This window comes from Mesoplodon mirus (genome assembly GCF_964341445.2).
Source record: "Mesoplodon mirus genome assembly, chromosome: 19".
Classification (NCBI taxonomy): Eukaryota; Metazoa; Chordata; class Mammalia; order Artiodactyla; family Ziphiidae; genus Mesoplodon; species Mesoplodon mirus.
In genome coordinates, this window is record NC_138995.1 from 6,768,475 (window position 1) to 6,839,822 (window position 71,348).

General features: G+C 42.4%; 2 protein-coding genes across 2 annotated transcripts in view; one reads left to right on the forward strand and one right to left on the reverse strand.

The window, feature by feature from the left end:
• HSD17B2 (hydroxysteroid 17-beta dehydrogenase 2) overlaps positions 1 to 13,957 on the reverse strand; it is a gene marked incomplete at both ends in the record, with an annotated part of 71,932 nt that extends 57,975 nt beyond the window's left edge. The window contains one exon of the mRNA XM_082606958.1: positions 13,690 to 13,957. Coding sequence (XP_082463084.1) covers positions 13,690 to 13,957 — 268 coding nt within the window. The remainder of the gene's footprint in view (positions 1 to 13,689) is intronic.
• Positions 13,958 to 42,490: 28,533 nt separating this feature from the next.
• On the forward strand, positions 42,491 to 51,904 carry SDR42E1 (short chain dehydrogenase/reductase family 42E, member 1). Its single transcript, XM_082607203.1, has 3 exons — positions 42,491 to 42,575; positions 50,133 to 50,225; positions 50,790 to 51,904. Exons 2-3 carry the CDS (start codon positions 50,158 to 50,160, stop codon positions 51,901 to 51,903), a joined length of 1,182 nt encoding a protein of 393 aa, XP_082463329.1. The 5' UTR covers positions 42,491 to 42,575; positions 50,133 to 50,157; the 3' UTR covers position 51,904.
• The last annotated feature ends 19,444 nt before the right edge of the window (positions 51,905 to 71,348 follow it).

The following is a 71,348-nucleotide window of genomic DNA, read 5'->3' on the forward strand; positions in this document are numbered from 1 at the left end:
TCTCAGCCTCAGCACTATTGACATCTGACATCAAGTAATTCTTTGTTATGGGGACCATCCTGTGCATTGTACAATGTTTAGCAGCATGCCTGGCTTCTACCCATTAGATGCCAATGGATTGTTCCCATGCCCCCAAGTTGTGACAACCAAAAATATCTTCAGACATTGCTAAAATGTCCTCTGGGAAGCAAAATTGCTCCAGTCAAGAGCTATTGCTCTAGAAGGAAGAAGACATCAAACAAATACTCATAAAGGTTGGCAAATGTGATGACAGGAGACATTCTGTTTAACTTGGCAGGAACAGAGAGATAAGAGTCCAACATGGAGCCTACCTGTTCCAGCCCAGAAAAATAGCTGGTATTACTTCCAACATGAGGCTTTCTCTGATTACTTTATTGTCTTTTATCTTCTCTAGTTTCCTGCCATAGCATTCACTGATTTTATACTATGCAGCCAGGCCCAGTACTAAGCATCTGGCATGCCTTATATCATTTTATTCTCGTAACTACCCTATAACCATAACTGGCACTACAAACCATTGACAATTCACTACATAAGTGAATTGAAATGAAGTAAATTGAAGGAAAGCTGAGACAGTGACTGCTTGTACTTCTTCTTCATCCCCTGAGCAAGAGCCTCCCACTTCATCAGTTACTACAATCTTTGTTGCACTTTCAATATCTTCTTCATTGAGTCCTTCCTTTTGGGGCTCCAAAACCACTCCCCCAAATGTCTCCCTCCCCAAAAGTTCTTTTGATCTTACTATTCCCTAGAGCTAATCTCCCATCTTGCGCCTTCCTTTTTCCACCAGTGTTCTCAAAACTTCAGAGTTGCTCACCAACACCATCCCCTCACTGTCCTTGCATTGGGGCTCCTTCTTATACCCTTTCCTGAAATCTCTCTAATCAGTTTCCCCAGAGAACTGAATCCAGAGATATCTTGTCATGCCACTCAATCTGTCCTCCATATTGGAAGTTGTTTCTAACTTTCCTCGTTGGAACTCTCCTCTCCCTTGGAACCCTACACCATTCAGATCTACCTTCTACCTCCTCTTCTATAGATTTGGGTAGCCTTCACTGCCCGGTTCCCTGTCCTAATCTCTATCTACACTCTTCTCTCAGGCATTGTTTTAGCTTTCAGAGCTTTATTTATCCTACCTATGTGGAAGACTAGCCTAATTGTATCTCCAGTCTTGGGTTCCTTCTGGATTTTAGCCTCACTTTTCCAAGTCATCTGGACACTCCATCTGGATACAACCTTGGCATCTCAGATTTGAAGTGTCTTAAAGAAAAGGCTTTATCTTTTCTTCAAAGTCAGTTCTTTCCCCTCAGCCTCTCAAAATCTATTGTTTCTCTTAGTAGGAAGAATCATTCTCAGTGCCTCAGAATCATTGTCTACATTCATTTGTTCATGAATTCATTCCTTGAGCTTGTTGTGGCCACCATGCTTTACATATTGCCTGCCCTCGTGGAGCTCACCATCCATCTAGCAAGATAGACTGTCAAAAGAAATCACAAAAAGCTTTGCTGAGGGTTATAGTAGGGAAAGCCTAATGTGCAGTGGCTCTCTCCTCTTCTCTACCTAGACCCAATGAGCTATCAAGTCCTCCTATTCTCCCATCATAAGGTCCCTCCAATCAGCTGCTGCTCTCCAAACTCCTGGCCTCTGCCCCAGACTCCTAGGGTGTCTTATCTCCTCTTACTTCTTCTCCCTTCTCTGAACACTCACATGTTGCATTGCCTTGTAATGTCCTGTTTCTTATCTATCCCCCCAACTACACTGTAAGTTTATTCAGTGTAACGAATGCATGCTATTTGTCCCTGTATTCCCAGTATCCAGCACAGAGTGCTCAATAATTATTGGTGAAATAATGAATGAATAGATTCTAATCCCCTTTGCACACTACCGAAAACCTCACAAAACTCAACAGTATACAAGGTAGGTTTGAAGTAATAACCTAGAGGTAGCCAAGTGACAGCCCCAGGGCACAGCTGGGAATATTTGGAAAATAGGAACTGACTCCCTATGAGAAGTCACCTTGCACGGGGCACTAACGGCTTCTCATGGGAAACATAACAACCCTACTGTTGGAGAGAAACCCCAGGGACGTCCCTGCTTGTTCAGTCCTCAAGGTTTTCTGGAGCTGCCAAGGTGAGCCTTGCTGGGTGATAGAGCTCTCCTTCCATTGCTGAGAGTCTGCTTTACCTTCACACCCTAGGCCTGAATGTGGAAGCTAGAGATGCTTGAAACAGCTTAGCAGGTCTGAAACATTTGGCCATCCTTGTCCCTTTCCCCCAGAAGAGGCACACCTGCCATTCCCCTGTCTGCACTACTCTATCATCTGCTTGAACTAAAAGAAGGATAGAATACTTGCATTTAAATTCTAGCACTGTCACTTACTTATTTTATGTTATATGACCTAAATTGTATAATCCCTTGAAAGCCTCAATTTCTTCTTTTTTTTTTTTTTTTTTTTTTTTTTTTTTGCGGTACGCGGGCTTCTCACTGTCGTGGCCTCTCCCATTGTGGAGCACAGGCTCCGGACGCGCAGGCTCAGCGGCCGTAGCTCACAGGCCCAACCGCTCCGCGGCATGTGGGTTCTTCCCGGACCGGGGCACGAACCCGTGTCCCCTGCATCGGCAGGCGGACTCTCAACCACTGCGCCACCAGGGAAGCCCAATTTCTTCATTTTTGAATGGGATTAATGATAGATATTATCTCATCGATCTCTCCATCATGATTTTAGAATATGGGTATTGAGCATGTTGTGAATATTTACCCTACTTTCATATATTTAAAGCTTTGCATATATTAAAAAAATACCTTATGAGGTATTGTGAAAACTGACTGAAATTAGGCATGGAAAATGCTAATCACAGTGCCTGACGCAGTTTCTAACACATAGGAAACCTCCAATACAAGGTGGTTCTCAGCAGTACAGTGAAGTCACTATCCATGCCATCAAAGTCTTGCCATGCTGGGATTAGTTTATCTATTTATTGGTTGGTTTGTATTATGTTTTTCTCCACTGGAATTAAGCTTCATGAGGGCAGAGACCTTGTCTGTCTTTGCTCCCCATTGTATGTCAAGTGTGCTCAGGGGGCAGTTGACAAGTGGTGATTGGAAGCATGAAGACAATAACCAGTTGTGTTTCCCATCACAGCTCAAGTCAATCACACATCCTCATTACTCTCGGCACCCCTCACACCCAGCCTAGGATTCTCATATAGAGGTAGAGACTCAGGAGGAGAGACAGCAGCTGAGCACTATACCCAGAGCAAGGGCTCCTGATCCAATGCCCTCCGAAGACTCCCTCTCTAAGAGAAGAAGCAAAAAGACAATGCAGAGAAAAGGATCAAGACTGAGAAGAATCATGGGAGAAAACTCAAGAGGCCAGAGTGACCACATAGGGAGCTCTCAGATGAGGCCAGGGCTTAAAAGGGCAAGAACCAAAGGTAGGTACAGCACAGAACTAAGGGTCCTGACACGGGAGAAGCCCTACCCATGTAAGAAAAGCATCTGTAACTGAAAACCTAGATGAGTCTGAGGCCTGCAGAAATGAGTTAACCACAGAAAGAAGGCTTGTCTTTCAAGTGATGGTCATAATGCAAAAGAACAAAGGAGCAGGCAAAATGGAGGCCAATGAGGTAGTATTCATGAATGGTACAGAAGGCAGAATTACCAAACTCCTATTTCGCTTTTATCTCCTTTGCCAAAGGGATTACTAAACCAGACAAGATGGGGAAGGGTAAAGGTTCTTATATTTCAGGAAGCATCTACTATGTGCCATGTAGCATACATATATATTTGTAATCTTATTTAATCCTGAGAAGAGGTATCCATCATGATTCCCTTTTTCCACAGGAGGAAAACTAACCTCAGAGAGGTGAAGCAACTTGTTCAAGGGCCCAGAGCTAGTCAGTGGTCTAATACCTTCTTTTAGATATTGTGTGTGTATGTGTGTGTGTGTTGGGATGGGTGTGGTGGGTAGGTTGTGGGCAAACTGCCCACTATTGACCCCATTTAAGTTTGTAGTCAAACCTCCCTGGACCTCTATCACATAAGCCACAGTTTAGATACAGCATCCTCCATCCAGAGAGCCAGCTTTCTGAGCCTAATATTAGGGCGAACACTTCTTCCTCACTGCCTATGCTTCCTTCAGTATAGAGGTATATCTATCAGTGTGACACTGGACCTTCTCTGTCTCTCACTCCTCCCTCCCCCTCGGGAGGTGGAACAAGGCATTTGATTGGTGATTTTGACAGAAAGAACTGTACAAGACCGTTTCACTGGATGCAAAGGTCTTTTCTCTCTCTAACAGAAGAACCAAAAGGACAGTTCAGAGCAAATGATCAGGACTGAAAAATAGAGGAGAAAACTCAAGAGGGCACAGTGTCACATGGAAGCTCTCCTCTCCTCCTCGGCATCGCCCAGCCTGCAAAATGCCTGTGCGATTAGGCTGTGATAGCCTAGCTGTCCAACCCAAGCCCTGCCTTGTGGACAAGGCTTGAGTCTTTTCAACCCTGCCTTGACTGGGTGCACCATTAGTACTACACATCTAAGACACCTTCTCCAAGGCTTCTATGGGGAGTAAAGCTGACATCCTGATTTCCACTTGCCTATGTCTATTAGTTCAGAACTCAGCTGGGGATACTAAAAAGGGAGTTGTGGATTGACCCCACCAAACAAAGCAACCACGTCCAAGAAGAACCTTGCATGTATACTGATTTAATTTCACCGCATTAGTTCCAGTCTGGTGTGTATTGCTCATACCGAGATGGCACCTGATGTTAAAAATGAGCTGATGGGGCTTCCCTGGTGGCGCAGTGGTTGGGAGTCCGCCTGCCGATGCAGGGGACACGGGTTCATGCCCCGGTCTGGGAAGATCCCACATGCCGCGGAGCGGCTGGGCCCATGAGCCATGGCCGCTGAGCCTGCGCGTCCGGAGCCTGTGCTCCGCAACGGGAGAGGCCACAACAGTGAGAGGCCCGTGTACAGCAAAAAAAAAAAAAAAAAAAAAGAGTTGACATCTCAAAGGAATGTCAAGATATTGGAAATGGTCCAGAGGAGACTTAGTAGAATGGTGAAAGTTCTGGAAACCAGGTCATGGGAGGAATGATAAAATGAATGAGAAGATTTAGTTCAAAGCAGATTTGGCTATGATATGATGCAGTCTTCGCATTTTTCAAGGGCTACCGCGCAAAAGAGTGGTTTAATTAGATTATGTGACTTCCAAGGGCAGAACTGAGTGCACTGTTGGATATTTCAGGGAGGCATATTTTGGCTCATTATAAAGAAAATATTTACAAAGATTAGCATTGGATAAAAGTGAAATGATTTCCCTGAGAAGCTAATGAGTTTTCCATTACAGGCGTGACCCCACTGGATTAAATGGATGATCCTGAAAAGGTCATTCAGGCATTGGGAGATGGCTGGTGGAAATAAAATTTATCCATAGCTTGTGTAAATGCCAAAGTGGCAGAATGAGATGTTCTTTCCTCCTCATGATTTTTTCCACCCAGTATCACAATGGGCTTGATACAAATGAGTCAGGCCAGGGGCCCCTTGCATGTGACCAGACCCTGCCTGGGGAACAGGATGCAGTGGAACCCCAGCCCCTACACCATTGTCCCTACAATGATATTTCCCTAGGATGACTTATCGGTTTACTATCTGTATGTGAACACCCACTTTCTGGGGCTTCTAGAAGCTTCTCTCAAACTTTAAGTGGGAAAAGGTGTTGGTATTGGGTGGGAGGATCCTAAGAAAATGATTCCCTCCATCTCATATTCCAGAGCCTATTGCAATCATGCTTATTCTCATTCTTCTCTTTCCAGAGTTGGAGGACTCTTTCAGCAACCTCATCCTTTGACTATGTGGTCACCACTCTCATGCTGCCCTGTTTGGCTAAGAATGAGGGTTACCATCTACAGATAGCCCTTTATGGGTGTTATTTCTTTCCATCCTGGCAACAATCCCAGTGAGATCACTACTATGATTATCTCCATTTTACAGATAAGGAAACTGAGGTTCAGACAGGTTCATTAATTTGCCCTAGGTCAGAAAGCTAGTAAGTAGCAAGGCAGGAGCTGGTAGCCATATCAGTCATTGTCCTAAGTGTATGGTGTTAACCACTGCAACCTACTGCCCACCCTGAATGACAGTGACCAGACCTGCACTTAGATGCACATGTGTTGTTTCAAGAGAGGAACATAGTTTTGGTTTTGTTTCTATTCCTCTCCTTAATGATGTCCAGGTTTGGTTTGACTCTATAGGCTACAGGACCTCGGTAGATGTGAGTCTTTAGAAAACAGAATTCAATGAAATCCAGATCCCTTTCCAGTGTTTCAACTGCCCTATCAAAGCCTTTGATCCATAAAAGTGGAATTTGGGTTCTATTCAACCTAAGACCATGCTGGCCACTGACTGTTTCAAATTAAAACTCATCTGGCCCAGTTCCTGGACCTTCAGTCCTCTGCACACAAAGGGCATTCAAGGTTCCTAATGGCTTCTGTTTGTGAATTTTAGAATTGTTTTTCAGTACCTTTTCATGGTGGAAATGAAGTTTATCCGTAGCTTGTGTAAATGCCAAAGTAGCAGATGAGATGTTATTTCCTCCTCATTATTTTTTCCACCCAGTATCACAACGGGCTTGTTACAAATGAGTCAGGCCAAGGGAGACCCCTTGCATGTGACCAGACCCTGCCTGACGAGCAGTATATGTATCTTTTCAATGTCCTGTTTATGGCATGAAATCCATGGGAGATGGCAATTCTGAGCACAGAGGAAGGATCTCATGATGCAGACTAGTGGGCAAGGGGGTGGGGTTCAGGGAACACCAGGGTGCTGCATGTAGTGAATTCCATGTTAAAGAGGAGATGCCACTTTGTGACAGTGGTGAATGGGACAGACCCAGGGGTCCCTGTATCATCCAAGATAGACATGTTTCTCCATTTCACTCTGTCTCTGCCCAAGACTTCCTCATGCTCCCTGCTTACCTTGCCCCCATCTTGTCCTCTTTGGCCCCTGGATTTACTGACTTGTGTCATCCCCAGGTGTCTGTTTATCTCCATTTGTTTCAGCAAAATGTAACTATCTGAACCATCTACCCATTAACCTGATATCTCCAGTCTTGCTTCAGAACATTTGCCCACACCATGTCCTAGCAGATACATTTTGACACCCTATGATCTAGTGTAATCCCCAACTCTGAGGCTCAGCATTGAACCCCATTGCTGGAAGGTAGGGGATAAGGCAAAGGAAAAGCATCTGGGAAGGGTTCATCTTTAGGAGCATAAATAGGGGATGCCAAAATCTGTGGGGTAATCAAGGTTCACAGACTGACATAAACAGATAGACAAGGCAGCTTTGGCCATGAGGGGGTATGCAAGGATAATCTTTGATCACTTTCAGAGATAAGAACTTGTTTGTACCATGAACCCTTCTGAAGAGGGCTAAGGACAGAGCCGTAGAGGCCACCTAGTGGGAGGGGTAGGAAGAAGGACCCGGCGGGGTCAAAGGATGGAGAAGTGGGGGAGAAGCATGGAAATGTAGTATCCCAGAAGGCAAAGGAGGCCGTGTCAAGAAGGAAAATATGGTCAGCAGTGCTGGGGTAGAAACCAAGCTCTGGGGACTAGGAGGGCACCAGTGACCCTTGGGAGAGCAGCTTCAGCAGCCTGGTGGGAGGGGTTGGGGGTGTGACCAGAGGATAGTCTGTTCGTGCCACATCCTGGGTGAGCAGGAGTATGCTTAGAACCAAGTCATCACAAAGCCCTGTCCAGAGCAAGCCAACAATGAAGTCACTGTAGAACAATGGGGCCTTCAGAGCTCGGCCATGTCACTCTGCCCTTTCTACACAGGTGACCCCAGCAAAAAGAACTGGCAGAGATAAGTACCTAAGCAAGTGGGCAGATTGGCACAAACCCATTGTGTCTAACCAATGACCACGAAAAGGGGAGGACATTGCACCAGCTTGGTTCGTTCACTCAGGGCTCACTCACTCATTAACATTGTATTGCATCTAACATGCTCAGAGACTGAGGAGGGACTTGGTTATAAAAAAAGATCTGGTCCCTGCCATCAAACAGCTTACGATACATTTGGGGGACTTCATTCCATGAGAGTATCCACCAACCTAAACACGCCATCTAGAAGGCCTAATAAAGTCACCGTTCAAACCTTTACGAAATTACCCAAGTTAGCAATACCTTTTTTATGCCTCTCTGTAGAGGGCTAAGGTTAAGTTCAAACTGAATGATAAAAGAGGATATATGCTCAAAAAAAAAATCTGACAGACCGACTGAATTATAGACTCGCTGAGGACAGTATTGATTCATACAATATATACCAATGACCTCTTCCCTTGTAATATTAACCATCACTATATTGCTTGTGTTTCTCCATCCTCCTCCTCCAAACCTAATCAAGGTCTAGGTCTGTATTTCCAACTGCCAGTGACCTTTCACCTGCACTGCCCCCTCACTGCCCTCAAACTCAAACCCGAAGTCAAATTCACCATATGTCATCTCTCAGTTATCACCCTTTTCAAAGGTATCCCCATCCATGGTGCCTTCATTTTATCTTCTCTCATGGGCATATCTTGCATCCAATCAATTGCCAAGTTCTGTATCAAGCAGAGTCTTGTGCACATAAGAGATGTTCAACACTCACTTGCTGATGAATGGACACATTTTATATCCTGGAAACCTTTATAGGCTACTAGTAACTGTAGCTATAACACTGATAATAACAGTGGTTAAGAAAAAGGCTTTGGATGGCAAATGGGTCTGATCTGGGTTTAGTCCCATGTCTGCTGCTTAGTAGTTCAGGGACTTTGGACACCATTTCCTCATTCATGTTAGTTAGTAGGGTTATGGGAATCAAATATAAAAGGTATGTAAAGCTCTGAGTGCAGAGATGTTATTTGCTTTAGTCCCTAGTCCAGTGTCAATGTTTATCCATTACAGTAGTCTACCATTAAAGTCAAAGGAGCCCAAATCCCAAGCTGATGCCAACAGTATTCCATTTTAGAACCTTAGTTAGACTACCTAATAAGTCCTAGAAGGGGGTCACCATCGACCTAGACACTTTGTTTGCAGTATAAGATAAAGACTTCCACATCAAACATATCTTTCTTCCCCTCCCTGATCTCTCTTCCATTGTACCCAATTTCGAAAATTCCAATTAAAATTATCCAACTCAACAAATTTTAATGAGGGCTAGATGTGTGTCATACCTGATTAACCAGTTAGCCTGGAAGACCTCATTTTCTCTGTAGAAAGCTACTTTTCAGTTCCTAATGAGGCCCCTCCTGCACCCAACTCTGGGACCCATGGCACTCTGGGAACCCTCCTGAAGGCACCCTCTGTACCCCACCTCATGGCTATAGTGAGCTGTGGCCGTATCTGTCCCAGTGGACTAAGAAAGCCTCCAGGTGTCTGCCTTGCACACAGCATATGACATATCAATAGTTAACTTTCGAGATGGGCAAGAAACAGTGGAGGGACCAGGATGAAAGCCCTGAGGGTGAAAAATCAAAGTTACTTGTGTATCTTCTACCAAATTCAAAGGGTAGGCTGAGAATGACAATGCACAACCTAGGAAGAAGAGGAAGGAACCCCCAGGGGACGTGGGCCCAAGGTTAAGGAAAACTGGGAACTCAGATCCCATCACCTACCAACCTAACAACTGCATGGTCTTTAGCTTTCTTCCCCCACTGCTTCTGGACAATACATGGCACATACCAAGGACTCAATCAATAGTTGAATGAATAGAATGAATAAATGGATGTTTCTTCTTTCCATTTCTTTGTCAGCTGTTCTTTTTTCATCTTGTTCTCTTCTTATTCTCCCTAACCCCAACCCCACCTTGTCAACACACAGAATCTCCTATCTTCCTCCCTTCCTCTCCCTCTCTCATCTACTAACTCCATCTATGAGACAGTGTGTGTGTGTGTATCATTTCCAGTTTACAGAGGAGAAAACAGAAGTTCAAAAGCCTAAAACTGGGTACTTTCAGGGATCACACTTCTAGTAAGAGGTATGTAGCAGATGTCATGCTGCCCCAGATCCCTTGACCATTGTTTGGTGCTCTAATTCATACCACCTTCACTCCCAGCCACCTGCAACTTTGTCCAAGGGCTGCCCAGGATGCTGGGGTCCTTTTTGCCAGTGACCATGGAGAGCCAGAAGTGCCTGGAGTTTAAGCCTCCCCTCCTACCACCAAAGAGGATGGGGGTGACAGCCCTTAACTAATGATTGATAGGTGTGAGGGTATAAGGAGTACAGCTCCCTGGCCCACAATGGGGATGGCTGTCACCTGTGACCCACCAGTGCCTCCAGATCTGCCCCAAGTGATTAAGCCAACATGGGACCCTCAGCAGGCTTCTCTTGATGCTGAGCCCGGGCTTGGCCTCCTCCCCTTCCCTGTCCATCTTCCTCACTCTGGGACTTCTGTTCCTTGGAGAACTTCCTAATAAATCCCTTTCACACAAATCTTCATCTTAAGCCCTGCCCCTGGAGAACCTACCCTAAGGCAAAGTAAATGCAAGATTCAAAGCCAAGCCTGTCAGACTTCATTCTTTTCACTGTATTGTGCTTGAGACGCTATTGCAAACTTGTGGACCTTCTCTTCACTAATCTTATAGTTATTTTAAAAATTGAATGGCTGCTGTGGCTTCAGGGGCCTTGAGGACAAATGTGTATTCAAATACCCTGTGCTTGCTTATTTCTTCTTCTTGCTATAAGTATATGTCTTAGAGACAAAAGACCTTTATCTTAGCAAAGTGAAGTAGGGGACTCAAAGAAAAAGTTTTTTTGAACTTGTTCTTGTCATTGTCCTACACCTGGGTCCATAATTAAGTAGGCACTAAGATGGACTTTATCCTCCTAACATAATCTCTTTGTTAAATATTTTTGTTATGTAAGTAATATAACTATATTAGAGTAATTCTAAGGGAAAAACAAATCCAAGTTCTCTGATCCAACCATTCACAGACTGTTTCCTTCCAGTGCTTTTCCTCTTCATGTGACATAGAGGCAGTCTTTTTTTTTTACATCTTTATTGGAGTATAATTGCTTTACAATGGTGTGTTAGTTTCTGCTGTATAACAAAGTGAATCAGCTGTATGTATACATATATCCCCATATCCCGTCCTTCTTGCGTCTCCCTCCCACCCTCCCTATCCCACCCCTCTAGGTGGTCACAAAGCACTGAGCTGATCTCCCTGTGCTATGTGGCTGCTTCCCACTAGCTATCTATTTTACATTTGGTAGTGTATATATAGAGGCAGTCTTATCCAAACACCTAGATCCCCGGAGTGTTTTCTCTTAGTTCAGTTTCCATGTTATAATGCAGTCCTGTGGTTGTCATTTTTAATTGTTGCCTATTGTTACATCCAGAGCATATACCGTAATTTGTCACCATTTCGGGGTGTTTTTTTTTTTCATTTTTAATGACATTTATTGTTTTCTTTCTAATTTTACAATGTTGTCATCATTTTGATTGCTTTTGATATTTCACAATTTTAAATAAGGTTGTGTTGAACAACTTTGTGAATGTGCCATTTTGGTTTGCATCTACCCTTTTTTTACATTTCAGATTATTTCTTTAAGAGAAATGTCCAAATCTTGAATTATCAGATAAAGGAATATTATTTATGGTTTTGATGTATACTGAGACATTTCTCTCTGTATTCCCCGACACTAAAATGTGTACCAATTTATAACGTAAGCCAACCTGAAACAAAGGTTATTCCAAGTCACGATGACTTATTTTTTAATGAGTTTTGGTCTAATTAACTGAAGTCATTTAAAATTTCCCTATTTAGTACAAAGGTCTTGAAAGCATCTCTAGAATTATGTGGAATCTATGGCATTCCTCATGAAAATGACAAAGAGCCTGAAAGGCACATTCCAGTTAACCTTAATGTATGTCATTCCTTTCTTAATTCTAAGCTTTCTAATTGCTAAGCATTTCATTGAGGGATTAGTCATTGGGCTCAAGTTGCCTAATTGAATCAGTCATTTTCCATGACACTGAACCCAAGTCAGGACATTTCAATGGCTGATGTGAACTAACTGAATTGAGTGTGCATTTGTTGTGTTTCTGCATGCCTACATCTTCAAAAGCAGAGGATAAAGAACATTGACAAGACAAACAAGCAAGAGATAACTCCTATTTTCTCGGTTACCTTGAAGTTTGCCTCTGTTTATCCTAAGCTTTAGTATTCTTATCTATGAGCCTTAGAAGTGCTGCTCCCTGAAATTGATTTCCCAGGAATATTTGGACCTCCAGGAGATCATGTTCCATTAGTGTCAACCACAGCATCGCTATTATTTTTTTTAACATGCTTAATTGTTCTGTCTTCTTTCGTGCAAGTGGAAAAGTACAGAAACTAAATTTGACCTAGAATTACTCTGAAGACCACAGGTACTTGCTACTACACACAGAACAGAAAAATTTATACTGCTGATATAGCTTTTCACCCAGCCAGCCCCAGAGAATTCAAGTGGAATAGTGGAAAACACAGCCAGTCTTCTGGATGCATGATTCCAGGTGATACCAGACATTCACAGAGATAAGCATCCCACGGATCAGCTGAATTTTCTACCTTTGAAATGTTTTGGTTATTTTTTTTTTCATCGCAGAAGCTTTATTTCTGCAGCACTTCAAAACTCCAGCAAGGGCCAACTTGTGTCTCATTTTAAGAGAGAATTTCACTACTGAGTTTAAGTCAAAGGCAAGATAGACAAGTCACTTTCTAGTCCATTTCTCATTGAACTGGGAAACCGCCTGATTTGCTTCTGTTCACACTCCGTTTGCCTTCACTCCCGCAGGTCACAGCCTGGGGGTGGGGGCAGGGGGTGGGGTGATGACCTCCCGGGAAATGATTCTGCAACCGGTATCCTCACCTTGGCTGGGCTTTCTAGGTTAGGATAACACTGTGGTGATCCTAATTAAAGCCCTATCCAAAATCAAACTTCACAACCAAACAAACCAGTTTTACAACACCCAGGAATTTAATCTGGCCTCACACTTGCAGTGGAAAAAGAAACACAAAAGAAGGAAAAAGCTGGCAGCTCAGCCAACAAGCAGCCGCCTTCTGGACACACTGCCAGTTTGATCCAATTAGTAAATATTAGTGGTCCAATGACAGATCTGAAGACAAAGGCTCAGATGAGACACAAGGTTCTTGACAGCAGTCGGGGAAAACCGCAAAATTTCCAGCCCAGGTAAGTCTCTTCGATCTTTAAAAAATGAAGCAAAGTACAAGGATAACCTAAATTTGACAGCTTTTTTGCGCACCTAGGGAATAAGAGGCCAAGTCTAGAACGCAGCTGAACATTAATCTCAGAACGAAATTTGGTTTAAACTTTAAAAAACCGAGGCGACAATCCTGGCTACAATGAAACAAACAAACCGCGTTTGCTTACTCTTACATATGCTGGGAAATTAACAAACTCGTGGCTTAGATGCACGTCCCTTTCCCAGTCTCTCTCACCATCAGCCCCTCAAGTGCACCTCCTAAAGAAAGCAAACCAAAACAGTGTAGTGAAAGACACTGGGGATGTGCTTTCATTTACTCCATGCCAAGTATTATCTTTTTAAAACTAATCTGAAAGAGTCCCCCTAAGGCAAAGCAAGTGTCAGTTCCCGCCCTGAGGGAGAATCGCAGTGCCGCCCGCTTACCTGTGATCAGCACCGCCTTTTGATCCGCAGGTAACAACTCTTGGCCAGAAAAGTAAGTATATACGAGGAAACATGACAGGGAGAAGAGGATCAAGCCCCAGAAGAGGGACAGGCTGAGCAGGCAAGCCCCTCCCCAGAGGCCCGCCAGGCAGACCACCTTCCTCCCCACCTGCCCTTGGCTCTTCTTGAGTTTGCAAAAAATTGTTCCCCCCAGCACTGCGGTGACAGTCAGGCAAAGCCATCCTGGCTCAGAGAAGAAAGTGCCCATTCTCAGAGACTCTCCTCTCCTTTCCGTGCTCAGGGCCAGTTGAGTCAAATGGGCAAAGACAGGCTGCAGGCAGCCTGGGTTATTTGAACGGAGAGGCAAGAAGGGAGGGGGAGAAAACAGCGCCGGAACACCTTGAATGAGCATGAGTTAAGCATACTCATACAGCCGCATATTTCCTGGTGGGTAATTTAAACCAGTCTGCAGTTGAATATAAATACTAGAGCACTTCCTATTTGACCGCTCCCCGCACGCCCACTTCACACACAACACAGATGCATACTCACCCACAACAAACACACGCATTTTTTTTAATGACCTCTGGAGAGATAACTAGTTGGGTAATAATTGACGGAATTCAATCTGTCTGAACAGTGAATAACAAAACCTCTAGCTCGCAGGAAGTCTCTTCTGCTTTAGGAGCCTGTGGTGTGTCCATCTGTGGAGCCCTTTTCCTGACTCAAGGGTGTGTGTGTGTATGTGTGTGCATCACTGATTTTGCCCACATCTTCAGGACGCCTGCCATCCCCCACTAGAGTCAGGCTGAAGGGTTAGATGGAAAGAGAATATAGAAGTAGAGGAAGAGATTCTTGGCAGGTGAGAAGTGCTTTGGTCTCGCCAGAAGAAAGATAGGCCAGGGAGAGATAACACAATAATAACAATATAAATAATGGTCAATACCTATTGGTACTTACTTGCGCCAGGGCCATGTTCAGCTGAGACCCTATTCTCTGCCAAGCTCTGCTCCAGGCGCTGGCACTCAACAGTCAATATGCGCAGTCTATTTGAACACTATGTCTCTATGAAGTAAGTTATATTACTGTAGTAATTTTATGGGTGAGCACCCTGAGGCACAGAGAGGTTAAGAGACTTGCCCAAGGTCACACAGAAGTGGAAACGAGCAGCCTTGTTTCAGAGCTTTATGCTCTAACCCCTCTATGGCCTGCCATAGGAAAAAAGCAAAAGACAGTTTGTACACTATGTACTAGCGCTTCTTCACTTTAGCCTCATTTGAACCACGAAATATTTCAAGGTGGATGTTATTATGCACATTTTACAGAGACGAAAACTGAGGCTAGAAGAGGATAAGTTACTTAAGTGAGAGTAGTGGGTCCAGACCCACACCCATGACTTAACTGGATGAGGGATAGTTATGGCTCTTTGCTGGGGGCCTCAGCACTTTGTCAGTGGCTCTCATGCTGGGGCTGGGGCCAAACACCCATGTGGGTTTCCTGATGGTGCACGCCCACCAAGGATGAAGCAAATCTCCTGGTGGCAGCCTACGTGGCTTCCCACCTGCTCAGTCCTGGGACTCCCAAGGAGAAGGCAAACCCTACCGTGATGTAGAAGTCTAGGTAAGGATGCTCCTTGCCTTCTGACGGGGAAGGTGGTATGCTATATCAAGAACATGAGCTTTATTTTTTATTTTTTTACTTTTAATTGAATATAGTTGATTTACAATGCTGTGTTAATTTCTGCTGTTCAGCAAAGTGATTTAGTTATACATACATATAGATACATTCTTTTTTAAGTATTATTTTCCATTATGGTTTATCATAGGTTATTGAATACAGTACTCTGTGCTCTACAGTATGACCTATTGTTTATCCATTCTATATATAATAGCTTACATCTGCTAACCCTAGCTTCCCACTCCATCCCTCCCCTAACCCCCTCCCCCTTGTCAACCACAAGTTTGTTCTCTATGTCCGTAAGTCAGTTTCATAGATATGTTCATTTGTGTCATATTTTAGATTCCACATATAAGTGATATCATATGGTATTTGTCTTTCTTTTTCTGACTTACTTCCATCTGATTGAGTTGAATTGGGTCTCCTTTTCATCCCCATCATTCTGTCTTAGAGCTTTCCTTGAGATCATCCTTGCTTGGCCAAAGTTCCATTTCTGGCAAACTTGCACTTAGCTTTACAGGGGGAAGGAGACAATTGGATCAACTCATTCTTATTAATGATGCCAGTGAGTCAATGTGTTGCTTCCTTCTGCCAGTAGAGGTGCCTTTTTGAAGGCACCTTCTGAAGACAACGTATCTTACCCAAAAGGGAGGATTTCTCAACCCGGGGAGGTGGGGGGAATGATGAGAATCCTGGAATGTATACTTTCTTAGAATCTATGGCTCTTGAGTTGAAAAGGGAATTTGAAGAAGTAACGTCCCATCTAAAACAGGGATTCTCTCTGTAACATCCCCACCAAGTGGTCATCTTGTCTACTGCCAGTACGCCTCTCATAACAGGCACTGCAAAGCCTTTGAAGGTGACTTTCCAGTTCAGGACAGCTTGGAATATTAGAAGATCTCCTCTTGAGAAGTAACAACTGACACTGCAGAAATACAAAGGATCATGACAGATTACTACAGGTAACTATATGCCAGTAAAATGGACAACCTGGAAGAAATGGACAAATTCTTAGAAAAGCACAACCTTCTGAGACTGAACCAGGAAGAAATAGAAAATATAAACAGACCAGTCACAAGCACTGACATTGAGACTGTGATTAAAAATCTTCCAACAAACAAAAGCCCAGGACCAGATGGCTTCACAGGCGAATTATATCAAACATTTAGAGAAGAGCTAATGGGCTTCCCTGGTGGCGCAGTGGTTGAGAGTCCGCCTGCCGATGCAGGGGACACGGATTCGTGCCCCGGTCTGGGGAGATCCCACATGCCGCGGAGCGGCTGGGCCTGTGAGTCATGGCCGCTGAGCCTGTGCGTCCGGAGCCTGTGCTCCACAACGGGAGAGGCCACAACAGTGAGAGGCCGCGTACCGCAAATAAATAAATAAATAAATAAATAAAGAAGAGCTAACACCTATCCTTCTCAAACTCTTCCAAAATATAGCAGAGGGAGGAACATTCCCAAACTCATTCTACGAGGCCACCATCACCCTGATACCCAAACCAGACAAAGATGTCACAAAGAAAGAAAACTACAGGCCAATATCACTGATGAACATAGATGCAAATATCCTCACCAAAATACTAGCAAATAGAATTCAACAGCACATTAAAGGATCATCCACCATGATCAAGTGGGGTTTATCCCAGGAATGCAAGAATTCTTCAGTATACACAAATCAATCAATGTGATGCACCATATTAACAAACTGAAGGAGAAAAACCATATGATAATCTCAATAGATGCAGAGAAAGCTTTTGACAAAATTCAACACCCATTTATGATAAAAACTCTCCAGAAAGTAGGCATAGAGAGAACTTTCCTCAACATAATAAAGGCCATATATGACAAACCCACAGCCAACATCGTTCTCAGTGGTGAAAAACTGAAACCATTTCCTCTAAGATCAGAAACAAGACAAGGTTGTCCACTCTCACCACTATTATTCAACATAGTTTTGGAAGTTTTAGCCACAGCAATCAGAGAAGGAAAAGAAATAAAAGGAATCCAAATCGGAAAAGAAGAAGTAAAACTGTCACTGTTTGCAGATGACATGACATAGAGAATCCTAAAGATGCCACCAGAAAACTACTAGAGCTAATCAATGAATTTGGTAAAGTTGCAGGATACAAAATTAATGCACAGAAATCTCTTGCATTCCTATACACTAATGATGAAAAATCTGAAAGAGAAATTAAGGAAACACTCCCATTTACCACTGCAACAAAAAGAATAAAATACCTAGGAATAAATCTACCTAAGGAGACAAAAGACCTGTATGCAGAAAACTATAAGACACTGATGAAAGAAATTAAAGATGATAGAAACAGATGGAGACATATACTATGTTCTTGGATTGGAAGAATCAACATTGTGAAAATGACTGTACTACCCAAAGCAATCTACAGATTCAGTGCAACCCCTATCAAACTACCAGTGGCATTTTTCACAGAACTAGAACAAAAAATTGCACAGTTTGTATGGAAATACAAAAGACCCTGAATAGCCAAAGCAATCTTAAGAAAGAAAAACAGAGCTGGAGGAATCAGGCTCCCTGACTTCAGACTATACTACAAAGCTACAGTAATCAAGACAGTGTGGTACTGGTACAAAAAACAGAAAGATAGATCAATGGAACAGGATAGAAAGCCCAGAGATAAACCCACGCACATATGGTCACCTTATTTTTGATAAAGGAGGCAAGAATATACAATGGAGAAACGACAGCCTCTTCAATAAGTGGTGCTGGGAAAACTGGACAGCTACATATAAAAGAATGAAATTAGAACACTCCTTAGCACCATACACAAAAATAAACTCAAAATGGATTAAAGACCTAAATGTAAGTCCAGACACTATAAAACTCCTATAGGAAAACATAGGCAGAAGACTCTATGACACCAATCACAGTAAGATCCTTTTTGACCCACCTCCTAGAGAAATGGAAATAAAAACCAAAGTAAGGAAATGTGATCTAATGAAACTTAAAAGCTTTTGCACAGCAAAGGAAACCATAACCAAGATGAAAAGACAGCCCTCAGAATGGGAGAAAATATTTGCAAATGAAGCAACTGGCAAAGGATTAATCTCCAAAATTTACAAGCAGCTCATGCAGCTCAATATCCAAAAAACAAACAACCCAATCCAAAAATGGGCAGAAGACCTAAATAGACATTTCTCCAAAGAGGATATACAGATTGCCAACAAACACACGAAAGGATGCTCAACATCACTAATCATTAGAGAAATGCAAATCAAAACTACAATGAGGTATCACCTCACACCAGTGAGAATGGCCATCATCAAAAAATCTACAAACAATAAATGCTGGAGAGGGTGTGGAGAAAAGGGAACCCTCTTGCACTGTTGGTGGGAATGTAAATTGATACAGCCACTATGGAGAACAGTATGGAGGTTCCTTAAAAAACTAAAAATAGAACTATCATATGACCCAGCAATCCCACTACTGGACATATACCCTGAGAAAACCATAATATAAAAGGAATCATGTACCACAATGTTCATTGCAGCTCTGTTTACAATAGCCAGGACATGGAAGCTACCTAAGTGTCCACTGACAGATGAATGGATAAAGAAGCTGTGGCACATATATCCAATGGAATATTACTCAGCCACCAAAAGAAACGAAATTGAGTTATTTGTAGTGAGGTGGAGGGACCTAGAGACTGTCATATGGAGTGAAGTAAGTCAGAAAGATAAAAACAAATACGGTATGCTAACACATATATATGGAATCTAAAAAAAAAAAAAGGTTCTGAGGAACCTAGGGGCAGGACAGGAATAAAGGTGCAGACATAAAGAATGGACTTGAGGACAGGGGGAGGGGGAAGGGTAAGCTGGGACGAAGTGAGAGAGTGACATGGACTTATATATACTACCAAATATAAAATAGATAGCTAGTGGGAAGCAACCGCATAGCACAGGGTGATCAGCTTGGTGCTTTGTGACCATCTAGAGGGGTGGGATAGGGAGGAGATATGGGGATATATGTATATGTATAGCTGATTCACTTTGTTATAAAGCAGAAACTAACACCACTGTAAAGCAATTATACTCCAATAAATATGTTAAAAAAAAAAAAAGATCTCCTCTAGACTGAGCTTGATCATATCACTTGTCCTTCCTTTTCCACTTGGACTCACACAGGCCAATTCAGTCCCTGTTTCGTTCAGATATTTGGAGACTGCTACCGTGTCTTACCTTCTCCAGGTTGATGGTCCTCAGTTCTCTCAATTGCCCCTTATATATGGTAGAATATGTTTTTTTTTTTTTTGCGGTACGCGGGCCTCTCACCGCTGCGGCCTCTCCCACCGCGGAGCACAGGCTCCGGACGCACAGGCCCAGCAGCCACGGTGCACGGGCCCAGCCGCTCCGTGGCACGCGGGATCCTCCCAGACCGGGGCACGAACCCGCGTCCCCCGCATCGGCAGGCGGACTCCCAACCACTGCGCCACCAGGGAAGCTCTAGAATATGTTTTACCTGGTGCTTAGTGCCTGAAGCAGCCACATTTTTAAGAGTTCAAACATTAAAAATATCATGTTGTTGCAATAATTCAAGAATATGTTGTTATGATGAATGTAGCATGGTGACAACATGATTCACCAAACAGAGAATGACCATGTGTTGATGTCACCATGACCCAAACGTCAAGATATAGATGTGGTGGTACAAGTCATAACAGATCATCTCACGGACATGAAGGTGGTCTTGCTGGTAGCACAAGTTTTGTTATGATTTTCAAGCATTTGGATGATAACTAACATTTTAAGTGTTGAGCTGTAATTGTGCAAATATATATCTATTCTGTATTTCACACTGGGAGGTGGAAAAGACAACCAGATGGTGGTGTTGGATTGAGTCTTTTTTCTGTCACTGAACTATGGTGAAGATGTCTAAATCATTAATTCCAAATAGGTCAGATCTCAATTTATTGTATAGGGTTTCAAGGATCCTTAGCAGCGTGGCCTTTCTTAGAATGGAATCCAGGTATTTACTTCTCCTCCAAAAGGTTAAGCCCAGAAGAGGTCACAATACTTTCAGTACAGTGCAAGAAGCACAGAATAGAGCAAGATTATCACCTCCCCTATCCCTCAAGTTATATCTTTACTTATGTGTCCAAAGACTCATTTGCTCTTTTGACAATAGTGCCCTATGATTTACTTCCATTGTGTTTGCTATCAAGTAAAATTCCAATTTTTGTAGTTTTCTTGTCATTAAAATTACTTTGTTGTAAAATATAATGTGGAGAAACTATCCAAAATATAAATGTAAGTAAATATCCATTAGTCCATACTGACATAGATAAATGATTGAAAAAGTAAATAAATGGAGAAAAGACAAATCTCCCATGCAGAAAATTCCCAAATAATTTACGTAGATATACCCACTCAAGGAGGTGAAACAGACCTCACACTTGAGTGTGGGCTGCACATAGTGACTTCCTTCCAAAGCGCACAGCATGGAAACTGAGAAAGAGAGGAACCTGACATGGAGAAACCTGACAAACTGCATCTCAGCCAGGTGATCAAGGTCAACATGACCAGTGATAAGTCATGCGATGAAAGTGGCACCATTATCATTGCAGGACTTTCTACAAAACACCTGACCAGCACTCTTCAAAGCTGTCAAGGTCATCAAAAACAAGGAACTTCTGAGAAATGGTCACAACCTAGAGGAGCCTAAGGACACATGATGAGTAAATGTAATGTGGCATCTTGGATGGGATCCTGGAACAGAAACACAACAAGGACATCAGGTAAAAAGTATGGACTTTAGTTAATAATAATATATCACTACTGGCTCATTAGTTGGGACAGATGCCCCACAGTAATAGAAGATGTTGACAGTAGGGGAAAGTGGGTGTGAGTATACAGAACTCCATACTATCTTCACAATGTTTCTATAAATCTAAAACTATTCTAAAATAAAAAGTTTACTTAAATATATATTAATATATAACTATAAAACTATTACTAATTTTATAATAAATGGTACATATTATATACAATATATTATAATAAATGTTATTTATTTATATTATAATAAATCATAAATGTAGCAGTAGATATAAATATATCTAAGTAAGCTTTTTATCTTAGAATACATTTATAGGAAATTATGAAGATAGTACAGAATTTTATTTATATATACATATACATGTATGGTACATATATATGCATACATAGTGATCTATTATATATTATATATAAATATAACAAGTATTATATAATATATAGTTTTATGTATTTGAGATAATATATAATTTTACACATTATATAATATATATATATTTCAACAAATGAAAATAAATTATAACACCTTGTTGGTCAAGAAGAACGTTGTCATGGGACTTCCCTGGTGGCACAGTGGTTAAGAATCTGCCTGCCAATGTAGGGGACATGGGTTCGAGCCCTGGTCCGGGAAGATCCCACATGCCACAGAGCAACTAAGCCCGTGCGCCACAACTACTGAGCCTGCACTTTAGATCCTGTGAGCCACAACTACTGAGCCCGCGTGCCACAACTACTGAAGCCTGCACACCTAGAGCCCGTGCTCCACAACAAGAGAAACCACTGCAATGAGAAGCCCATGCACCGCAACAAAGAGTAGCCCCCGCTCGCCGCAACTGAGGAAGCCCACGCGCAGCAACGAAGACCCAATGCAGCCAGTAAATAAATAAATAAATAAATAAATAAATTTATTTATTTTAAAAAAAGAACATTGTCAGAAACTCCTAGAAACCCTTCTCATGCCCCCTCCCAATCACTGTTCTTTCTGTGTTTCTCAAAAGTAAGCACTATCCTTTTTTTTTTTTTTTTTTTGTCATTTTTTCCCCCTAATATTTGTTTTCTAATTGATTTTTTTTTTTTTTTTGTCTTTTCGGTACGCGGGCCTCTCTCTGCTGCGGCCTCTCCTGTTGCAGAGCACAGGCTCCGGATACGCAGGCCCAGCGACCACGGCTCACGGGCCCAGCCGCTCCACGGTATGCAGGATCCTCCAGGACCGGGGCACGAACCCACGCCCCCCACATCGGCAGGCGGACCCCCAACCACTGCGCCACCAGGGAAGCCCCTATCCTAACTTTTAACACTATAATTTAGTTTTGCCTTTTTTTTTAACTTTATATAAATGGAATTATATAGTAATTGATATTCAGCTTTATCATTCAACACTATGTGGGTTCATTCATACTGTGTGGGTGCTTAATTTTCATTGCAGAAAGCAAGGGTTGGCAAACTATAGCCTAAAGGATAAATCTGGCCTGTGTAAACGAAGTTTTATTGCAACACAGCCATGCTCATTCATTTACTTATTTCTGTGGCTGCTTTCCTGCTACAATGGCAAAGTTTAGTAGTTGAGAAAGAGCTCATAAGACCTGGAAAGCCTAAAATATTTACTATCTTGTTCTTTTTTTTCTTAACATCTTTATTGGAGTATAATTGCTTTACAATGTTGTGTTAGTTTCTGCTTTATAACAAAGTGAAGCAGCTATACGTATACATATATCCCCATGTCTCCTCCCTCTTGCATCTCTCTCCCACCCTCCCTATCCCACCCCTCTAGGTGGTCACAAAGCACCGAGCTGATCTCCCTGTGCTATGTGGCTGCTTCCCACTAGCTATCTATTTTACATTTGGTAGTGTATATATGTCCATGCCACTCTCTCACTTTGTCCCAGCTTATCCTTCCCCCTCCCCGTGTCCTCAAGTCCATTCTTTACGGCTGCATCTTTATTCCTGTCCTGCCCCTAGGTCTTCAGAACCTTTTTTTTTTTTTTTTTTTAGATTCCATATATATGTGTTAGCATACGGTATTTGTTTTTCTCTTTCTGACTTACTTCACTCTGTATGACAGACTCTAGGTCCATCTACCTCACTACAAATAACTCAATTTTGGTTTTTTTATGGCTGAGTAATATACCATTGTATATATGTGCCACATCTTCTTTATCCATTTATCTGTCGATGGACACTTAGGTTGCTTCCATGTCCTGGCTATTGTAAATAGAGCTGCAATGAACATTATCTTGTTCTATATATAAACATTTTGCCAACCGTTGCTGTAGAGCGTTGCACTGCATAATTATACCACTATTTACTTCTCCAATAATATTAATGGGAGATTGTTTTTCACTTTACTGTCATGAATAAAGCTGCTAGAAATGTCTCTTGAGGCACATGAGTATCCACTGCTGTTGAATATATTCAATGGAGTGGAATTGTGGGAGCCATAGGATATACATAAATTCAAATTTAGTGCCAATTAACTTCAAAATGATTGTACCAATTCAAAGCAGAGTATGAGAGTTTCAATTGCTTTACCTTCTTTCCCCAAGTTTGGTATGATCAGGCTTCTTAATTTTAGCTGTTCTGACAGGTTTGTAGTAGGATCTAATTGAGATTTAAGTTTCATTTCTCTGATGACTAATAATTTTGAGCAACTTTTCATATGTTTATTGGCCATGTGATCTTCTTGGTGAAGTGCCTTTGAAGTTTCTTCTCCATTTTTCTAACTTCTTTAGATGGATGGTTTTTAAGCCTTTTTCTTTATAAACTATATTCATTTTAAAGCTATATAATATTTTCTAAGTATGTCTGAGCTGCATTCCCCATGTTCAGTATATACTATTTTAATTATTATTCACTGAAAAATATTTTATAATTTCTGTTGGGATTTGTCCTTTGTTCCATGGGTTATTTAGAAGTGTATTTTGTAATTTCCAAACATGTGGGTAATTTTAGTGATAATTTTATTGCATTTTCTAGATTAATTTTACTCTGATCAAAAAACATACGTGACTGCAGTCCTTTGAAATATCTTGAGTCTTGCTCTATGGTCCATCATACAGCTGATTTCTGTAAATGTTCACATATACTTAAAAAGAATGTATAGTCTATTGTTGGTTCCACTGTTCCATGCATGTCAACTAGATGTTTTGCATTGCTTTAGTTTCTTTTTGTTTTAAAACGTTTGTGCTTTATTTATTTATTTTGGCTGTGCTGGGTCTTAGTTGTGGCACTCGGGTTCTTCATTTGCGTCATGTGGACTCTTAGCTGCGGCATGCATGTGGGATCTAGTTCCCCGACCAGGGATCGAAACCGGGCCCCCTGCATTGGGAGCATAGAGTCTTACCCACTGGACCACCAGGGAAGTCCCCATCCCTTTAGTTTCAATTTTGCTATATTCGTACATTTCAGATATGTCTTTTCAAAGCACCACATATTAGGGTACTTTTTAAAATTAATCCAGTATAATAATCTTTGTCTCTTAATCAAACAATTTAATTCATTTACCTTAAATGTGAGGGTTGATATATTTAGTTTAAACCCATCATTTTACTGTTTACCTTCTATTAGTCCCTTCTATTCTATATTACTTTTCTTCTCCTTTTTGGCTTCTTTTGAATTAATTATTTTTTGTTAGTCCGTCTTCCACCCTCTCCCCTCATTACATTGACAGTTACATACTTTTTATGATTCTTTTAATAGCTACTTATGAGGCTTATCAAAGTCTAACATGACTTCGTATTTTGGCTCTCTATCTGCATAACACAGGACCTTTGAACACCTTAACACCATTCCACCCTTCCTGGCTTAAATGCTGTTGTTGTCATTAGTTTTTATTATCTAGATATGTCAAATCCCATATGACATTACTATATTTGTTTTATACAATGTTCAGTTAATTTTCCCACAGAGTTGTTACCCTTTGTGGCTTCTCATTCCTTCCCACATCGCCACACTTACTCCTGAGGTCATTTTTCTTTGGTATTTCCTTTAGTATGGGTGCTGGTGAGGAAATCTCTCAGTTTTTGTTTTTCTAAGAATGTCTTCACTTCACCATTTTTGAAGAATATTTTCACCGGGTATAGAATTTCTAGTTGGCAGTTGTTTTCTTCCAGCATTTTGATTCCTCTGAGGAGATATGTTTTCTATTTTATCTGGCTCTATTGGATAAGCTCTCAGCAAAAGGGTTCATCCTAATTATCTTGTCTGCTTTTACCAGAAGTGAAGTTCCTGTGTCTTTTTTATACCTTCTGGTAATGCTCAGCTCTCCCTGTCCTCGTAAGTTATATTTTTTATGTAAAAGTGGAAATCCTATTAAATTTTATGTAGTTAATATTGGGTCCACTGTTTTAGCCTCCTAGCAACATGTCATGGGAAAATCTATGTGTATTTTCCATAGCTTTATCTAAGTGTTGAAGCAAGACATTTAATAAAACATTAATTTATTCATCACATGTTTATAGAGTTGCTACTATGTGCCAGGTGTTGTTCTAGGTACTGAGAATACAACAGTGAAAAAAAGTGACTTGGTTCATGCTCTCATAGAGTTTAAATTCTAGTCAGGGAGACAGACCAGTAAATAGCTAATTCAATATAGCTATGAGAGATGTACCACTGGAAAACATTTTTTCAAGTTGATTTTAATCATCTGACATTTATTTATCTTGCCAACAGTGATATCAAAGGTGACCTTGTCAAATCCCTTGCTGAAATCCAAAGTCAATATGTTTATTCATTCTACCAATCATCAGAGTAATTCTAACCTGACATATTTATTTACTGGTCAGCCAAGTTAATTCCTGATAACTGTGGAGTCCACTTCTAAGATTACCCAAACTATTCTTTCTATAAGACCCATGATGAGAATCTAATTCCTCCCTCTGATCCATGGTTTTCAGAAGACATTTTCTTTCCCTTTTTAAAAAAGACAAGAAGCTGGGAGTATAGGGCTTTCAGAACTCAAGACCATTTCTCAGAGTAATTAATCAATACACAAAACAAAAAGATGTAAAATATTGTATCAGAAACAGTAAACATGGGGGGTGGTAAAAATGCAAGGTTCAAACTGCATTTGAACTTAAGAGATCAGCAACTTAAAATATATATATATATATATATATATATATATATATATACACGCATGTATATGTGTATATGTGTATATATACATATATATATACACAAATACACATACATACCTCACAGTAACCATAAACCAAAACTCTGTAATACACACACACACAGAAAACAGAAAGGATTCCAAATATAACACTAAAAATAGTCATCAAATAGCAAGGGAAGAGAACAAAAGAAGAAGAAAGGAACAAAAAAGAACTAAAAAAACCCTAAAACAACAAACTGGCAATAAGTACATACCTATCAATAATTACTTTAAATGTAAATAGACTAAATGCTCCAATCAAAAGACACAGAGTGGGGCTTCCCTGTTGGCGCAGTGGTTGAGAGTCCGCCTGCCGATGCAGGGAACACGGGTTCGTGCCCCAGTCCAGGAAGATCCCACATGCCGCGGAGCGGCTAGGCCCATGAGCCATGGCCACTGAGCCTGCGTGTCCGGAGCCTGTGCTCCGCAACGGGAGAGGCCACACAAGGAGAGGCCCGCGTACCGCAAAAAAAAAAAAAAAAAAAAAAAAAAAAAAAAAAAGACATAGAGTGGCTGAATGGATACGAAAGCAAGACCCATATATATGATGTCTATAAGAGACTTGCTTTGGATCTAAAGACACAAACAAACTGAAAGTGAGGGAATGGAAAAAGACATTCCATGGAAATGAAAAAAAAGCTGGGGAAGCAATACTTATATCAGATAAAATAACTTTAAAACGAAGGTTGCAACAAGAGACAAAGAAGGACATCAAATAATGATTAAGGGATCAATCCATGAAGAAGCTATAACAACTGTAAATATATATACACAGCAATGTTCATTGCAGAATTATTTACAATTGCCAAGATATGGAAGCAAACCAAGTGTCCATCAATAGATGAATGGATAAAGAAGATGTGGTACACACACACACACACACATATACACACACAATGGAATATTACTCAGCCATAAAAAAGAATGAAATCTTGCCATTTGCAACAACATGTGTGTACCTAGAGGGTATTATGCTCAGTGAAATGTCAGAGAAAGACAAATACTCTATGATTTCACTTATATGTGGAATGTAAAACAAAACAGAACAAATGAATAAACATAACAAAACAGAAACAGAGTCATAGAGAACAAACAGGGGGTTGCCAGATGGGAGGGAATTGAGGGGAGGAAAGAAATAGGTGAGGGAGATTAAGAGGTACAAACTTTCAGTTGCAAAATAAATGAGTTATGGGTATGAAATAGGTGTGAGGAATATAGTCAATAACTAGGTAATATCTTTGGGTGGTGACATACTGTAAATAGACTTATTGTGGTGACCATTTTGAGATACATGGAAAGAGCAAAACACTATATGTAACAGGAACCAACATAGTGTTATGGGTCAATTATACTTCAAAAACAAAAAAAATCATAGAAAAAGAGATCAGATTTGTGGTTTCCAGAGGTGCGTTATGGAGGGGAGGGCAAATTAGGTGAAGGCAGTCAAAAGGTAAAAACTTCCAGTTACAAGATAAATAAGTACTAGTACAACATAATAAATATAATTAACACTGTTGTATATGTTATATGTGAAGATTGTTAAGAGACTAAGTCCTAAGAGTTCTCATCACACACAAAAAATTCTTTTCTGTTTCTTTAAGTTTGATCTATACAAGATGATGGATGTTCACTAAACTTGTTGTGATAATCATTTCATGAGGTATGTAAGTCAATTTATTATTTTTATTGAAGTATAGTTGATTTACAATATGTTAAATTCTGCTGTACAGCAAAGTGATTCAGCTATATATATATATGTATACCCTTTTTTATATTCTTTTCCATTATGGTTTATCATAGGATATTGAATATAGTTCTCTGTGCTGTACAGTAGGACCTTGTTGTTTATCCATTCTGTATATAAAAGCTCACATCTGCTCCCCACAACCTCCTCCTCCATCCCTCCCCGAGCCCCCTCACCACAAGTCTGTTCTCTATGTCCATGAGTCTGTTTCTGTTTCATAGATAGGTTCATTTGTGTCATATTTTAGATTCCACATAGAAGTGATATCATATGGGATTTGTCTTTCTCTTTCTGTAAGTCAAATCATTATGCTGTGTACCTTAAACTTATATAGTGCTGTATGTCAATTATATCTCAATAAAACTGGAAGAAAAAATTTTAATCCATGACTATGCCCATTGCATCAAGGTTGTTTGTAGGTAAAATCCAAATCTGGATCTCAGCTTCATAGAGGAAGGTATCCTATCTTTTTTTTTTTTTTTTTTTGTGGTACACAGGCCGCTCACTGCTGTGGCCTCTCCTGTTGCGGAGCACAGGCTCCAGACGCACAGGCTCAGCGGCCATGGCTCACGGGCCCAGCCGCTCCGCGGCATGCAGGATCCTCCCAGACCGGGGAACGAACCCGTGTCCCCCGCATCGGCAGGCGGACTCTCAACCACTGCACCACCAGGGAAGCCCAGAAGGTATCCTATCTTTAAGTGTAGTAACATTTTATATTTTTAGTTTGTAGGCTGCAAAACTCTTCCTGTGTAATTTTCTTAGAAGATCTTTGCTGTGATTCTGGCTGATAATTTTCCTGGGACTGTAACTAAATAATTGGACTGCAACTTAGTAAAATTGCCTAGATCAGTAGTTCCCAAATTTTTCGCTTCATAGACCAGTAAACTATTTTCAAAATGAGACAGATGCACATGGAGTCACAAATATTTAGTTTTGCCAAATGAAAATGCATTAAGAAATCAACTACCGACAGTCTACAACAAGAAAAGATATTTTAAAACTGAAAAGATGGACACAGTCTCAGAATAAAATGTGGTCCCATACTGATTAATTTTAACTTTATAAGAAACTTTCTATGTTGTCCTCCTTTTTCAGGTATCACCCCAGAAAAGAAAAACTTTGTCACCAGCTGGCAGCAGGCAATGGATTGCCACTTGGGAACCAAAAGGTGAGGTGTAAGAATGGAAAAGGTCTTGTTCTTAAGACGACAGAATTTCATGCTCAAGAGACGTAGGGAACAAGTTATGGATTCAGCATAACTTGGAATCAGCATGTGAAATCCCAATACTTTTATCTCTGCTCTTGTTTGGGGGCCCATCCCCTTCTTGACTCTTAGCACTGACCACAGCAAGGGGTAATAAACAACAAGCACCAAAATGGAAAAGCCAAGTACAAATGCATGCACAGGATTACATACACACACACTTTAAGTTCAATAAGTATGTTTAAGCACAGATTACAAGGTAGTCCTCCTCCTGCCAAGTAGGTTTGTAATCTCGATAAAAAAAAAAGATTTAAACATTCCTCTGCCAACCTGATGGTAATTTTGGCTTTAGGTACACGTAGATATAAAACCTGAATATTCCGAAGTATTTGGCTTTCTGGGACCTTCCTTCTCTCTCATAAGGCTGGAGTCCTAATGCCTCATACAGAACTCGACATTATCCCTGAGGATTTGGGGGAAGTTACATTTCTCATAAAGCATTTCCTGCCACCAGCAGGTCCAGGTCCGGGTCTGGCTCCTACCAGCAATTCAGTTCCCTTGGACCCCAGTGATTCCCTTCAGGCGGCTGCGTGGGACTCTGAGCCCAGAGCCTTCTCTTCACACGGCAGAATGATCACCGTGTTTGTCCTTAGCAGAAGGGTGAGTTGAGACAGGCTGCACTTCTGTTCAATACCCTTTCACACAATCTCCTGCGGCGTCAGTAGGACAAGGCTCTCCTGTATGACGCTTTCCCTGGAAGCTGCAGGGTGGGAGATGGCCACTAGGGGGCTGCACAAGGACTACCGGAGCATCAATTGTTTACCATCGCTGCTCAGTGAAACCTCTTGGCCCTGCCTGGCCTGGGGCATTTTCTCAGGCTAATCCTCTCCCCAGGACTCTACTCTGCTTGCCTCCAGTACTTTTATGCTAATGAAATAATTAAGTGGAATAGCAACGGGTGAAACAAAGGAAAGTTTAGCTGTCCTGGTTGAAGCTGAGGTGAGGTACGGGCAGCTGTCCTGCCGGGCTTTTCTCTCACCCCTGAGGCAGCCCCAAGGCACCACCACAGGACCCAAGCGCTCCTGGACACATGACCAGATGATCTCTGATTTAAGCTAAACTTGCAGTGAGGAACCTGAGGAACAGAGAGGGGATAACATTCAACTAGAGTCATACAGACAATGAGCATCAGAATTTGGTATATAACCAGGGCTCTTGCCGTGTGTGTGTGTGTGTGTGTGTGTGTGTGCGCGCGCGCGCGTGTGTGTGTGTGCGTGTGTCTGTATGACTATATGTGTGTAGTTATGAATATATATGACTCTATGTGTGTGGGTGTCTGCGGGTATGTGTGTGCATGCGTGTGTATATATGTGTAGGTGTGTGATGATTATGTGTATGTGCACATTTGTGTGGGTATTTGTGGGAGTGTATATGTGTATGTATGTGGGTGGGGGTGTGTCTGTGTGTGTGCAAGGCTGATGTGGCTTCCATCCTTGTTCCATTACAGCTCTCTAGCCCAGCCACTAAGCATCTCCATGGTCTCTGCAGTCTGTAAACTGGAGATAATATTAATAGTATTTCCCTCACTGTGTTCTTAGGAGGATCATGTGAGCTCACGGCCAGTTAAGCGGTTAGTACAATGTCAGGTTCAAGGTGCTCATTCAATAATGGCTGACTTCAGGAACACCAACCTTACTCCTGAGTCAGGAGACCATCCTGACCTTCATTTTCGTGACCTTTTGGCTGACATTTTCAACTGTGGAGACCATCCACAAGCCAACTTTGCCTTTATTAGCCACTTATGACCATAAATCCAATAATGAAGCAATGAGGGTGGATGGGGTGGAGTAAGCTACTAAAATTAAACAGTAAGAGATTGACATAATAACTGGTTTTTGCTTATTTCATGGTTCATCAGTTACTTACCTAGTGTCCATTCAGTGCCAAGACCCCTCGTAGTCCTTGAGGGACCCAGTGTGAGCGAAGGAGTGGAAAGCTGTGCTCATGATCCATCGTCCTTCCCTCCCGTACATTGTATATCAGAACAACCATATTAGTAAAGGGCCAGCTTTAAAGATCCGTGAGTTCTGTTTTGATTTATCCACTTGGAGACTGACAGGGGTTCTCCATCTACATAGCTCTACTTCTTATGAATACATTAAGGAATCAGCCCCCAAATATTTCTGCCCACATATCCAAATATTTCTCTCTCTCTTCTTATTCTCCCTCTTAAATGTCTTGAAATTAGTCTACACCCAGGTCTCCACTTCCTTTCCTCACTCTTGGAAAGGACTGGAGTGTGAGAATTCTCCCCTGAAAGGGGGGGATGGTGATGACATGAATGCCCCACTCTCACTAGGCTGAATGTTTTTGTTTGTTTGTTTTTGTTTTTTGGGGTTTTTTTTGTGGTACGCAGGCCTCTCACTGTTGTGGCCTCTCCCGTTGCGGAGCACAGGCTCCGGACACGCAGGCTCAGCGGCCATGGCTCACGGGCCCAGCCGCTCCGCGGCATGTGGGATCTTCCCGGACCGGGGCACGAACCCGTGTCCCCTGCATCGGCAGGTGGACTCTCAACCACTGCGCCACCAAGGAAGCCCTAGGCTGAATGTTTTGCCAGCTCCTTCCTGCAGCAGAAGGGAGGCCATGCATCCCCTTCCATGTTGGTCAGCCAAGGCAGAGAAACCATTCCATCGAGGCAGTGATGACAACAGGACCTCTGAAAGCAGTTCTTGAATGGGGTCTAGAGATAGCACTCACTTTTCACTGATCCATGGCGAGATGATGGTCATCAGTAAGGACAGTGTATTGAGTTTGCATATGATTGAATTCATTTAATTTAAAGGATTGTCTTTGGAGAGTATAGCCTTCCTCTCTTTTTGGTATTAAACTATCTTTTCCTGTATGAAATGGTGGTGATCGGATATCACAGTTTGGTTGTTGTTTCTGTTTTGATGCCCTTACTTGGCAAAATTAAAAGTTGGTGAAACTGCGTGTCTCCCGGATTTTGATCTGAAATCTTACCAGTGTTCAAAATTCAAAAACGTGGGAGTCCCTCTAACATACAACATGGTGGATCTGAGTAAGATAAATCTTGGGTAGAAATCCAACTCTGCTACTTACTTGACTGTATGAACTGCCCTCTCTTCTCTGAGCTGCAGGCTGTTCACCAATGCTGGGATAATAATTTGTACCTCATATTGGTTATAAAGATAATCTATGTAAACGACCTGGCATATCAGCGTTTTCCATGGCAGCCATTATCACAGGAATCTTTTCAGCCTCAATAAAAACTCCAGCAGTATAATTCTGTCAGTTTCTGTCCCTTCTTGGGATTTACAAATTGAGAAATAGGAGCTGCAGGCAACCAATGCACAGTTTGATGTGGCTTCTCTCCTGCGGCCATGGCTCCCAGGCTGAAGGTTCACAGAAAGAAACATGCTGGCATCTGTATCTCCAGAAGGGAGATTAAATCTAGGATGAATCTATTAGAAGGAAGGCATTTCAAAATTTGGGAGCATAGCTGAATGCCAAAAGTAAATTATACCATAAGCCAGATGTTCCAGGAACTTCTTTTCTATTTTTTTTTTTTTTTGCCTGAAGGAAAACTTTTAGTTCATAAAGAAAACAATGAGCAGAAATTGCTGTCACAAAATTGTTCATGGTTATTTAAAATGAGACCATTTGAAAATAATCAAAGATGTACACAATGATTTATAGAGAAAAATTTTCATTTCAGTGTTATTTTTCATATGTTAAATGCAGAGACATCCTAAATGGCTTACCGTAAAGGATTTGTTATATGAATTACAGTACTTTCATTTGATGGACTGCTATGCAGCCATTAAAAATCATGTTGTTGGAGAATACTTAATGACTTGAGAAAACTTTTGCAATATTTTTTGAGCAAGGAAAGCAGATTATAAAGTAGAATATATAATATGATCATATTTTATGTCCTCATAATCCAGATATCAGTAGGAACTTCCTAAACCCTGGGATCCAGGTAAGACTGGCTCAAATTCCCAATCCCACAGCCTGGGGATGTCAAAGCCTTACCAAGATTTCTTCAAGATCCTAGGGACCTACCTTCTCACAGTTCCTTCTGCTTCTTGTAAGTCACTGCTTCTCACTACCATTCTGAGCTCAATGTGAAACTCAACCTCTCTTTTTCATTTGTAAAACAAAACTTAAAGCAGTAAAGTCAACTTTATTGAAGTTCCTCCTACTTTTAGAGGCTTGGAAGTTCAGGTGGGAGGGATGGAGGGGATGGAGGAGCATCACTATAGTTGCGTAAACAGTGGCCCCACTAGGATTTGTTCAGGTCCTAAATCCATGAACCTGTGAAGGTGACACTATCTGGGGGAGAAGGGATGTTTGCAGATGTAATTAACACAAGGATATCTAGATAAGATCATCTTGGATTAAGATGGACCCTAATTCCCATGAACAGAGGGAGACGGGGTGAAGACCCCATGAAGATGGAGGGAGAAGTTGGAATTATGGTACCACAGCCAAGGAACACCTGGAGCCACCAGAAGCTGGGAGAGACAAGGAAGTATCTTAGAGCCTTCAGAAGGAGGATGGCCCTGCCGACACCTTGACTTTGGACTTCTAGTCTTCTGAACTGTAAGAACAAATTTCCGTTGGTTAAGCCACCAAGTTTGTGGTAATTTGTTTTGGCAATCCTAGGAGACTAACACAATCACTGAAGTGCATGTAATAGTACCCTGAGCTTTAACAAGGGCCTACGTGTCCTCCCACCATCAGTACTGTGGAGTGTCACCGACCTCATAGATGCTTCTTTGTGCTTCTCTCACTCTCTTTTTAACCCCCTCCTCTTCCTTCTTCCCTTATTATCTCATGGACTTTAACTTCTCCTTCTATCCTGCAGATTTCTCAGCTCACAGCTCACTCTAATGCCCCAATTTACATGTTCCAATCTTGCTTCACCCGCATCCTTCCCCATCTCAGTGAGGGCAATGTCGTCCTTCTAGTAGCACAGCATACAAGCACAGGACTCCCCTTGACTCTGATCTTTGACTCAACCCCCAACTAATCCATCAAGAAATCTTGCTGGCTCTACCTTCAGAATATATCCACTACCTGACGACTCCACTTCTACTAAACTGGTCCAGGCTACCATCACCTCCTGCCTGGATGACAGCAGCAGCCTCCCAGTGGGTCCCTCTGATCCCACCCTTGTCTCCCTCCAGTCCATTCTCAACCTAGCACTGGAGAAATCCTTTCATAGCCTTAGTGCATCACTCATCTGCTAAAAACGTGGCAAGGTCTCCCCATCTCACCTAGAGTAAAAGCCAAAATCCTCAAGTGGCTCCAAGGCTAGATAATCTAGCCCCTGTTGCTCTTTTTTTTTTTTTTTTTTTTTTTTTTTGCTGTACGCGGGCCTCTCACTGTTGTGGCCTCTCCCGTTGCGGAGCACAGGCTCCGGACGCGCAGGCTCAGCGGCCACGGCCCACGGGCCCAGCCGCTCTGCGGCATGTGGGATCCTCCCGGACCAGGGCACGAATCCGTGTCCTCTGCATCGGCAGGCGGACTCTCAACCACTGCGCCACCAGGGAAGCCCTGCCCCTGTTGCTCTTGATCTATGACTTCTATCCTGTTACTCATTCCATTCTAGTCACAAGGTCCTCCTTGCCGCCCCTCAAACACACGGGCAGGACCCTGCCTTGGAGTCTCCCTCCAGCTCTTCCCTCTGCCTGGAATGCTCTTGTCTACTTGCTTAATTCTCTCACCTTCTCTGATTCCTTCTTCAAGGTCTTCTGCTCAATGCACCCTGCCCCCACTGCCTTCCCCCTCAACCTAAGTAACAAACTCATGGCAACAACAAAGGCTACAGTCTGTCTATCTATCTATCTGCCAAAAATGAAACAGTTGTCATGAGAATGTTGTTCATTCAAACTGAAATATGAAGTCATTTTTTCTAACATGATCATTAAATATAATTTGGGGCATACAACTCAAAAAGAATTCAAATACTTTGATCTGCCTAACTGATTTCACAATGTGGAATGGCTTTGCCAACTATATGATGAATATTTTCCATAAATTGAATGAGGTAAATCTTCAATTACAGAGTTGCTTTAAAATATGTTTAAGACACATGATAAGATTAAAGTATTTTATCAAAAATATTGTGTTCACAAGATTGCATTTGTGTTGAAATGAACACTGTTTTGATTTACCCAATTGTGAGAACACCTAGTTAAACAAGATTCTTCTGAATGGAAGAATAACAGCCATTCCACAGGGCTATCCCACTAATAGGCAGGAAGCCTTTCCCCTGGTATTTTCTCTCTCCTTCCACATTCTCAACACCCCGTGGTCCATGTTGTGCCTTTGGTCCCCAACACCCTCCCCTGTGTTGCCCCATTTCATCCTACTCTCTTACCTAAGGCTCTCTCTCAGCTTTATCTCGTTCCACAGGACTTTGGGGAATGATGCAGGGGCCAGGTGTCTTTCGATCCTGGGAGTGGAAGAATAGAGAAAGAAGGCAGCTCTGTGGTCTGGCTTCAGGATGGATTGTCTAAGAGATGATCAAACCTTGCAGACCACCAAGATTAACTTGCTGACACTCTGGGGTGTTCCTCTGGTTAGGAAGCCATCGGGAAAACACAGTGGAAGCAGAAGGGATGGAAAGACAGAATGAGTCCAAGAGACTTTGCAAGGCAAAATTAAACTAATATGAGAATGAAGGAAAAGAAGGGAGGTATCAAAATGGTACGGCCCAGGACTTCCCTGGTGGTCCAGTGGTTAAGACCGTGTGCTTCCACTGCAGGGGGCACGAGTTCGACCCCTGGTTGGGGAACTAAGATCCCGCAGGCTGCATGGCGCGGCCAAAAAAAAAAAGAATAAAACGGTACGGCCAATGACAGCTATTGCTGGAGATAAGCGATCCACTTCTGGACATCAGGTGAAGATAAATGGACCATCCCCATAAATACATCCCAGTGCCAAATTCTTATGTATTTGGGAATCATCAGCTTGAGGTTCAGAGTTGAGACGAAGAGAAATGCAATGTTCCTTTAAGTGAAGGATGTGAACATAAAAGAATAAAAGGCTCAAGGTTCAATCTTAGGTTTTACACAGTTAGGAGCTGGGAAGAAAATGCAAAGGAGCCAAAGAAAGAAAATGGAGAGGAAAGGATGAAGGAGGAGGAGAGGGAGGGGAGGAGACAGAGAAGAACATAAATAAGGAGTGTTAGTTAAAGGAGAAGAGATTCTATAGGAAAAGTTTAGGATAAGCAATATTGTCTGTGACAGAGTAATTCCAATGCATGACAGCAAGAGAGGGAAGGTACTTTGCAAAGAAGGAAAATCTAAACAAATGGTCAATTTTAATTTGTCTTACATAACTGAATCCCTAATGAAACATCTGTGCAAGAATTACATTTAGTATCATGTAGTGAACTCATAGCATTCACAACACCGTCTTTGGTTTTATGGATGCATCTGAATAGTACATATGTTGATTTTCAAGAAATGCCACCTGAATGTTCCTTACAAACAAAGATGGAGAAATAAAGGGAACTTCATCTCTGTACTGGGCACCACCTAGTTACATTATATTGTACTGCCATGGTCTCTGAGGGAGGAAAACATTTGGGTGTGCTGTGGGTTAGGTAAACACTCGCTAAATATTGATGCATGCATAATTAGACTGACTAAAATAATCCTGGCATAAAATTACCCTCACGGTTGGAGGAGAGACAAAATGAAGTAATTTGAACATGAAAATTAATACATGTCGACCCTCGGTTTTCAATGCAGCTAAATGAAAACCACTTATTATTCAAACCTCACTTTCCCTCCTGCTTTGTACTTTTATCTCCTTGCCCTAAGAAAGAAGGAGGGGACAGGAATGTCCCAGTGGAAAAGCCATCCTATCTAGATGGTGGAGCAAGAGAATTATGTTTATTTTTCTATGGCAATGGCTCCTAAACTTTTACATGTATTGATTTTGCCAACCATGACACAGTTTCATGGGCATATCTGGGGTAACAGGCCATCCTGTCCTCTCCCACTCAAACAACATTGAAATTATGAAACTGGCATTATTGCAGTTGTAATCTTTTTTAAGTAATAGCTTTATTGAGCTACAATCCACAAATCATACAATTCGCCCATTTAAAGTATACAAATCAGTGGTTTTTAGTATTCACAGAGTTATGCAACCATCACCACATTTCATCACCCCAAAAATACGTACTGGTATTTCCTGGTATCAGTTTCCAAATAAACTACTTGCACTTGAGTCCTTGCCTCAAGGTCTGCTTCTGGGGAAGCTCAAACTAGGACATGTTGTTTTCTCTCACAATCCAATAGCCAGAATTCCTTGCAAAGCCTATTCTGAGATTCATCACCCCCTCCTAAGAGGACTCCTCATATACAAGAAGGAAATATTGATGGGGTTTGTTCTTCATTTCCTGAAAGGAATTCAAAAGAAGCAGGTCTGGAGCAGATGTCTCCTGGAGGACAATCCCCAGTCATTGTGGGGATGAGCGTCTTTTATAACCGGCTTGTTGCACAGCAGTGGGGAATGGGCAGCTGAATGATAAACGTAACTGCTGTGGTTGTCATTCCTAGGATTGTCTTACCTCTCACTGCATTGTCCCATGCTTGGCATGATGCTTAGAACACAGCAGGTGCCCAACACATGCTCTCATTTAATAAAGATATCCTTTGCAGACCAAGCTGAGTTCCAGTCCACAAGAAGGGAAGAAAGAGGGCAAGCAGTTTCTTTTTTAAGCTTGTGATGCAGAAATTGCACACATAACTTCCACTCACACTGTATTGGCAAAAACTTAGCCACATGCACACATCTAGCTTCGGGAGAGGCTGGTAAAATGTTGTCTTTATTCTGGATGATCATGTGCTAACAAAACCCTATTATTACAGAAGAAGGGAAAGATATATTTTGGGTAACAACTAGCAGTCTTCCACAAAGCACACGTTGGTTTTGTTGGTTGGTGTAGTATGTTCTTTGGTTATATGCCAAGAATCCCTGCTCTTTAGAAAGCCACATCTGACATGTTCTATAATAATCTTTCTCTGTCCAGTGGTTGGGTGGGACTGATTCCCATCCGTGGTAGGCAGAATAAAGACTCCTACAGATATCCAAGTCCTAATCCCTGGAACCTGTAAATATTACCTTCCATGGCAAAAGGGACTTTGCAGGTGTGCTTGAGTTAAGGATCTTGAGACAGAGAGATTATCCTAGATTTTCTGGGTGGACCCTAAATGTAATTATAAGTATCTTTATAAGAGGGAGGCAAAGGAAGACTAAACTATAGAAGAGAGAGAAGGCCATGTGACAACAATGGGAGCAAAGAAGGACTTGAAGCCCTATGTTACTGACTTTGAAGATGGAGGAAGGTGCCAGGAGCCAAGGAATGCAAAGAATATGGCTCTGTAAACTGCAAAAGACAAGGAAACAAATTCTCCTCTAGACCCTCCAGAAGGAACCAGAGCTGCCAACACCTTGACTTTAGCCCAGTGAAATTAATTTCAGATTTACAGCCTCCAGAACTGTAAGAGAATAAATGTGTACAGTTTTAACTCACCGAGTTTGTGGTAACTTGTTACAGTAGCCATAGGAAACAAATATACTATCTCAAGGCAGATGATAATCCAGTTTCAGTCAATCAGAATATATTATCTCCAGTGTTTGGTTAAGAGATAATCACATGACCCATGACTGTCCAATCACAGTCATCCCTGGGACTTTTGCCAAATGTAACAGAAAAAAATCGTCTTTCTCAAGGATCCAAGGATAAGGAAGTTGTTGGCTTTGGTTGCCAATGAATCCCATCTTGTTGCCCTAGGAAGAGAACCACTCAAACAGTAACAAGGGGAGCTGAGAGATGGGGAGACAGAACTCTGATGATGTTTGAGGCCCTGAAGCTAGATCCAACTTTTGAGCTTCCAGTTATAGGAGCCAATCATTTCTGCCTTTGATTTGCCTATATTGGGATGGATTTCTATGGTTTGCAACCCAAATAGACCTGATTAACATGGTTGGTATCTACATTCTTCAATCTCTGAAAACAGTAAAGAACAAAAGTGGCAGAGGTAAGCTTTGCTATCTCTGGGGGTCTTTTGTGACCTACTGAGAAAGCTCCAAATACCTGAGCCCTGAGCAGAGAACTGTTGGCCAAGATGCTCAAAATAACATGTAGTTTTAATTAGCACTATTTAAACTCTTAGTTTAATCAGAGAAGGAGAAAGAAAAACCATTGACCCAAATAGGATGCTTGATAATTCTGAGTAAGTGCTGTAAATGCTTATAAGAGAATGTTAAGATGCCTAATTGCTGAATAAATGAACTATAAACATTCATTTTGTTACTTGGAGAGTTCTTTAATATGTAATGGGGAAAAACAGTGTATGAAATGCCCTGTAAGTGATAAATGCTTGTTTCCTTTGCAATTGAAATTGAAATTTCCTTTCAATTCTTGAAACCATTAACCACCATTTAAATGTAACTTTTTTTTTCTATTTATTTCTCCCTTTTGAATCTTTTTCATTAGTGGAAGAAAATAGGTTTATCCAGGAGATAGAGCAGCATAGTAGAATGAGCATGGAGTGGAGAGGGATTTGGAGTCTGAAGTCTTGGCTTTTAACCCCAGCTTTGCCAATTACTAGATCTGTGACCTTGGGTAAGTTGCTGAATCTCACTTGGGTTCCAGGTGTAGCATGAGACTGCTGTCAGGAATCTCTTACGCATATCTGAGAGTTGTAGTGATAAACACCTTTTAAGGCAGTATCTCTCAGTCTTTACTGTGCATAGGAATTCCCTGGGACTTCCAAATTTTGAAAGACTTTTGTGGATTCTTGTTACATTTGGAGTGGGACCCAAGATCTGCATTTTGAATAAGTTCCCAGGTGATGTTGATGTTGCTGCTTCACACTTTGGGGGTAACAAGGTTTAGGGTGTCTTCCAGGCTCACAATGATTTTCCTTCTCTAGAAACTGCCTCAGCTTTTAGTGGTGGGCTATTCATAGTTGTTCTTGTACCCCCTTGCCAAAGCTGATTACAGTAGAGGTGATTTCTGACCCAACCTCGGCCAAAAGAAGTTCTCACCTGCAAATCCGGTTTTGAACAGAGACAACCAGAGCTGGGACATTCATTCACTTGCTCGTTCATTTGGCAGTTCTTTTCAAATTCTCTCTGTTCCAGATACTATAATGAGCAGTGGGGATATACCAGTCAATCAAGTGGGTCTCTGTGCTCATAGAGCATTCACTCTAGTAACATACAAGATAATTTCAGATAAGCTAAGTGCTTTGAAGTGATTGGCGAATTTCAAGGGTTGCAGGAGACCGACTTTAAACAGGCGTGTTGGGGAAAGCCAAGCTCTGCCTTCCCTTTCTACGGTGACCCTGGAGACCACATGTTGAATACAATGTCGTAACAAATGAAAGAAGGCTGGGTCCCTTGTGATTGTGTGCCGGGGAGCCACTCACCCCTTCTCTGAAGGCTAATTGGACTGTGATGAGAGTGAGAAATGAACTTTTTTTTCTCATTAAACCACTGAGATTTCAGGGTTTATTTATTACAGAAGCTAGAACTGTTTACCATGAATACACAAATTGTTAAACTCTTTCTGAGATTCTAAAAGTTGCCCTTTTTCACTTAAATTAGCTAGAGCTATCCTCTACTACTTGAAACCCAAAGAACCTTAATGGATACACTTTCTGAGAGAATCTGATGAGCTAATAGGTATAGTAAAGTACAAAGTGTTGGCCATCTGTGAGGAACTATAACAGTAAACTGATTTTTCTGAAATGTATCCACTTTCTGGATATATTATTAGGGAGAAAAACTAAAAAAGCATTGACATATAAACTCATACTGAGGTCAGTTTCTTTCTCTGGTCATTTCTATCTTAGAGTTCTTATTCAGACCTTTACAAAATCAACTCACTAAATTGCAGTGGAAACTAAGGAAGTAATTATAAAGTTTATAATTTTCCCTTCAAACATAAGTGCTTAGATTTTAAAAGAGTCCTTGGTGGCATAATAATATTAACATTTAAATTTGCCACAATTCTTCTTATGGGCCAACAACATGCAGTAAATCTGGGCAACCCTTAGAGGACCCTGAAATTCCCCAAAGGAAATCTGTCTTACATACTGCATCCTTGGAGGAATCTTTTCTTCCTTGGCTACTGGTCTGAAGAGCATGTTGCTGGTCACCTAGCCCCCTCACTAGCCTTCCTCTTCTCCTCTTCTAATCTTTGTACATCCAGGGCAGCCAGAGAAAAGCTGTTCCTTAAGACTACTTGGTACAACCATATCTCAGTCTCCTAAGACTTATGGCTGAACCCCAGTTGAGGACAAGACAGACAGACAAGATCAGAGAGGCCAATACTGGGGACTTAGCTTTCCTCACATGGCCTTCATTAATTTTTATATCCCAGGGCTTGAGGTTTTCCTTGTGACTTTGTGGTCCCAGTGAAAATTTAGCAGTAAATGACTTACTTCATATGAGCTTCTTTGATGAAATCCTTCCCAGCCAGGGGTCAATTCATGTGTGTATGTGTGTGTGTGTGTGTGTCTGTCTGTCTGTCTGTATGTACACAGCGCCTGCAACTTTCCATAGAAGCAGACTCCTCTGACAAGGAGACAAAATATTGGCCTCTCCGGGAGACTTCTGAATGTGGATGCCAACGTTCCTTTCTACATGGTTTTTTAAGTCTTTGGTTCCTTCAGCAGCAAAGGTTAGTCGTAGCATCATTGCCTGCTCAGTGATCAGAAATGGAACTGTAAAAATAGGGAAAACATGGAAACTCAGAGAAAGAGATTTTAAAAGATACATGCGGAGTGAATATTCAGGAGTCTGGAGAGCCTCATCCATCCACCCATCCATTCATCCATACAAGCAATAACTGATTGAGCTGAGCCCCTCCTATTTATCAGGCACTGCCTGTGCTCAGCGTTGGGGGTACACAAAGACGGAGGTGCAAGTCTAAAGCAGAAATTGGAGGTAGTTACAGCAGTAGAAGTGCTCGGAAAGGGTTCCCGCGAAGCTGGAACACATGGGTTGGACACGTTGGGGAGATTCATGGAGTGAGCATGATGCATAGGTGACGGTGGACGAGTAACCTGCACATCATAGAGATGCCGAGACCTCCGCGCTTCCTAGAGAGGCCCGGAAGTGGAGCCAGGTGGCCGGTCTGACGGCTCCGGCGCCGAGCGTGGGCGGCGGCGATCGTGAGAGGCCAGGTTTGCAAGTCTTCGAGCAGACCTGGCGTCGCTGTCGTTTTCTGCTGTTGTGAGTGGGCCTGGGGAGGGAGGGCCGCTCCTCCGCGGGGACCTGGGCCCGGCTGGCGGGGGCGCTCAGGCTCGTACGCGCGTCTGGGCCCGCGGAGGGCGACCCTGCCCGTACCTGCGCCGGGTGGCAGCCCAGGTGGGACGAGCCCACTGGCTTCTGGTACGGGGCGCGGTCGTGAGTGATGATGACCGAAGTCCTCCCCTTTTTAATTCTCTCGGATTCCAAGGAGCGGGGCTCAGCGTGGCTTTCTAGAATGTCGTGAAGGTCTCAAGCACAGGCTAGCTTCTGTTTCTCGTTTTCTTTCTTTCTTTTTTTTTTTTTTTTTTGCGGTACGCGGGCCTCTCAGGCTCCGGACGCGCAGGCTCAGCGGCCATGGCTCACTGGCCCAGCCGCTCCGCGGCATGTGGGATCTTCCCGGACCGGGGCACGAACCCGTGTCCCCTGCATCGGCAGGCGGACTCTCAACCACTGCGCCACCAGGGAAGCCCTCGTTTTCTTTTTTTTCTTTTTTTTTCTTTTTTTTTTTTTTTTTAAAGGTATCTGGGCCCCAAGCTCAGAGCTTTCAACAAGCATCTGTATCGAGCTAGACTTGATTCACATTTTTAATTTTCATCGCACTTTGTGGGTAAAGATTACCTTCTCTTGATGACAAATGATTCTGGTTTTCCATTTAAGTGGCCATGTAAGGTTACCATTTAAAATGAACGTATTTATTGTTAAAAGATAAGTAGTTTTAAATGGAACACAATAGGGAAGACATAGTATCAGAGATACCAGGTGTGACAGAAATTATGAACGTGGGAAGTGCACAACACTGCATTGTTCCAAGCCAGCTGGGGACTCCTACAGACCTGGCTTCAAGTCCTAGGTCCAGCTCAGCCACTGAGACCTGCATAATTTGTGGACCAGTTTGTTTGTTTGTTTCTTTCTTTTTAAAAGATTTTTTTCCAACTTTACTAGAATATAATTGACGTATAACATTGTGTAATTTTAAGGTGTACAGTGTGATGACTTGTTACGCCTATATCGTGAAATAATAACCACAATAAGGTTAGTTAACATCTCCATCACCTCACAGAATTACAGTTTTTTTGTGTGTGTATGGTGAAAACTTTAAAGATCTACTCCTTTAGCAACTTTCAAGCATGTAATACAGTATCATTAAATATGGTCCCCATGCTGTATATTAGATCCCCAGAACTTAATTCTGTCTCATAACTGGAAGCTTAGATCCTTTGACCAACATTTCCTCATTTCCCCCATCCCGCAGCCCCTGGCAACCACCATTCTACTCTCTGTTTCTAGAGTTCAGCTTTTTTAAGATTCTTTGTATGAATGATATCATGCAGTATTTGTCTTTGACTTATTTCACTTAGCACAGTGCCCTCAAGGTCCATTTGTGTTGTCACTAATGGTAGGATTTCCTTCCCTTTTCAGTGGCTGAATAATATTCCATTGTGTGTGTGTATATATATACACACACACCACATTTCCTTTATCCATTCATCCATTAATGGGCACTTAGGTTGTTTCTGTGACTTAGCAATTGTGAATAATGCTGCAATGAATATGGGGGTGCAGGTACCTTTTCCAGGTAGTGATTTCATTTACTTTGGATATACTTATGTGTAGGCAAGGTCCTTAACCTCTAAGCATTTTCCTCATATCTGAAAAGCTGAGGATAATAACTACCTCAGAAGATCGTCCTGAGGCTTCAGTGGTAAACCTTAAAGCACCTAGCCCATAATAACTAATAAATGTAGCCATAGTTGTTATTTTCATTTTAGCAAGGAGGAAACAGGATCAGAGAGGTTCAGTGACTTTGCCAGGGTCACACAGGGAATTGGTGGGAGAACCGAGACTAGGACCCAGATTTTCTGATTTCTAACCTAGGAAGCTTATCCCTGCCTCCGAACTCTACCTCATGGGAGGGGATGGGGCGCCTCCTGCCTCCCCGCTGGAAATTGGAAGGACCCCTATCAGGTTGCAGAATATGTTAGCTGTTAAAGCCCCTACAGGACTCTGGTCAGCACTGACTTGGCTGCTTCAGGTCAGGGACTCTGCACAGCCCCGAGTGCTTATTGTGGTTGAGGCGTAAGCTGTGGAGTCAGACGCGCCTGGGTTCCAGTAGGTACAGCTCCCTAGGCTTGTATGGAGTTTATGTGGTAGTTTGGGAAGCAGGTGGGACATACCAATTATAAAATTATGTAATTACTTTTATCATAAGCATCATGAATAATTGCAAGGATCTTTTGTGCAATAAATATCTAGGCAAAAGGAGTTTGAGTGGGTAACTGGATGAGAAGATAAGGTGATGAGAATTAGCTTCCCTGCCCACCGTCAGTTGTATTCAAAACTGTGTGTGCAAATACCACTGTTTGTCATGAGTATATCAACGTTCCACTTAATGCTGTGCCCTTAGTTTTCTTCCCAAATGTGTTTGGCCTTTTAGGTTTTGCACCTCACATCCTTTTACCTGTATCAGGGTGACTCTCCTTATTGTTTCTAACTACTTCTTCATCTTTATGGCCTTGACTGCTTTGTATTAAACACAAATAACTTTCAGATCACATATGGAACTTGAACAGCACCATTTCTAAGCCCTCTAGTCTCAATATACTTTCCTGGTCTCAATACAGTAAGAACACAGTTACCTTTTGCCTCTGGTCAGTACTTGGGCAGTAATTTAAAACACACCATCAAAGGGTTAAACTACCTGGAGATATTTTTATCTTCCTTAAAGTAAATACAGTAAATTTTTGTTTTTATGAAAGCCATCTTCAATTCTGCTCTCTGTTCCGTACTCTAGTGGCACCTAGGTTTGTATATTGCATTATAATACCAGAGAGTTAGTAGCATCTTCCTGTTGAACCCTGGAGATGAAGGAACTGTGTGCATGTTAAGGTTCTTATTACTGATCCTTCGCATTTAATTAGGTCTTTGTAAATCTAAAGTACTCCCAGTCATTTTTATGAGTTTCTTCTCATAATTTCCCTGTGAGATGTCAATTTTATTACCCTCGTTCTATCTTAGTATTATCAAGGGGTCAGGCAGATTTTAAATTTCATTTTTTCTTGTTTGTAATTAAGATTCCTTTTTTTGGATCGTGTACTTAACCTTAACCTGTATCTGCTAAAATGATGGCTCAGATCCAATGTGACCCTCCCCCCCGACCCAGAGGGAAGCAATTACTGAACAAAGCCACGTTTTGGAAGAGCCTTAAAGCAACTGAGATTATAAACACTGGTCTGAGTACCCAGCCCTAGAAGGAATCAGGTGGAAACTAATAAAACAGAAGCCATGAAATCTGAAAAACCAAGCAGCTGATTGAGAGAAAATTGTGTACCCTCTCTTTCTTCCCGCTGGCTTAGTGTTCATGGGAATTTCTTTTGGTTGTCGGCAAAATGTGTTTGCAGGGATTTTTCTGTGCTTGTTGACGCAGGGAACCAGGAAAGGAGGAGGTGGCCTCTGGGTGATACCATTCGTTAATGGCTGGTCATCTGCGAAGGTTGCAGGCTTCTTTCATTGCTGTTTGTCTTATGAAATTACTACGTTTTCCTTACTTGTCACCACGCGTCTGACCCTGCAGATCAGGTCAGTTACACAAGTTCTTGCCCCAGATCATTCTGGAACAAGTTGGAAGGTAATGAGGAATAGCATGAATAGGCCTGACAGGTACTCTGAAGCATTGATAATTTGAACTTGTACATTCCTGGCATGATTAATGTGCACATGAGCCATGACTGACCTGGTCTTATGACTGGACCGGAATGTGCAGTTTTAAAAAACAAAGGACAATGAAAGATTAGGAAGAATTTCTGTTGGAAAATTTTTAACTGGACTCTTTGAGGCCTTGTCCATTTTCTGATTTCCTTACAGAGGAATTCTTGTGGAGATGCTAAGAATATGTTAACCTTTTTTATCTGGCATCCTCTTAAGGAAAACCCTGTTAACCAAACAGAGCATTTCCAAAACCCGTGTGGGCTGTTTTGGTTAATGACGTCACCTTCCTCAGATGTCACCTGGGCCCTGCCTGCTGCCGCCTCCTCATCCTCATTTCAGCTGAGCGCACTGGCATTTCCCCCTCATCAGCCCTTGCCTAGACTCTTTCCTCCTCCAGGGAAAGCTTAATCTTTCACAAGGACCAAAGTGAGCCCGATGTTCCGTAAACATACAAAGACCCTCTGTTGTCTAGAGCAGCGGTCCTCAGCCTTTTTGGCACCAGGGACCGGTTTCGTGGAAGACCATTTTTCCACGGACTGGGGGCCAGGGGCGGGGGCGATGGTTAAGGTGGTAACGCGAGCGATGGGGAGCCGCAGATGAAGCTTCGCCCGTCCGCCCGCTGCTCACCTCCTGCCGTGCGGCCCAGTTCCTAACAGGCTGTGGACCGGTACTGGTCTGCAGTCCAGGGGTTGGGGACCCCTGGTCTATAGAATAGAGTTCAGGCTCCCCCAAAGGGGATGCCAAGCTGTCTCCAAGCCGACTCCAGCCATCTTTCCGCCCTAAATCACCAGCCACGCACTTCGGCTTCAGTTTGCACGCCCCGTATCGGTTGCCCAACACAAGCCCACCCTGTTGCTCTTCTGTTCATGTGTGATGCCCCCTCAGCCTGTAGTAGCCCTCTGCCTAGCCTCAGCCTGCCTCCGTCCTCCCGTTGTCCCCGGTCTGCTCTAGCGCCTACCCTTCAGTGAGGTCTTCTCGGACCTGCCCTTCAGAATCAATTTCTCCCGTCTCCCTTCGACCTCGGTGCTCCCCCGGCACCTGGTTTATACCAACATTATTGCAGTCATCTTGGTTTCTGCTTTTTGCCATGTACTTTAGGTATTTGCAGAAGCTTCTCTCCTCCAGCATAAGCTCCAGAATGCAGGAATTCTGTCTCATTTTGCTGTATGTCATTTTCATGCCAGGACTTTTCTTTTTAAGAGATGAGTTAAATTAAAATGGCAACATTGATTGGCATACATAATAACGACTCTTAGACACTGCAGTGCCCTGCATAATTTGTGCCCATCGTCATTTTACTAAATTGCCTGTATTATTTCACAGTGTTCAAAATCATCCATAAGTTCAACAAATACTTGTTGAGTATCTACTGTCTCCGAGGTTCTGGTGGGAATACGCCAGTGAGAAAGGCTGAAGGTCTCGGTTGTCATGGCACCTATTTTCTGTTGGAAGGAGATCGGTAGTCAAAAAGGAAACAAATAAATTTAGATAGTGAAATGTGCGATGGAGAAAACAAAGCAGCGCTTAGATAAGCTCTTGTAGAAGGGGTGATCAGAAACGTCTCTTTGCATTGAGTAAGTAGCCCTTGAGCAGACCTAAATATGAGAAGGATGCAGCCAGGCGAAGATCTGGTGCAGAGGTGGTTCACACAGAGGTGAAGCAAGACGTGTGTGTAGACCTCAGGGCACAGATGAGCTTGGCATCTTCAAAAAAGGGGAAAAGTTCAGGTGGCTGGAGGGTAGAGTACCAGTGGTGGAAGAGTGAGCTGAAGTCAGAGAAGGAGGTTGCCACCAGGTCATGATGGTGACAGTAAGAAGTCTGGGTTGAGATGTCAGTGACTGACATCTTTTGTGTTTGGAAGCAGCATCTGTTAACAAAGTCACGTGATTACGTTAAATGGTGGAATTGACTACAGCAATTTTTATGGCTACTCCAAATCCCAGTGGGAGTGGTCTGCACTCCGAAACTAATAGAAACATAAGGTCACTGTTGGGTATATTAAAGGGGTGCCGGGACGTTCATTCTTTACGGGTTTTCTTGTAAGCACAACAGTGGCAATTGCTTCATCAAACCTTGGGACTCCATCAGCCATCCTCCACATCATTTTGCTCAGTTTTCCTAATATTTCTCACTCTTCTGCATACCCTCAAGCCACTGAGACAGTTACTTGCTGAATCTTGTCTTCAACTGTCACACCAACTGATTTCTGCATGAATGATCTGATTGGCTTTCCTGGCGCTGAGATCTCCTTAGTAGAGTTCTCCAGAAGAACCCAGCAAACTTTTTGTAACCCTGTGCTTTTGAGAGACCTAATCATGGTATGTGGGAATGTAAGAGAAAAATCAAATCCCCAGACTCTAGAGCTTGAAGAAAAGGAAATTCAAGAAGTGACATCTGTGGAGCACCTGCACTATGTCAGGCATTTTTTATACACTATCCCATTCGGTCTCCATAAGCCTGTGAGCTTATCATTAGCTCCGCTTTTTAGATGCAGCAACAGGCACAGAGGGATGAGCTTGTCCAAGTGATAGGGCTCTTGGTTGCTTGCAGTCTCCCTGACTAACCGCACCGCTGAGTGTCTCCAGTGACTTGAGTGAGTGTGTATGTATTCCCAGCGCATTTGAGGACCTGCATGCCTCCTGTTCCATTTCTTCTTAAGTGGAAAGAGTTGAGTGGCCCACTTTTTGCTTGTTCTGTCTTGTTTTTGAGAGAAAGGGTTCTTGGAGCCTTGATAAAATAATAAAAAATATAAAATATAAAAATAATTATTATTTTAGCATAGAAGCGGAGGGAGGGAGAAGCAAGATCCCCATAGGTATTGAGCACATGCTGTACTTAGAAGATTTCCTGGGTGGGGGAACATGGTTTGCTACACAAAGGATGTTTTTGTCCCCCCCAGCACCTTTTTTTTTTTTTTACATATAGGGTTAATAAAACACCATATATTCTTTTAATATTTATTTATTTATTCATTCATTCATTTATTTATTTATTTATTTATTTATGGCTGCGTTGGGTCTCTGTTGCTGCGCGTGGGCTTTCTCTAGTTGCAGCCAGCAGGGGCTACTCTTCGTCGTGGTGCATGGGCTTCTCATTGCGGTGGCTTCTCTTGTTGCAGAGCACAGGCTCTAGGTGCACGGGCTTCAATAGTTGTGGCTCGCAGGGTCAGTAGTTGTGGCTCACGGGCTCAGTTGTTGTGGCACATGGCCTCAGTAGTTGTGGCTTATGGGCTTAGTTGCTCCGTGGCATGTGGGATCTTCCCGGGCCAGGGCTTGAACCCATGTCCCCTGCATTGGCAGGAGGATTCTTAACCACGGCGCCACGAGGGAAGTCCCAAAACACCAGTATTAAACTGTGCTGTAGTGTGCTGTTTAAAAACAAAGATGTTGGAAATTGCTTTAAAGTTCTGTCCTGGATTTTTTTCTGGTGTGTGGGGAAAATGCCTCTCCCTACCAAATGTGAACGACTTCTTTTCAAAAAGGTTCTAATGTTTTCCGAGGATTCAGAATAATGCCTTACATTTGGAGAGTGCTTTGTGGTTTTCAAAGCACTCCCATGTACGTTATCTTATTTAACCTTCACATTGACCTTGCCAGGCAGTCAGGGCAGGTATTACTGTTCCCATGATTCATAGGAAGAAATGTGAAAGCCCAAGAAGTGAAAGGAGGGGTGTGGGGAGGAGTTGGTTAATGTCACAAAGCCATGACGGGAACCCAGGTCTTAGCTTTTCTTTCTGCTAGAGCGTATTGCCTTTTTGTTTTTGTTAACCCCAAATGAGGGACAATCACATTTGCATCTGGATCAGTAACAGTGATGCATACTACTTTCTTATAGGTCCAGTTATCTTTGACTGCCATATATGGATTCCCAAAAATCTCTGAAGGAAACAGTCCTCGTTACGGGAGGAGCTGGCTATTTTGGCTTCCGGTCAGTGCATCTGCAAAATATGTTCATGGAATTATTTTATTGGTAGTTGCTGGGAAAAGTATAGCTTTCAGCTCACACTAATGCAGTGTAGACTTTTACTTGTTTGTACAGTGTTAAACCAGGAATGAACCGTGTTGCCCACGGCTCAGATACTGAAATGGAGAACTACAGGTACATTCTGCTTTAAGAAAAATTCTTTATAAAGCCATTGAATTTGGGAGGGGAGATATGCACACCACCGAAAACAATTTAACATAATCGCTGTTTTTTTCACAATTACCTTATCATTCATAAATATTCTGAAGAATAGATGGTGGGTCCTAGAATGGGGGGTGGGGGAATGTAGACATCACCGTCTGTGAAGATAAAGCCTCTCTCATTTTAATTTAAGTGAATGTGAAGATTCTCATTTTTGAATATTTGCATAAGTAAGACTTGTACCAGTGAACATGTAAAGTGAGGAGCTCAGGATAAGCCAAGAAGACTGGGAAAATTATTTTACACACTTTTCCTCGGCACAGCTTAATAGTGCTTTGATCTAACTTTTACTCTTGCTTGTTTCAGCCTAGGCTGTGCTCTGAACCAGAAGGGAGTCTGTGTGATTCTGTTTGACATCAGCAGCCCTGCTCAAACCATTCCAGACGGAATCAAGTTTATACACGGAGACATCCGCCTCCTCTCTGACATAGAGAAAGCCTTCCAGGATGTGGATGTCTCTTGTGTGTTCCATATTGCCTCTTATGGTATGTCAGGGCGCGAGCAACTGAATCGAAACCTGATTGAAGAAGTGAACGTGGGGGGCACAGACAACATCCTCCAGGCTTGCAGGAGGCGAGGGGTGCCAAGGTTAGTTTACACTAGCACTTTCAATGTCATCTTCGGAGGGCAAGTTATCAGAAATGGAGATGAATCTCTGCCTTACCTACCTCTTCACCTCCATCCTGATCACTACTCTCGGACCAAATCTGTTGCAGAGAAGAAGGTGCTGGAGGCCAATGGTACAGCCCTGGAAAGGAGTGATGGGGTCTTGAGAACCTGTGCTCTGAGGCCGGCTGGCATCTATGGGCCTGGAGAACAAAGGCACCTCCCCAGGATAGTAAGCTACATTGAGAAGGGCCTGTTCAAGTTTGTGTACGGAGACCCCAAGAGTCTGGTTGAATTTGTCCATGTGGATAACTTGGTGCAGGCTCACATTCTGGCTTCAGTGGCCCTGAAAGCTGACAAGGGCCACATTGCCTCTGGGCAGCCCTACTTCATCTCAGATGGCAGACCTGTGAACAACTTTGAGTTCTTCCGGCCTTTGGTTGAGGGCCTGGGCTACAAGTTCCCATCCATCCGCCTGCCCTTGACTCTCATCTACTACTTTGCTTTCCTAACCGAGACGGCCCACTTCATTCTGGGTCGACTGTACAACTTCCAGCCCTTCCTCACCCGCACCGAAGTTTACAAAACCGGCGTCACACACTATTTTAGCCTAGAGAAAGCCAAGAAGGAGCTAGGTTATGAGGCTCAGCCATTTGACCTCCAGGAAGTAGTAGAATGGTTTAAAGCCCATGGTCATGGCAGAAGTCCTGGAAGTCGTGACTCTGAGTGTCTTGTTTGGGATGGGCTATTGGTCCTACTCTTGGTTATAGCGGTTCTTGCATGGCTGCCACCTTCTGTGATTCTGTCAGTGTGAAGGAGGAGCTAGAAATAAGGAGCTGATCACACTTGCTGAGATGGTTTTCAAGAAACACAGGTTTGGGGCTTGGTGGTGTAGTGGTAAAGAATCCACCTGCCAATGCAGGGGACGTGGGTTCAAGCCCTGGTCCAGGAAGATCCCACATGCCGTGGAGCAACTAAGCCCGTGCACCACAACTACTGAGCCTGCACTCTAGAGCCCTCGAGCCACAACTGCTGAGCCCGCGTACCACAACTACTGAAGCCCGTGTGCCTAGAGCCCGTGCTCCGCAACAAGAGAAGCCACCACAGTGAGAAGCCCGCACACCGCAACAAAAATCAGCCCCCGCTCGCTGCAACTAGAGAAAGCCCACATGCAGCAATGAAGACCCAACGCAGCCAAAAATAAATAAATATAGAAAAAGAAAAAGAGGGCTTCCCTGGTGGCGCAGTGGTTGAGAGTCCGCCTGCCGATGCAGGGGACACGGGTTCGTGCCCCGGTCCAGGAAGATCCCACATGCCGCGGAGCGGCTGGGCCTGTGAGCCATGGCTGCTGAGCCTGCGCGTCCAGAGCCTGTGCTCTGCAACGGGAGAGGCCACAACAGTGAGAGGCCCGCGTACTGCAAAAAAAAAAAAAAAAAAAAAAAAAGAAAAGAAAAAGAAAAAGAAACACAGGTTTGAAAAATAGATGGACAGACAGACAGATAGATAGATACCTGGTGTCAGACTCCAAATCGCTGCTTAAGAATAGATTCTTGGATTAAGTTTCATTTCCCACCTCCTTGCACAAATCATGAAGGGAGAAATAGAAGCAAAAGAGGGAAGAGATATGGGGCTATATGTATATGTATAACTGATTCACTTTGTTATAAAGCAGAAACTAACACACCATAGTAAAGCAATTATACTCCAATAAAGATGTTAAAAAAAAAAGATAAGTTTGAGATTTGGTTCTTTGGGTCCTTCTTCTTTGGATCAGTACAGTAGAAGTCATTCTGGAGCCATAGAGCTAAACTTGCTTAGATGGGAAATGTCTTGCTTGAATTTCTCAGAAGCCAAAAAATGTACTTACTTCCATTCCATACACTCGGCGTCTGCTTCACACGGGCTAAAACACGTACTGATAGGGGAACGGCAGAATGCTAACAGGCTTGAAAATGTGTGAAAAACACCAACTGGGCTACGTCCCTACAGCCCAAGGCTCTGAGGAGATGGTGGTCGTCGCAGAGGAGGTATTTGCTGTTCACAGCGTGCGTTTTGAAAATTAGCTTTTGCCCTTTGTGATATAAGGGTGTTATGCCTTTGTGACCACATGGCAATGTTGATGTTGACACAAATAGACCTTTCTCTTGCCTCGCAGGATTCTTTTGAGGGTTAAATTAGACAAGGCATATAAAGTGCCACTCGACACACTTAAGCCTTTTTTTTTTTTTTCTTTTTGCGGTACACGGGCCTCTTACCGCTGTGGCCTCTCCCACTGCGGAGCACAGGCTCCCAGATGTGCAGGCTTAGCGGCCACAGCTCGCGGGCCCAGCCGCTCCGCGGCACATGGGATTCTCCTGGACCGGGGCACGAGCCCGCGTCCCCTGCATCGGCAGGCGGACGCTCAACCACTGCACCACCAGGGAAGCCCTAAGCCATTATTTTTGTCAATATTGTTATTATGCATTCTTTATGAGGGTTTTCTTCCTCAGGGTATTCTGTTTAGAGGGTGCTGTTGCGACTGACCTTTCTGGAATACCTTTGTGGTGTGTCCTCAGAGTCTGTAATGAGCGTGTTTAAATATATTCAGTGTTTGTAAAGTTGTGGTCTCTGAGGAGAGATCGAAGTCTAGGCAACAGCTAAAAAGCTGATGATTCATGAGGATGTTCAAGCTAATGATGCCATTTGCAATTAAAAAATAAAGCATAGGGCCTCCCTGGTGGCGCAGTGGTTGAGAGTCCGCCTGCCGATGCAGGGGATACGGGTTCGTGCCCCGGTCTGGGAGGATCCCATATGCCGCGGAGCGGCTGGGCCCGTGAGCCATGGCCGCTGAGCCTGCGCATCCGGAGCCTGTGCTCCGCAACGGGAGAGGCCACAACAGTGAGAGGCCCGCATACCGCAAAAAAAATAAAAATAAAAAAATAAAGCATAACTCTCAAGTAATAGACTGGTTTTCTTACTGGGAAGAATTTCGGTTCTCTGAAGGCCACTTGCAGTGAGGAATGTTCTGAACAATGGTGGCATTGTCTGGCCACCCTGGCGACTGCTGTGGCACATGTTCAAGTTGCACTGTTGCATGGGAACCAAAGTGGAAAGAAGACCCAGAGTCTTTACCCATTCCATGATTCCAGGTATAGAAAGGACAGTATTCACACATCTTAAGAAGGACAGATGACTGTGGAAAGTCATGTTAGAGTTGTCCTGAGAGTATCTGTAGGAGGAGGATGCTGGAGAAATAGGCCCTGGCGCCTGCCACCTGGCTGTTTTGGGAAAAGTGCTCAACTTGATACCAGAAGACCTGCAACCATGAATATCTTGTGTGGCCTTAACCAAGTAGCTGAAGCCTCTGTAGGGCTTCAGTTGCCTCCTTTGGGAAATAGGAATGACTGTATTTGCCCTTTCTACACAGGGTTTGTTTTGAGCGTAAAATAAGACGCAGCAAAAGTACTTCTAATATATAAATTGCAATGTGAATATGAGGTGGTGGTAGTGATTGTTTTCAGTAAAATATCTGTAGAGTCTTTTATATCATGAGCTGCTTTTGCTTTTTAGTCTGAAGTTAAGTTGTCTGAGCACCTACAGCATATGTTAACACTCCAGGTGCTAAAGGGCAGGTTTCTCTGCTCTTTACAGACTTACAGTCCAGTAATGGCATGGTGTGTCCATACGCAAAGGTGACTGAGAAACCAGGTAAGTATAGGAAAACATTGATCCGTTATTGAGAGGTCTCACAGACTTTCAAAACATGTTTTTAATGAAGTCCTTCAAAAGAATGATAGACGTTTCTCAGTTTTCTTAAACCAGGTATACTGAGCATGGGGAGGGGGGTGTGTTTCTTGTTTTGTTTTTGTTTTACACAAGGTGTCTAAATGAAATTCAGGATTGGTAAGTGGGCTTTATTGTCATCCAGGTATGAGACATTTGGCCTTTCTGCAACATTTGACACAGTTGTCCGCTCTCTCCTTGAAACACAGTTCCTTTACTTTTCATGCACTTGAACTCTTTTGGCCTTTCTCCTTGTGTTAATTATTTATTGCTCCATAACATGTCACCCCAAGACATATCTTAAAATAACAAACATTACCTCATAGTTTCTGTGGGTCAGGTATTTGCGTGTGGCCTACCTGGGTAAGCTTTTCTTACTGTCTCATGAGGGTAATCTCACGATGTCATCTGGTGCTGCAGTCATCAGAAAGCTCGACTGAAGCTAGAGGATCCACTGCCAGGATCATGTGGGCAGGAGACCTCAGTTCCTCACCACGTGAGCATCTCTGTTGGACTGCTTGAATGTCCTCATGACACAGCAGCTGGCTTCCCCCAGAGCAGGTGATTCAAGAATGCAAGGTGGAAGCTGCAGTGTCTTTCATGATTTACCCTCAGAAGTCACTCACTGCTCTCCACAATATACACAGTTCCCACAGGTCAATCCTCTTCAGTGTGGGAGGGAGCTACCCAAAGGTATGACTACCAGAAGGAAGGGGAGTGTTGGGGGCCATCTTGGAGGCTGGCCTGCACCCTCTGACTCATCCTTCCTTTTCCAGGAAAGGTAGCCCATATTTACAGCTACAAAGTTTTCTCAGCCTGCTTCCACCTAGTAGAATTTGGGGCATCCAAAGGCCTCTTCGCCTTTTGTATTGTATCCCTGTCCTAATTTTTCTGAACACTTTGTGTCTCCTCTTAGTCTTAACTGCAGTTCACTCCATTAGGCAAAAGCCACACCCACAGATTTCTTTGAGATACATTCTTCTCTACTTGGGGTTTCTGCTCAGACTGCTGAGGGACAAATGCCCTTAAGCTTTCTAGAAGCCTTGCTGTTTGAACAGCCCTCTGAGGCACCCCCTTAGGTCTCTCTCGAGTCTTAAAAGATTTTAGCTACAACCTTGGCTGTGCACTGTCATTTCCATAATATGTGGGCTACACAGGTTAGCCCTACTCCACATGGGAGGAGACTCAAGGACATGAATACCGGGAGGTGGGGATTGTTGGAGGCCATGTGGGAGTCTGCTACCACATTCCTGCATCTCACCAGTTTTCCCGTCTCCTCCACACCAGTTTTACATGGTAGATTTCTTCAGTGCTCAGTGCTAGGCCCTCTGCTAACACCAAAGTTTCTCCCTAAGTGATCTAGTTCAAGCCCCTGGCGTTAATTTCCATCTCTATTGTAAATACATACCACTAAATTTATAGTTCCGGCCCAGACCATTCTTCTCAGCTCCAGACCCACCCATCCAGCCACTTCTGCATCTCCGCCTGGATATTTCACAAGCACCTTTCAGTCAACATAGCCAAAATGGAATTCACAATCCTTCCAAATTCTTACAGGGTTCCTTTCCTTAACAGATGTCACCAGTGTTGAATTTCACTTGCCAGAAATCTGGGATAATCTTTGACCCCTGCCTCCTGTTAACTTGACACACCTAATCCACCTTTAGCCCTTGATCTTACCTTCTGCTCACGCCCAGTGTACAGGTGTTACTTCTCTCCCCTTAGGCTTCAACAATAGCCTCTTTTCTCTTCCATCTGCATCCACTTCTGCATCCCTCCCCTCTCTGATCCATTCTCCACATACCAAGCAGAGTGGTCCTATAAAGATGTAAATCTATGTCACTTCCCTGCTCAAAACTCTCTGTAGGTTTAGGTTGAGAATCCTCACTGTAACCCGAGACTTTGCCTGATCTGACCCCCCCCACCAACCGCGCCTACTGCTCCCTGCTCATCTCACACTATGCTGCCTTCTCTGCCCAGCTACATTGGCATCTTGCAGGTTCCTAAGTTCCAAGCTTCTCACACCCCCTGCCCCACTTATTGACCTTATAATGTTTATTTCATCTCAGCTTGATTTTCTTCCGGAGGCCTTCTATGATCCTAACAATTTAGGCTTGGTCCTCCTGCTACAAGCTCTCATAACACCCTGCTTTTCTTTTATAGCCTTTATCACAACTGTAATAGTTTGAGTAATCATTTGTGGAATGCCTGTAAACTCCACAAGGGCAGGAACTTCATCTTGCTTGCTATTGCTATTGTACCCCTAATGCCTAGTACAATACAGGAATTCAATAAGTATTTGTTGAATTAATGCTATTTTTCTTTCTAAGGGTGACTGCCCCTTTCTGTCGCATACATAACTTACTGTTTCTAATCTCTTGAAGACTGGGAAAATATCCAACCTATTAGAATTGTGTGTTGACTAAGTCAAGACTAGATGAAATCTAATAAGTAATGTTATTCTCCATATGATATGGTGCCGCTCCGTCCGTATCTGAGCCGAAACTGACCACTTTGAAGAACTCAATCTATTATCTGAAAGGCAACTGCTTTCCTTTCTGAGGTCAGGAGATACTGCAGTTGAGGAATTCCATTATTCTAGGGTTCCCAACTTCCCTCCCCTTTCCTCAACCGTGGGTGGAATCCCTAAACTTGCGCAGAGCCATGAAATGATGGCCACACTGTGCGTATGGAGGCTCCCCTAGACGCCTGGGCATAAGCCACCCAGCACTGCCACCCCAACCTCTGCTTCCAAGGAGTAGGTGGGCAGTTATCGTAAGCCTCTTGGAGGATCACACCATGTGACAAAGACTCCTGTCATGGAACCCAAACGTAATGCCAAAGCTGCCCGTGTCTGCAAAAAGGAAGAGGGGCCTAGTACGCCTGTTCAAGTACTTGATTTTCTTAGTGCTGCTCCCGTCATGGGTGGCAGAGGGTGCCCTGTTACGAATTGTAGCAGTTACTGAAGGGCCAAATGACTAATTCTGACACCAAATTACCTAGGCTATAGTATTTCTCAAGCCTACAGAGTAGGCCCAGGGATTCTTTTCAAGAGGTTTAATTTTCCTAAATCACTTAACATGGTGATTGTAAGAAAACCAGTATTGCTTTGTCGTAGATTTAATTGGTTTACTAACAATTCTTGGGGCCACTTCTGCCTTGTATTCCTTCCAAATCAGCAGTTCGCCTAGCCTTACAGACACGTTAGAAGAAATAGCCTGCAGAATTCTACACCCCTCCTCGCACCCACCCTCAACCCAGCTGTGCACCCTGGAGCTAATGGCTCCCCTGTTAGCCGGCACTGGCAGCTCACACCAGCAGTTCGTGTAGTAGGGTGGGAGGGAGGGAGACGCAAGAGGGAAGGGATATGGGAACAGATGTATATGTATAACTGATTCACTTTGTTATAAAGCAGAAACTAAAAAACAAAAACAAAAACAAAAAAACCTGCCACTGTTTGCTAGCATCCCTTGCTGTGGCAGATGACACTCCCCTTTTCGAAGCGAGAAACCCATTCCCAGCCCTTCGGTAGGGCTGACCTCCACTTGCAAGACCTGGCCAATCAGAAGGCTGTTATCCTTGTGACCGCAGTCATTGGGCCAAAGTGAGCCAATGAGCGTCCTCCTCTCAACTTTTCTCGGAAAGCTCGGGAGGGAAAGCCTTTCTGCGGAGGTTGCTGCTGTGGGGTGGATAGGCTTTGAGGCTACCATGGACTGGCCTACCCCGAAGGAGAGACTGAATTCCGATACTGTTTGGGCTCCTGGCTCCCAGCTGTGAATTAAGTACAGCCGGACCAAGAAATGGAGAGAGAGGAGGTCCTTGAAGACGTCACTGCGGCTCTGCCACCCACCCGTGCCCAAGGCTAACTTCATCCTGGATCATGCTGTCATGTGAGTCTCAGTATATTTTATTTTCTGCTTAGTCTTTTGAGTTGGGTTTTTCCCCATGAATTGGAAAAGGTCTTGGCTTATAGTCTCCTCAGCCCACTCCTGGGCACAGGTGAACATACTCTGTGGTTTCCAAAGACACTCCATTCTCCTGTGTTCCCTCTTCCTTAAAAAGGGGGCCTCTTTTAGCTCCTGGGGAACTGAACATTTGCTGGCGTTCTTCCAGAACGGACTAATTTCCTTTTCTAGAATCGTGTATGTTTGGACTGGGCCCGTGTTGAAGTAGTCTTGTTCAACCTCTCGTTCTATGATAAGAAAATTATTTGACACAGTAGTTTGTTCCTCGGAATTTTGGCGTCCTGTGAGCGCAGGGACCATGTCTGTTTTGTTGAGTTCTTTATTCAGAGAACGTGTTCCTTCATCGATCCAATAAATGCTTGTTGATTGGCTGAATGCATTTATCAGCCAGGTGACCTCACCTGAGATTACGACTCTGATATCCCAGTTATTCCTTCCTTTAAACCTGTAGCTCCCACCCCTACCTGAAAATGAGAACACTGGAGGCCCAAGTTTAAAAATACAGTATTTAAAAAGACAGTATTCCATACAGTGTTATTAACCACAGTCATCATACTGTATATTAAATATAGGTCTCTAGATTTATTTCTGAGGCTCTCATGACAAAAAAAGCTAACTATGCGAGGAGAAATGTTAATTAGCTTGACTGTAGTAATCATTTCACTTTGTATATGTATATCAAGTCATCATGTTTTACACCTTAAATATATACAATTTTCATTAAAAAAAAAGAAAATACAGGTTCCAGAGGAGTGATGTCATGCAGAATAGGAGAGCGGGAAGCTCTAGGGTCAGTCCTTTGCCAAAACAGCTACTAAACTGGGCGGAAATGATCAGAACCAACAATTGCAGAACCCTTACGTATACTTTAACACACACACACACAAGAAAAAATATATATGCACATATATATGCAAAGTCTGAACTCTTCCCCTGGCGGTTCTGGTTCAGGTCTGTGTGTGTTGGGAATCTGCACTCCAGGTGTTTCTTATCTTCCAATAAGGCGGTGGAAAATGCTGCCAGATAACAAACACCTGCTCCCTTTGCAAGACGCTAAGTGAGCGGCTCCTGCATCCTCATTGCTCTTCCCCTCCCAGTGCTTTGCTACAGCAAGTGCTCAGCACACCTTTGCTGAATGAATGGAGGGGGAGATGGGGCTCACAAAAGGACCTTAGACTCAGGTGGCCTCCTGCATCCTCTTTTCAACAATAGGCCCAGTTGTTTGTTGACTGACAAGCACGCTACTTCTCAGTGCTGACTCCTCCAGGCCACCTGGAACCTGCTTCCCTTGGCCAAAAGGCTCCTTTAGCAACCCATTCGGTTGGACCTGGTTACCTGATCTTTTGGGCACAAAGTAGCCATTTGCTATTGAAAATCTAACCAGAAATGGAGTCAGCCAGACCACAGCATCTCTAAGCTATGCAAATCCATATGATGTCACCCTTCTGTATTTTACAACTCCATGCACACCAGAGAAGATACTTCTGGTACTGAACTCAAGTAATTATGACGGAGGCAAAATCTAGCTTACTACCAAGAAATCACATATAACAAAATGACCTGGGCAAGTGTCTTTCAGCCAACAAGGGGTTGATCTGCAGTAGTTTGCAATGTTTATTTTTAACAGAGCTGGTTGAAGCATGCAAGTAATTAAAAAGTTCTTTATTACTAATATGTCGAATTTTAATCCTGGCAAATATTCTAGATGTATTATTTTTCTCCGGTGCTCCAGGGGAGGCTTATTACAGATCTAAAAGTAAAATACTTTCTTACCAATACGTATTTTTAGATTTTGTTATTAGAATGAGTTGCCATGCGCTCCTAACCACCTCTAGGAGCTAGTGTCCTGAATAGCTAGTATGAAAAGCTGCCCAGCTTTGAAGAGGAATTATTTGCTGTGTTGCTGGGGCAATTACAACACCCCCACTGAGTTGTGGTCATGCAACTTCTTCAGGGGATTTTTGCCTCTGGGCATGTTTATCACTGGGATAATGATGGATGTAATCCATCACCCTCATTAACTAAATTATTCAAAGAAGGTCATTCTTACTAGTTAATTGCTACTATTTGTTGAGCTATGACTATGTGTAAGACTCTCTGTATTTCTTAAGCTCATTAAATTCTCTCAATGCTTTAAGAAGTGGGCACTTTTTATCATCTTCAGTGTACATGTGAGGAAATGGAGCTCTAGGGAGGTGGCGTATTCTTGCCCAAGGTCACCCAAAGTCACTTGGCTAGGAAGTGGCAAAGCTTAATCCAGACACCAACTCTTTTTTTTTTAAATTGAAATATAGTTGATTTACAATGTTGTGTTAATTTCTGCTGTACAGCAAAGTGATTGAGTTATACATATATATACATTCTTTTTCATATTCTTTTCCATTATAGTTTATCACAGGATATTGAATATAGTTCCCTGTGCTATACAGTAGGATGTTGTTGTTTATCCATGCTGTATATTAATAGTTTGCATCTGCTAACCCCAAACTCCCACTCCATCCCTCCCCCGACTCCCCTTCCCCTTGGCAACCACAAGTCTGTTCTCTGTCTGTGAGTCTGTTTCATAGATAAGTTCATTTGTGTCATGTTTTAGATATAAGTGATATCATATGGTATTTGTCTCTCTTTCTGACCTCACTCAGTATGATCCATGTTGCTGCAAATGGCATTATTTCATTCTTTTTCACAGCTGAGTAATATTCCACTGTATATATGTACCACATCTTTATCCATTCATCTGTTGATGGACAGATGTTTCCACGTCCTGGCTATTGTAAATAGTGCTGCAATGAACATTGGGGTGCATGTGTCTTTTTGAATTATGGTTTTCTCAGGGTATATGCCCGGTAGCAGGATTGCTGGATCATATGGTAATTCTATTCTTATTTTTTTAAGGAACCTCTATACTGTTCTCCATAGTGGCTGTATCAGTTTACATTCCCAACCAACAGTTCCCTTTTCTCCACACCCCCTCCAGCATCTATTGTTTGTAGATTTTTTTTGATGATGGCCATTCTGACCGTGTGAGGTGATACCTCATGGTAATTTTGATTTGCATTTCTCTGATAATTAGTGATGCTGAGCATCTGTTCATGTGCCTCTTGGCCATCTGTATGTCTTCTTTGGAGAAATGTCTATTTGGGTCTTCTGCCCATTTTTAGATTGGGTTGTTTGTTTTTTGATGTTGAGCTGCATGAGCTGTTTGTATATTTTGGAGTTTAATGAGATAGTATTTTTTAAGTTGCAGAGTAGATGACACCATGCTAGAGAAAAAATGGTAACCTATGCCTCTTTGCTTTAAATTTTGATATATTTAAACACTTACAATTGTTGTTGAAACTGCACAGTTCAGATTAGGACTCGAACCCACAGTCTCCTAACCACACTCCTTTGGACGGGACTGGAACCCAGCCACACTTCAGGCGGGACTTGAACTCACAATCTCCCAGCAGAAACAGCACACCTGGTCACAGGACTTAATGAAGCTCAGGTTCTTTATGTCTCAGCGCAGAAGGAATTCAGTGAGAGGAAAAGCGATAGGCAAGTAGATTATTAGTATAGGACGTTTGTGAGGGATGCAAAAGGGCAGGCGAAAGGGCTCTGCCCCGAGAATTAAGTGGGCTACATTTTTATAATTAAAGGAAAGCGGGGAAGGAGAGAAGACCACCTTCTTCCTCATTCTTTGAGTAGATGTCAGGCTTACATCACTAGCTCCTCCTTCACATCAGGCAGGAGGGTGTTTGACCCTGTAAGGCCAAATAGGACTGTCATGGCGCTATTCAAATCAGCAGAAGGGTGGTAACATATACTAAAATATGTTAAATCATCTCAGGTCTCAGTATAACGAGGGTCTTCTGCTTCGGGATGTCACCTTTCCCTTATATTCCTGTCCTTGGTCCTAAGGATCATTATCTTGCTGAACTCTTAATGACCTAGGGCATATCTTGTCCTTTTATTTAGGGCCTTATAGTTAAGCAAGCCTGCTTCTTTTCACGGTGTTCCGATAGTTTTCCTGAGCTATCATTAACTCACAGTGGTCTCCCAAAATTCCCTAAAGCTCCTTCTCTGTCTATAATCCTCCAGTGGGATTTCTAAAACTACCTGTGTAACTATCATACTTTATCCCTATCACTGTGTCTTGGTTTTAAAGCTGAAAAGGTCAAGCTCTTAATTCTGTATGCAGAATACTTCTTTTCAGTTTTAAAGTAACTATAAATAATTCATAAATGAATTTTCCTTATAAGAAGTTAAAACACTGAAGACGAGGCCAAAGAACCCTTTTACAAATGTGTCCCAAATTATGTATATGTAGGTATTGTATAGAAAATTAGGCTGTAGTGTTCATTACTATTCCCATACTATTGTATTCTACCTCACATTTTCTTCTGCTACTTGTGTTTTTCACTGAATTGTGCATCATGATGATCTACTGATAATAGTATATATTCCTTTTTTGCTGATGTAGGAGGTGTGCAGGTATATGAATATGGTGACTGTATGTCCCAGGTCTGACTGTATGTCCAGGACAGTTGTGATTTTATGCCTGTAGTTCCATCCGAATTTTTAATACTGCCCCTTTTCACTCTCAAATGTGTCCCATTTTGTATAATGAATTATATGGTCATTCTCTATATAAGATACTACAGTTATAATAGAAAGGATTACATATTTTCCCATAATATCTGTATTACAAGTTGTAGTGAAGTGGTTTTGAGGGAAAAATAATCACTTTGAATGTGTATAGTAGAATCTAGTAGGAAATGCTAAATTCTGAGTATGCAGCAATATTCTACCAACACTGAAATATCGTTATAAAATTACCTAGCTAAACAAAATTTTATGTATGTGTTCATTGGCAATGCTTTAATGTAACTGGCAGCAAAACACATTTACTGGTGGAAGAGAAGGTAATCTCACATCCGATAGTGTGAGAGCAGACACTGGCACTGTACTACACTGAATGCTGGTAACTAAAAAAAGTCATGATGTAAAATATATTTGAAGGAATTCCTCTACCATGCATGCAAAATAAAGCAAATAAAAATTGACAAAGCCATGTAGCAAACTATAATACATTTGAATAAATTCCTCTGCCAGTAGCCATTGTGCATGTAAAAATATTTCAGTCAATATTGGTACAAATTATGCAGGACAATGAATACACTTGAAAGAATTCCAATACCAACCTTTTGATTGAAGTAAAATAAACTATTTCTCAGGATACCATAGTATTCAAGCAATAAGAAAAACATTTCAATTCAAATAGAACTTGGTATTTCAGTAAATACAGCAACCTAGTCCAAAAGTATTTGTGAAATGCATTATAAATGTTTTACTTTTCATTTTTGCAAAATTTTAAAAGCCATCTGCGCTGCCTGAGCGCTGGTAATTCTCCTTATGATTGGCTATCACCGTGCTAGTAGTTGAGTCAATAATAGCCTCAAACAATGCATTGTCATTCTCAGTATTATGGTTATTATTCTAGTAATCACATTGCTGTGTCAAACTTGGGAAAGCCTGGGCCAGCCCTATGGGAACAGGTGTTCAGGTGGAGCTGCCAGCCTGTGGCTCCCCAGGTGTGGGAAAAGCTCCTGTTCTGTGTGCACACCAGAACTTCCCTAACTCGTGTCGCCACCTACCTCTGGTTGTGCTCCATCTAATCTCCCACCTCCCTGCCAGTCTCCCAACGTCATCAGCGTGACTCACCTACCCCCAAGGGTGAAGTCTGAGTGCAGGGAGGTCTAACTCCTAGGGTGCCTTTCTGCTTCCCACCCTGGGCACAGATGTTGGGTTGCAACTTGGCTTGAAGGAGGAGTCTAGGAGTGTGAGCTTGGTGGCCCCCAGCCTAGATCTTGCTTTTGTGATATTGGACCACAACATGTGTGACACTTTGTGATATGATGCTGTTATGGAACATGTCATATTTATGACCACCATAAGGTAGTCATACATAATTCTTTTAACAGCTGCTTAGTATCAGTGGTTTCTTCTCACACCCATTGTCCAGAACTGAGACCCACAGTGACCCCTAGACCAGCACTGGAAGGTAGTGAGGGAGATGGGGTCTGGGTGGGGTTTGGGTTGGGTTGGCCACACTGTTCGTCTGCCTCTGAAGTGGCTGCACAAGTTTACCCTCCCACCAGAGCTGCTAGTCCCTCACCCTAGTTTTCTCACATTTAAATTTTTGCCAATCTGATGAGTAAAAAATGATTTATCATTTTAAACAATTTACACTTCTGTGATTACTACTGAAATTAGTACCTCGTCAAATACTTGGGAGACCTTTGGGTTTCCTCTCGTGTGAATTGCATGGTCACATTTTCCCCTCATCCTCTTTGTATGGATTTGTAGGATATATTCAGGGTCATGTCTTTTATCACATAAGACATGGATAGGGTCAGGGGAGGACAAATTGGATGAACGTGGTCAAAACATACAAACGTCCAGTTATAAGGTAAAGAATTACTAGGGATGTAATGTACAGCATGATAAATAGAATTCACGCTGCTGTACATTGTATATGACAGTTGTTAAGTGAGCAAACCCTAAGAGTTCTCATCACAAGAGGAAATTTTTTTCTGTTTCTTTAATTTTGTACCTATATGACATGACAGATGTTCACTAAACTTGTGATAATCACTTCATGGTGTATGTAAATCGCATCATTATGCTGTATGTTAACCGTATCTCCATAAAACTGGAAGAAAAAGAAGTCATGGACAGTATCTCTCTCCACTTGCCCTTTAACCTTGTTTCAGTTGTCTTTTAAATTATATAGTACTTCTAATTTTGACATCAAATTAATGCATCTTTTTGGTGGTTTTTTTTTTTTAAGAAGATGTTGGGGGTAGGAGTTTATTAATTAGTTTATTTATTTATGGCTGTGTTGCGTCTTCGTTTCTGTGTGAGGGCTTTCTCTAGTTGTGGCAAACGGGGGCCACTCTTCATCGCGGTGCGCGGGCCTCTCACTGTCGCGGCCTCTCTTGTTGCAGAGCATGGGCTCCAGACGCGCAGGCTCAGTAGTTGTGGCTCACGGGCCTAGTTGCTCCGTGGCATGTGGGATCGTCCCAGACCAGGGCTCGAACCCGTGTCCCCTGCATTAGCAGGCAGATTCTCAACCACTGCGCCACCAGGGAAGCCCCCTGTTTTTCTTTTGATATTTATTTGTGAAAGCCTTTCCCATTCAGAAGAAAAAATATCGAATATTTCTTATAATAATTTTAAAGTTCTGTTTTTTTACCCTGCTACCCTTATCTTATATTTAGTTGTATAGACAATGGGAAGTAAGTTCCTAACTTGGTGTCTTCTAAATGAACAGTCACCTGGCTCAGTATAATTGGATTACTCATCCTTCTTCTAAATTCAGATTTGTTCTCTCCCTCCCCTTCTCTGTCTCTCACCCCCTCCCTTCCTCTCTCTCCCTCTCCTCCCCCCTCTCCCCTCCTCCCCTCTCTCCCTCCCTTCTCCTCTCTGTCTCCCTCCCCTTCTCCCTCATCCCCTTCCCCCTTCCCTCTCTCCTCCTCTCTCCCTTCCCTACCTCCTCCTTTATGTCTCCCTTCCTCCCCCTCCTTCTCCCTCCCCCCCCACTTGTGTGTGTTTATACAAAAACCAAAATCAATCTTGAAGTGATATCTGCACTCCTGTGTTCATTGCAGCTTTATGCCCAATAGCCAAGATGTGGGAACAACCTAAATGTCCATAGACAGATGAATGGATAAAGAAAATAATGGTATATACATACAGTGGAATATTATTCAACCATAAAAAAGGAAATCCTGTCATATGTTAAAACATGCATGAATCTTGAGGACATTATGCTAAGTTAAATAAGCCAATCACACAGGACAAATATTGCATGATTCCACTTACATGAAGCATCTAAGGTAGTCAAACTCATTGAAACAGAAAATATTAGAATGGTGGTTGCCAGGGGCTGAGGGGAGGGGGAAATGGGGAGTTGTTGTTCAGTGAATTTAAAGTTTTAGTCATGCAGGGCTTCCCTGGTGGCACAGTGGTTAAGAATCCACCTGCCAATGTGGGGGACATGGGTTCGAGCCCTGGTCCGGGAAGATCCCACATTCTGCGGAGCACCTAAGCCTGTGAGCCATAACTACTGAGCCTGCAGTCTAGAGCCTGCAAGCCACAACTACTGAGCATGCGTGCCACAACTACTGAAGCCCACGCACCTAGAGCCTGTGCTCCGCAACAAGAGAAGCCACCGCAATGAGAAGCCCGCGCACTGCAACGAAGAGTAGCTCCCACTCGCCACAACTAGAAAAGGCCCACGTGCAGGGACAAAGACCCAACCCAGCCAAAAAAAAATTAAAAAAAAAAAAAGTTTGTCATGCAAGATGCAAAATTTCTAGAGACCTGCTGCACAACACTGTGCCCATTGTTAACAGTAGTGTACACTTAGAAATTTAAGTAGGTACACCTCATGGTATTTGTTGTTTAACTTGGTTTTTCAAATATTCTTTTGCGTTAAAGTTTGGTAGAAGTTGTCCATAAAAATCATATGGAGTTGATGACCCCTGGAGGGCAGGTCTTTGGCCACTGTTTTTTCTTTGATTGTAACTGGATTGGCCTAGCTTCTAGTGATTCTTGGACATCTAATCATTTTTATTTTAATATAATATTGCCTAGTTTGTCTAGGCTCCCAAATGTTTATTATATTAAGAGTTGAGTATAGTCTTTTCCTTTCTTTTTTAATCTGTATAGTTATGCATGCTCTTTTTTCTCTCCTAGTACTGTTCATTTGCACTTTCTTTGCTTTTTTCCTTAATTTATCTATTTTATTTATTATTTTAGTCTTTTTAAAAGGTCCATTTTATCAGTTTTATTAGATTGTAGTTTCTCTGCATCATGAATTTCTTTTATATTAATTTCATTTTTTACTTTTGAGGCTTTTTCCTAGCTTCTAAGTTAAAAGTTTAGCTCATTTATTTTCACTTATTCTTGTTTTGGAATAAACACACTTAAAGGTTTAATTTTTTTTGAGCAGAAGTTTTGTCCTTTCCCTTTAACCTAAAAATATTTTAGAAATAGGTTTTAAAGTTTTCAAGTGTAGGGACTTCGGGGGGATATCTTTACTTTGTGACTTCTTGTGGCAGTGAATTTGGACTTGTATTGGAGCTATTAAAATAGTTCTTCCTCTCCCGATCCCCAGCCCCTGTGGCTTCGTGTCCAGTGAACATTTATAAATGTGCTGTGCTTGGACAAAACAAGTATCTGTGTACAAAGTTCAGTGTGTTTGTAGAAGCATATGTGTGCACTTGATCCAACTGTGACTTGCATTACTCAGAGGTTCTGTCCTTAGTTTGTCTCCTTAAACTATAGATTTCTGAGACAGAACTCTGTCCCTCACTGTAATTAGGAACTTGTTGATTTTCTCTCCCAATCTGCTTTATGCTCTTCAAAGCTATGCTGTGAAAAGCATAAACGTTTGTGCCTATAACAGTTTGGGGCAATGTTCTTGTTATCAATGTAAAATGTTGCCCTTAGTGGTACCTACCTTGCATTGTAATTTGTCTGATTTAACAGTGCTACACCAGCTTAGTTTTTATTCAACTTTGCCGGGTTCATCTTTTTATATAACTTTTTTCTTCCTTCCTTTCTATTTTTTTTGAAAATAAAATTTTAAAAATAGGAAAAATGAAAAGATAATATAATGGCATCTTCTCATTCCCCAGAATTACTAGCTGCTAATAATAACAGTTTCTTTTAGTCTGTCTCCCTCAGTCTCTCTTCCTCCCTCTGATCTCCACCCCCACCCCCGGCTTAACTATTGGACCACCAGGGAACCCCCAAGCCTATGTTCTTTGTTTTTCTTAAACATCTTTATTGGCGTATAATTGCTTCACCATGTTGTGTTGGTTTCTGCTGTATAACAAAGTGAATCAGCCATACATATACATATATATACATATGCATATATCCCCATATCTCCTCCCTCTGGCGTCTCCCTCCCACCCTCCCTATCCCACTCCTCTAGGTGGTCACAAAGCACCGAGCTGATCTCCCTGTGCTATGTGGCTGCTTCCCACTAGCTATCTATTTTACATTTGGTAGTGTATATATAAGTCCATGCCACTCTCTCACTTCGTCCCAGCTTACGCTGCCCCCTCCTCATGTCCTCAAGTCCATTCTCTACGTCTGCATCTTTATTCATGTCCTGCCCCTAGGTCCTTCATAACCTTTTTTTTTTTAGATTCCATATATATGTGTCAGCATACAGTATTTGTTTTTCTCTTTCTGACTTAATTCACTCTGTATGACAGACTCTAGGTCCATCCATCTCACTACAAATACCTCAATTTTTATGGCTGAATAATATTCCATTGTATATATATGCCACATCTTCTTTACACATTCATCCGTTGATGGACACTCAGGTTGCTTCCATGTCTTGGCTATCGTAAACAGAGCTGCAGTGAACATTATGGTGCATGACTCTTTTTGAATTATGGTTTTCTCAGGGTATATGCCCTGTAGTGGGATTGCTGGGTCATATGGTAGTTCTATTTTTAGGTTTTTAAGAAACCTCCATACTGTTCTCCATAGTGGTTGTATCAATTTACATTCCTACCAACAGTGCAAGAGGGTTCCCTTTTCTCCACACCCTCTCCAGCATTTATTGTTTGCAGATTTTTTGATGATGGCCATTCACACTGCTGTGAGGTGATACCTCATTGTAGTTTTGATTGGCATTTCTCTAATGGTCAGTGATGTTGAGCATTCTTTCATGTGCTTCTTGGCCATCTGTATATCTTCTTTGGAGAAATGTCTATTTAGGTCTTCTGCCCATTTTTGGATTGGGTTGTTTGTTTTTTTGATATTGAGCTGCATGAGCTGCTTGTAAATTTTGGAGATTAATCCTTTGTCAGTTGCTTCATTTGCAAATATTTTCTCCCATTCTGAGGGTTGGCTTTTCGTCTTGGTTATGGTTTCCTTTGCTGTGCAAAAGCTTTTAAGTTTCATTAGGTCCCGTTTGTTTACTATTGTTTTTATTTCCATTTCTCTAGGAGGTGGGTCAAAAAGGATCTTGCTGTGATTTATGTCAAAGAGTGTTCTGCCTATGTTTTCCTCTAAGAGTTTGATAGTGTCTGGCCTTACATTTAGGTCTTTAATCCATTTTGAGTTTATTTTTGTGTATGCTGTTAGGGAGTGTTCTAATTTCATTCTTTTACATGTAGCTATCCAGTTTTCCCAGCACCACTTACTGAAGAGGCTGTCGTTTCTCCGTTGTATATTCTTGCGTCCTTTATCAATAATAAGGTGACCATATGTGCGTGGGTTTATCTCTGGGCTTTCTATCCTGTTCCATTGACCTATATTTCTGTTTTTGTGCCAGTACCATACTGTCTTGATTAGCTTTGTAGTATAGTCTGAAGTCAGGGAGCCTGATTCCTTCAGCTCCGTTTTTTTTCTCAAGATTACTTTGGCTATTCGGGGTCTTTTGTGCTTCCATACAAATTGTGAAATTTTTTGATCTACTTCTGTGGAAAATGCCATTGATAGTTTGATAGGGATTGCATTGAATCTGTAGATTGCCTTGGGTAGTATAGTCATTTTTTTTTTTTTTTTTTTTTTTCTTTTTGCGGTATGCGGGCCTCTCACTGCTGTGGCCTCCCCCGTTGCGGAGCACAGGCTCCGGATGCGCAGGCCCAGCGGCCATGGCTCACGGGCCCAGCCGCTCCGCGGCATATGGGATCCTCCCAGACCGGGGCACGAACCCGTATCCCCTGCATCGGCAGGCGGACTCTCAACCACTGCGCCACCAGGGAGGCCCAGTATAGTCATTTTGACAATGTTGATTCTTCCAGTCCAAGAACATGGTATATCTCTCTATCTGTTTGTATCATCTTTAATTTCTTTCATCAGTCTCTTATACTTTTCTGCATACAGGTGTCTTGTCTCCTTAGGTAGGTTTATTCCTAGGTATTTTATTCTTTTTGTTGCAGTGGTAAATGGGAGTGTTTCCTTAATTTCTCTTTCAGATTTTTCATCATTAGTATATAGGAATGCAAGAGATTTCTGTGCATTAATTTTGTATACTGCTTTTTACCAAATTCATTGATTAGCTCTAGTAGCTTTTTGGTAACATTAGTTTTCTGGTAACATCTTTAGGATTCTCTGTGTATAGTATCATGTCATCTGCAAACAGTGACAGCTTTACTACTTCTTTTCCGATTTGGATTCCTTTTATTTCTTTTTCTTCCCTGATTGCTGTGGCAAAAACTTCCAAAACTTTGTTGAATAAGAGTGGTGAGAGTGGGCAACCTTGTCTTGTTCCTGATCTTAGTGGAAATGGTTTCAGTTTTCCACCATTGAGGACGGTGTTGGCTGTGGGTTTTTCATATATGGCCTTTATTATGTTGAGGTAAGTTCCCTCTATGCCTACTACTGAAGGGTTTTTATCATAAATGGGTGTTGAATTTTGTCAAAAGCTTTTTCTGCATCTATCGAGATGATCATATGGTTTTTCTCCTTCAATTTGTTAATATGTTTTATCACATGGATTGATTTGCATATA

What these genes read in the sequence shown, in the direction of transcription:
- SDR42E1 (XM_082607203.1), top strand. Translation starts at nt 50,158, where the DNA reads ATGGATTCCCAAAAATCTCTGAAGGAAACAGTCCTCGTTACGGGAGGA. An exon ending in GCTGGCTATTTTGGCTTCCG is followed by an intron (nt 50,226 to 50,789) that starts GTCAGTGCATCT and finishes TGCTTGTTTCAG; the next exon opens with CCTAGGCTGTGCTCTGAACC.